The sequence below is a fragment of the Uranotaenia lowii genome, chromosome 3 (genome assembly GCF_029784155.1).
Source record: "Uranotaenia lowii strain MFRU-FL chromosome 3, ASM2978415v1, whole genome shotgun sequence".
NCBI classification, from domain to species: Eukaryota; Metazoa; Arthropoda; class Insecta; order Diptera; family Culicidae; genus Uranotaenia; species Uranotaenia lowii.
The window spans coordinates 73277540-73332992 of NC_073693.1; the positions used below are offsets into that span (position 1 = coordinate 73277540).

The 55453-nt window shown below is 36.9% G+C and overlaps 2 protein-coding genes across 2 annotated transcripts; one reads left to right on the forward strand and one right to left on the reverse strand.

The window, feature by feature from the left end:
• Positions 1–8698: 8698 nt before the first annotated feature.
• On the reverse strand, positions 8699–11100 carry LOC129755162 (transmembrane protein 170A). Its single transcript, XM_055751519.1, has one exon. The coding sequence runs from the start codon at positions 10578–10580 to the stop codon at positions 10188–10190; it is 393 nt and encodes a 130-aa protein (XP_055607494.1). The 5' UTR covers positions 10581–11100; the 3' UTR covers positions 8699–10187.
• Positions 11101–29418: 18318 nt separating this feature from the next.
• Positions 29419–30730, forward strand: LOC129755638 (craniofacial development protein 1). The gene is made up of 2 exons (XM_055752231.1): positions 29419–29604; positions 29699–30730. The coding sequence occupies exon 2, from the start codon at positions 29700–29702 to the stop codon at positions 30558–30560; it is 861 nt and encodes a 286-aa protein (XP_055608206.1). The 5' UTR covers positions 29419–29604; position 29699; the 3' UTR covers positions 30561–30730.
• Positions 30731–55453: the final 24723 nt, after the last annotated feature.

Sequence of the window (55453 nt, forward strand, 5' to 3'; positions counted from 1 at the left end):
TACCTTTTCCTTGGGTTGTTTCACATCCCCATAGCTCATGGTGGCTATTAAAGTCTCCACCTATGACAACTTTACTGTAATTGCTGAGTTCTTGTAGGAGAATTGTCATGCAAGTTTTAAGTTCTTGTACGTTTATGCGAGGATTTACATAGACAACTACCAACACAAGGTCTAACTTGGTCAATGTTATGCCTAATGTTTCAAACTTTTCTGTTGTAGTTAAATTCAGTCTAGTAAAGTGAAATTGATCACGCAAATAAATTCCCACTCCTCCATAAGAATCTTCACGTGGTGCTAAAATATTATGATATCCTGAAATGGAATATCGTTTTGTTGAAAGATGGTTTGGATCTACCCATATCTCTGTTAAAAGTACGGCTTCAAATTTATTTGTATTTAGTTCGTGGATGAGTTCATTTTTGTTTTTTGATAAACTTTGAATGTTTGATTGTAGAATTTTAAATTTTGTATCCATGTTTGTGTTTGTTTATGTGCCATCACTATGGCTTTCAGCAATGTTTTTCAACTCCCCAACAATGCTGGCTGTAATCTCTTCTCCTGCTATGCCGTGGTTCTGAAGAATCTTTGCAATCTTTTGTATTATACCTGCGATCATGACTTCGTAGTTTTGCTTTAACACTGATTGTGATTGTATTTCGTGTCTAAGTTTTTCTGCTTCCGAAGTACGATGATTATTTACAGTCCTTTTGTTATTGTGTTCTTCCTCTTCTTCCTCAAGCCTCCTCTTTTTCAAAAAATCTCGTCTAGATAACCCTAACAAGCTAGCTACTCCAGCTTCTTCTTCTACTGTTTCGTTTGGTTTATTTTTTCTACTATTTGTGAATATTTTGTTGTGTTTTTGGTAATTTGGTTTTGTGATTAAAGAAGCTTCACTATTTTTTTTTGTTGATCGGCCCTGAGTCCCTTTAACTAACACCTGAGCAAAGGTTTCCGGTAGCACAGGGTATTCTTCTGCATTCCTGAGTACATCAAATTGGTTGACTGTTGGGATGATGAAGTATTCTTTCGCCTCTTGATATGTGATGTTTCGTCTTGCCATAAGTATTTGCGTTTCCGACTCCTTTTTCCTACGGGGACAATTCCTGTCCGTCGTAATGTGGCCCTCTTGTTTACAATGGAAGCAATATGATTTCCTTGAGCAAGGCTCGTGGTCTTCTGTTGCTTCGGCAGTGCAATTCTTACATCTTAGTACGGAACTCTTACAGTTTTTAGACATATGGTTGTACCTAAGACATTTAAAACAGATAACGGGACGTGGTATAAATGGTTCGACTCGATTAATCACAGAAAACATACGTACAAACCTTGGCAATACATTGCTCCTGAACACTATACCTACTCTGTTGGTTTTGATTTTTTCTTCGTTGAATTTCCTTGTCATTCTAAACACAGATTCCACTTTGACATCACTTATCACGTTCTCAAAAATTTCATTTATTTCCAATTCTATTGGAATATCACGAAGAACTCCCGTTACGGTGACGAATTTTTTAGGAATGTAAGCTTTATAACCTTTTAGATGTAAACTTTGACAGTCAGCCAGTCTGTTGGCATCTTTCATGTTTCCAACATATACAGTAGCTTTGTTGCGTCCGGTCTTTTTAATATCGTCGATACATTTATCAAATCCTATTTGGTTAAGTAGTATTCCTATTTGTAATCTATTGACGTATTTTCTGTTGTCTAAGTCAGTATTTTCTATGGTTACTCTGTAAGGTCTACTATCGTCGTCACAATAACTAAATCTTTGGTATATTCTCTTTGGTTCTGGTTTATTTTGACTTACTTGTTCTGGTTGTTCATTTGGTTTATTGGAATTATCTACCATCTCTTGGTCGTCTGGGATATGCTTTGGTTTGAGGTTAACATTCTCACCTGTAGCCGCTGCCCCCACGGGGGCAGCTTTGTTTATGTTCATACCACTCAATAAAATATATTTTTTAACAGCACTCTTATAAATATGATGACGAACAAAAGATAGTACGGATCAAAATTGGTTAGTTCTAGTAATAAATAGCACAGTCACAGCTTAAATCTACTAAAATTGGCAACACACGTCTAGTCAGTTCAAAACCGCTGAGTCAAGTCCCGTGCACGTCCTTGTTTGCCGTTCGAGGATCGGATCGAGACGAGCATTTCTCTCACTCAACCATTTTCCTCGTTTTCAGCTCTCTTCTTTCCTGGCCTGGTCCGTCCGACTCTGAGTAAATAATTAATTTGCTCGAGCATGAGCGACGCTTTGGCATGTTTTCTATCCAACACCGAGCTAAATATTCAGTTATAATTTACCGGCTGTTTTGATTATATTATTCCGTCAGCTTATTCTCTACATTTCCCTTCTCCCCTACTCTTAACAAGAAATTGACGGCTTTTGAGTCAAACCACCTCATGATTTAGAATTCAATTCCTACATTTAAATGGCAGACAGAGGTTTTATGTACAAATTTCATAATGGATCAAAAATTTTCATATATGAACTTTTAATAATGACTTTTAAAAATGTTAACTTTAACTAAGGTTCAAATAACGATCGAAATGTGAGTTTAAAATTACATCATAATCGGATACAAGTTAGCTGTTGTAGAAATCGAAATTGTGAATCACACTCCTGAATGTATTTTCATCATAACCTTTCGATAGAACAGAGTCCCAGGTTCGAATTCACATACTTTCAAATATTTGAAGCTTTATCACATACAATTTTATTTTAGCTCATGTTTTGTTTCAGATCCTTTTGAAATTGGAGATAGCATTTCAAATTACAGTTTAAATTTAACTCACGAAAATGAAACAAGATGTATACTTTCGATAAAAAAAATTCAACAACAGATGTAATTATTTTTAGATCATTCACCAGATTCTAAACTTGGTTTCAATTGTCAGCAACGAATTCGAACTCGTCATTACTTAGATTTGAAAAAATAAAACCTTAAAATTAGATCTGAAATTAAAAGTTTGTACGACTCCGTTTCTAGACTCAGAAGATTATTAGATGCTGATTCGTTTCGGATTCTTCTGAAATAACATTCAAATTCCATTTAAAGTTTTAAACTACGAAAACGAATCAATATTTAAACTTTAACACCAGATACAATTTTTGTTTTTTTTATGTGTAACTCATTTTCAAGTTTTTTTTAAACTCGGTTTCCATTTTCAGCCACGGAAAAATTACACTTTACAACCAGACTCTAAATCAACGTTTTCGTTAAGACTTTATTTCGGAACTCAGAAGCATCCTCAGTCAGGCATGGCCCAAATTAAAATTAAACTGACGTTCGACGACATTTACTCATATTTTGTAGCTTAAATCTATTTTATGGAATAATAATAAAGATTTTTGACAACAATCCAGGATTAATAACTTAAATCCATTTCTAGATTACATAGGTACTTAAGCTTTAGACAAAAATTAACTATTGATATCTTTAGAGTTTTAGGTCACAGTTTTAGGATTTTGTGAAAGGAGTTCAAATTGAAATGGTAAACTAGTCACCTACTCAATCTCAAATTGCTTGTTTAGATCTTATATTCAGATACTTTCATAAAAACTTTATAGTTTTTTTTTGTGGCGTTTAAATAGCTCGGGGAGCTGACGCTGGAAATGAAAATTAGAGATAGTTTGGAAAAGTAAATTTGAAAGTTTAGAGTAGGCAGCGTAGAATAGTAAGCGATCATGAGACGTTGGTTAAACCATCATGCACTTCATTATATCCATTCCAGCTGGATATGGACAGAATGCAGTTCAAGATAGCAAACCAACCCCTCCTGATACCAGTTGGAGGAAGGACAAGGGTGGGTTCGAGACTGGCCTCTACTTACTCCCCAAGCATCTCGGCAACTTATGGGATTCGAACCCAAAAGTTTTTCTTGCCGATACCGGGAATCGAACCCAGTACGCCTGGGTTACCAGACTCGCGCCATCCTATCCACTAAACCACATCAGCGCTTAACTTTCATAAAACTTTATAGTTTTTAAACTGTAAATTTTTATTTCGAATTCTGGTAAGATTTCCATCCAGATTATCGAATTTAGTTTCCGTAACCTAATTATATCTTCCGACATTTGGGTCGACTCCGATACTGAGGGTTTTTCTTATTACAGTTTAATGAGGCGATCAACGTTTGAGCTTTAGATAAAAAATTCGAACATTAGGTAAAACTATGAAATTATTTTAAGAAAGGTTTCTCATACCAGGCCCGTGCGAAGGACCCGTCCATGGGGGGGGTTTTCAAAATTCAAATTCAGCCAAAAAAAATAACAATACCAAAAATACTTGGTAAATAAAGAAATAGATTTCTAAGTAAGTTTTTTTAAATTTATTTTTGAGTTTGCGTAATAATCATATGTAAGAAAGGGTGGCAAATAAAATAAACTTAAAATTTCAAAACAAAACAGAATGAATGTTTCAAATCAAAGCTATTTGCGGTAAGTCATTCGTAAATTCTTCAAAATGAAGTTCTTTTTTCTGAACTAAAATTTTTCTTGAAAATAAGTTCTAGGCAGTCTAGTCATCAAATTTGCAAAAAATATTTCCGAAACACAAAAAAGGTGCTGATCAAAATTTTGAATAAGCTTCGAACTCAAGAATTATTGCACAGAGTTAAAATAAATAATCGATAACAAAAGATATTAAGAAAATCTGAATTCTCAAATAATTGTCAAATGAGATTAAAAATTAACTATGACAAAAAATTGTTAATGATAGTTATTGTTATTTTTATTCATCTTAGTTTCATTTCTTTTCTTCATTTTGAGTGATTGATTAAAAAATTTCGCTGCAGTTTATTGAATTTGAAAAAAAAAGTTAATCACGGTTGGAAATGTGAATTCTAGATTAGGAAAAATTGATAATAATTTTATACTTAGGATTTTAATCTTAGGAGATTTTATCCACGGGTCGGTAATTTAATTTAATTTGATAAAAAGAAGAAAAATTCTCATTTTATTTCGAGAATGGCAGTGCCCAAAGTCAAACATATAACTTTTTTTATATTAAAATTCTTCCAGTTAACAAAATTAAAGGTTTAAAAAATTTCATTTTTAAAATTCAAAATAAAACTTTGTATATTTATAATACAATATGTTGCATTATACGGACAGATTGGAAAATGGGTGATCTCGTGAATAATCAATAAGAAACTTATAAAATAAAAATATCAATAATGAATTCAAAGTTTTGTTCTAAATATTAAAAGCACAAGGATAATACAAATTTTGTTAACATTGCGCATTTTCTTTCATATGCATATCACATTCATAGCATAATTTAAAATCATGATTTGACATGATGAAAATTAATGAAACGCTGATAAATTTTCAATCGAAGGTTTTGAAGTTTAAAAATTGAAGCTCCGAAATTTTGTCGCTTTCAATTTAAATAATTGGGTTCTGGAAAGGACTAAAGGTGGAAACTATGTTTTTCTTATTAAAAATGAATTTTCAATGGCTTTCAAGAAGAATATGGTTTTGGACTACAAAAAATCAGAATTAAAAACCAAAGACAAGCTAGTTAAAAATATTTCATAAAATTTAAAGAGTTTGACGGCAAATTTATATGAAAATAAAAAAATTGAAGATGCAAAAGTTGAGTTTTTTTAAACATTTTGAATGGACTTTTTTTTTCAATAAACTCGTCTAGCCATTTAAAAAATTATTAGAAAATTTAATTGAGAAAACGACATTTTGGTGACTATGATTTATTGCATGATTTGGTAGATTTAAGCGTCCTGAACTCGAATCTTCTGTCAAATTTTGTCTATCACCTTTTGTTTTGGTGATACGAAGTTTGAAAGCTTTAGAATGTATCAGATTTAAGTTAAACTAATGAGATAACAAATCTACGTTAAAGAAAATCTGAATCTGAATTTGTTTATTCTGTTCATTCTATCAAACAATAATTTCCTAAAATTGATGGTCTGAAAAAGATAAATCCTACAGTTTTTTTTTTAATTTTAAAGATATCATTCAAGTTTTTCTGACATTACCGAAAAAAGTTTAAAAAAAATCAATTTATTTAACACAATTTGTTAATTGACTTAAAACCATTGATAATTGATTTTAAAACCGTTTATTTAACTATTATGCTTTGTCAAAAAAATGCAAAAATTTCTTGAAAGATTTTAAAATATTTTCAACAATTATTGCAAAATCAAAAGCTGATAGAAAAATTGCATTTTAAGATCCAAGGTATTTAAAAAAGTCAAAATGAGCTTTTAAATTCTTTGCACATCAGAAGCATCTAAATTATGTAGCCTGGTGTAATCTACCAAAACGTTTCAAGTTATAAGGATACTATGTATTGGATTTTTTTTTGCTAATTGTGATGACCATTGTGCGCGGTAAACATCATGCCTTGCAACTTGTTGATGAATAAAATTTGTTTTCGATGAATTAATTTTGAATTTCAAATGGTATGTTTCAAATACTGCACTTGGTTAGTTACACTTCTTAATAGAAACCCATTCTAAAGCCAAAATAGGGTTTTTGTATGTCGAGTTTAGAGTTTCATTGAAAAGTGTTGACTAAATTGCAAATCGAAATTTACAATTAAAAATGAGTTTCAATTTGTGAACAGTATATATGTTGTGTCTCGAAGAAAAATTTCTAAAGCCTGATGTAAGATATATTTCCGCCGGAGGCGAGCAAAATTTCTGACATGCTTGCTAACACTTATCAAATTGATCAAGTAGTTCCCGTTATTACGTAGAACATTTTTACTTGGAATAAATCTCCATGGGAGGGGTTAAACCCCTAAACCCCCCCCCCCCCCGTTCGCACGGCCTTGGCTCATACTTAATTCATATGGTTGTTGCAAAAGCAATCGTCTGTTTCGTGCCATTCCGTTCTTATGAATATATCAGAACGAACATCTAATACTCCGCTTTTCGTTAAAACTTCGATTTCAATCCGAATCATTCGATTAGAAGGTCAAACATCAGACTTCAAATAATAATGTATTTTTTTTTACATATGTCAAAGCTATTTAAGCAATTGGAATTTGGAATACGAGAAATTTTTCAATGATTTTTTCAGATCCCTTCCTTCTTTCATTGGGCAGACAGGAAGGAAGGAGTGAGGATCCCATACAATTTTTATTGCATCTCGAGAACAATTCGAGCAAACGAAACCAAATTTAGCATGGAATTGTATTTCAGATCAAAAAAAGTTCCTATCGACTTTTGGTACCACTCCTGTCTTCCAGTGGGGAGATAAGAAAGAGGCTCCTTTACACAATTTTCTGGATAACTTGAGAATTTATTAAGCAAATGGAACTAAATTTGGCATAGGAGAGCGTGTGATACGAGAAATGGGTATATGATTATTTGAAACCCCTCCATTTATCTATTGGAGATATAGGAAGGGAGTATGAAAAAACAATAGAAAAATAACCCATCAAGAAAGACAGAAAGAATGGAGGTAATACGCCAAAGAGGGATATAAAAACGATTTTCTCATGACTGTAGGTTTATGAAAACTTTGGTTTATAGATGTGACCTAATATTTTACATGGCTTTCACAATATTCAACGCAAGTAACCCTGTAACAGTAGCTTTCGCTATCGATTCATTGACTTTTATTACTTAGTACATATGATTAAAATCTGTCTCATTTTCATTTCGAACATCTGAAAATGAGCGTTTGTTGGTTTTGCTGTTGGGATTTTTGTTTGTTTATTACTTTTAACTTGATTAATATTTTCACTTTTAGAGAGAATTTGACTTCCGCACTTAAACTGTTATCCTCCACTGCATATATTGCTTCCCAGCGCACGTACATTAGCCTGATCCAAACTTAACTTAACCCTCTGCTATTTACCAATCATTCTTTCGATCGTATTATAGGCTTGCTCTTATCCCTTCTCGCTTGTATAATTTGCACCCAGCACTGTTCATATTTTTCTTATTTATTATTAAATATGTTTATCTGTTCCTAAAACAAAATTTAAAACAAAAATATACATATTATAAGCTTGACTCTGGTTTCTACTATAAATAGAACTATAAATATGCACCTAGAAGATGAAACCGAAAATAAAATATATGAACAGTATTTGTCCTTCGATCAACTGCGTCATAAAAGCCGGCTGAAAGATTTAATTACAGTTGTAGGAAAATTTCTTAAGAACAAGAACACCTCAATCGAAACTATCGGAAAGAGTGATTGGAACGGCCCTATGGTGGATATTCTCTGTATAATCGCAAACTGAATTGTACTTTTTGGAAGCCTGACCTGATCTTAACACAGGTGTTTTCCTACACCATTCCTCTATAGTTAGTATTTGCGGTGAACTTACCCTGTAGGAAAACGGTCTATCGAAATGGAAAGCGTTTCAAATGTTTTCTTTCTTTTTTGTCTGTTACTTTCCAAGCATAGAACAAGCATTCTCGTTGTAGGAAACAAAAATGGTCAAAATGGCAAATAAATATAATATAACTATGTTTGGCTCTTGCTCGTCTGCCGCAGGGGTGTTTGCGATAGATATGCTTGGACATGTATTTTTGACCGTCCTTCGCCGTATGAAGGGGAAACTGCTAGTAGATACTTGTAGAAACAAACGACATGAGGCGGATATCGAAAGCACATAGTTCTATAGATTTGTTTCGTATATGCGCAAAAGTTTTGTGTAATGACAACAGCACATCTAGTGGCGTTTTTTTTCTTAGCTATGTTTCCCCATTTAATTTGTCTACTGATTAAGTTGTTTCAATTATTTGTATTTAGGTAGATATCACTATTCATTTGTTGTTTTTTTATTTGTTTCTATGACTATGTATAATAATTTAGTTTATTTACTAACCTCCCATCAAATGCTGTTAGGAGCCTAGAACTTTAGTCTCAGCACGTTTTTTCTTTCCTTAGCTTATTTGAAGCATACTCAAATCATTATTTCACAAATTTCTGATAGTATTGAAACGCTAGTTCTCTCTTGAGCAGAAAATTCAACCTTTAGAAAATATTTTAAAAGTGCTGTAGATAAATCAATTTCCATATTTGTTGTAATACATGATGATCAGTCAAAGTTTAACATGGCCTAACTGCATCTTAGATGGAAGACTGATTTCGGAAACAGTATACCACAAAAGATATTAAATTGAATTGAATGGAAAGAATTCAAACTTTTTCTAACATTCCACCAATTCTGAAAAGCTTAAAACATTTTAAGAACCTGTGTCAAGGCTCAAGATACTTGACCCAGACTAGTTCAGATTACATAAGTAATCCATTCAATGAATGTGTAAATGGATTTTCCCCCAAATCAAGCCTTTCTTAAATGTTTGTTAATACTGTTTTGAGACAGTAAAATAAAGGTTTAAACCGGTTCATGAAGACTGGTCCCGTTTAATATTTTCTGCGTACGTATTCAAACTCCATGAAGATAGACCGACAGCTAGCTCTATTAAGGGAGTTTGACGTTATGAAAGAGATGTATTGAACATTTAATTTCTTAAATGTTCAATCAATGTAGAATCAGAGAAAATGATAATGATATTTCTACAAATCAGTTTCAATTAGAGGAAAACGATTGTTTAAATTAACGAACTAAAGAAATTCAAACATTAGTAATTTTCAAATTTTACAACAAAAAAAAAGGTTAGGTACATATAGACTTACATTGAAATGTCTAGTAAATGTTGAAAGTTATACAGAGGTATTAAAGTTGAACTATTGAAGCAGTTTGAACCAGTCAAACTTTGATCGAATGTTTTAAAAATAATAAGATAAGAGATTGTACTACCTCGAGAACTAGCGTTTTCGACAGTCTTACTCGATTAAACCTTTCATGAACGGTCCATGCGAATTTTGCTTTACTCCTGCTGATCTCGTTCGCCAGTTGTAGGTACATATCCAATTTTTTTCCTTCGACGTTTGCGCATATTGAAAGAAACTGGACTATCGTAGAGTTACTAACGTTTTTGTTTCTCGTTTCTGTAATTTGTTCTATTGTTAAGAATTCCCACTAGTACAATAAATAAGATGTGTGTTTACGTTACATGTATGCGTAAATTTAGTTGAGTGTGGGGTTTCCTGTCGATTCAGCATTCGTGTTTTATGAAGGCATTCATGCCGTGAGAAGAACTCCTCCCGTGTTCAGTGTATGTTTGATGTTGGGTGACTTCACATTGGTGTGGGAATTGTGAGAGCAGGAAAAATCATCACATATTTTTTACAGTGTCGCCAGTAGTCGCGTGAATCCGAGACAGGCGGACAGTATCGTCTGACCGACGCCATAGACCATCGCCAGGATCGGTGACATGGGCAAATTCGAGGCTCTATGTACAAAGGCAATGGTGGCACTGCTGACAGTTCCTCCGGTAACCGGAGAAACTACACCCATCACCAAGATGAAGATCGAAAAGAAGCGGCCAAACTTGTGCTTACGTAACGTTACGAACGCCACAACTGCCGCACCCGTATGCACGACGATCGACGAAAACAGTGCCCACAGGAAGACGTGGTACCACATATCTACAAACTTCGTCAGCGTACTCGTACCCACACCGCGTAGACCGATCACATTGGCTATCGTATCCAATTCCGCAATGGTTTCGGAATACATTGCTTTAGCTAGTCTTCAAATCCCTCGCAAGAGGGGTTGTTACGACCTAAGATTTTTTAAACTCTAAGGTCCCTAGTTTACGTTCTTTTCGCCACCTGCTTCTCAATCGAAAAGTTAGTGTCTAGTTTACACAGTATATTGATTAGTATTCGAGTAGAGATCTTTCCCGATCACAGTCTCGTGAACAGTAGGTTTGTTCAATATCGATCCGTTTGTCACGAATCTAATGAAAAGAGTGAGACCAACGAAACTCCGGCTCTCTCCGAGCGGATATGGTGTACTTAGGTTCGGTTGAAAATTGACCTGAATTGCTGCTGCTGCAGCTGTTGCTCCTTGTTGGCAAGTTGGCGGTGTCCTTTCCTCCGGATAGCAGCAATGGAATGTTTCCTGTGGCGACAGTGATTATTTGCAGTGGAACCAGCAGAAAACGGTAGTGCCAGCTGATTATTCGTTGAAAATGGCGGTGGTCGCATCAGATCGTGCGAAAGGAACGTGGTCGCACAACTGTGCACCATCGTGTGCTTCTGTAAAGAAACAAATACAAAGAAATAAAATTTGTTAAAAGAAAGACGATTTTCGGCGATTTCATTCCTAAAAGCAGACTTAAAAAGCATGTTGAAAAATCAAAAAGAAAAATTTCAGTGGGTACCCTTAAAATTATTAACTTTATTCGCATTATCTAATTATGTCGAACCGTTTGCCTCCTTGAAAAAGGCATAATAAAGGCCGAAACGTCACTTCCATCTGTACCGTTGCGCCGTCAACACGTACGCGGGAGCACCGTGTCGTTGCTGTGTACCTGCAGGAACATTTTTACATTATTTATTTTTTCCTTACCTGTTTTTCAATCAGCAAAAAAAAATTTATTATTTGAATAATAAAAAACACCAATTTTTTACGTACGATACTAGAAGTGATCGTCCTTTTAAAGTTGTACTTCGTGGTCTCACCGGCGATCAGACACCGGATGAGATCACAACTGAATTAAATTCTTTGTTAGGTTTTTCTCCGATTCAAGTAATTCAAATGAGGAAAAGAACCAACACGAATAATATCAGTAGTGTTGGTTTTGCTCCTGAGCTTTATTTGATCCGTTTTAAAAAGGATCAAGTTAATAATTTGCAAATTCTTGAAAAGGCTCGTCTTATGTTTCATTGTCGAGTCAAATTCGAATCTTTTCGAAAATCTTCAACCAATTTCCTTCAAAATATTACGCAATGTCGTCGTTGTTAAGCTTTTTGTTACGGCACTAAAAATTTTAGAATGAATGCCAGTTGCATGCTTTGCGGCTCATTCGATCATGAAAAATCTAAATGCCTTTTTGGTGGTGATAAGCCACAAACAGAATTTTTCAAGTGTGCAAATTGCGCAGGTAATCATTCCTCGAATTCTCTAGACTGTCCCATCAGGGAAAAAATTATTGCTTCTAGGAAAAATCCCAAAGTTTCCAGAAAAGTTTCTTCTCCTTCTTCCTCTTTTTCGTCTACACACGTCGGGCCGGCAAACAACCTGCCTGTTCGCGGTCAGCCTCGGCCTACATTGGAATCACGGCTAGGTAATACTCGAAGTGATTTTAATGTTACCCGTGCTGATTCTGCGCCCCAGACTCGTTGTTTATCGTTCTCAGAGGTGGTTGAAAGTGGGTTGCCCTCTTCAGGTTTAACTTATAAAAATGGGAAAAAAACCAAGTCTCAACGTTCATGCGAAGGCTTGGGAAAATCCCCGAAATTCAAACACTTGTTCTTCTCCTTCATTTTCTGATCCTAAGAGCACCAGTACCGGTAGGTGCTATCCCAGGTGTTAACCCGGGACACATTTTCGGTCTTATTTTAGCTTTAGCAGCTTATTTGCGCACCGGTAAGTGCTAAACTGGTTTCCATTTTTGCCACTGGTGACGCATCGATAGGTGTTGTTGTTGTTGTTGTTTGTTGCTATTTTCTCTTCTAAATTTTCCCTAGACACTTTAGCACCTGTCAAATCAGGAGCTGGTCGGTATTCATATTTGACTCCTGGCTCACTTTTTTAACACCCAGGGGCAAAATAACACCTGGTTTGAAACCTTGCGGTGCGCCGTCGAAGTGTCAAAATGGAGTGTTATTATAGCTTTGACACCTGACCACTGCTGATACTCTAACAATTTTGTTGATTTGGGTGAGATTACTGAGGAAAAATTAAAATTTTTGCATCAAAATTTAATGGAAATGATGCAACTTATGTTGAAAGCAAATTCAATGTTTGAAGCTTTCCAAACTTCTTCTAATTATGCTAACAAAATTATTATGTCTTTACGATTCCCTCATGGACCCAAATAGATGTTTAAATATTATGAATTGAAATGCTAGATCTTTGCTGGCTAACCAAGATGAATTCTTTTTATTTTTGAAAACTCAAAACATACATATTGCTGCCATCACTGAAACTTTTTTAAAGCCAAACAATAACTTGAAAAGCAATGCTTTCTTTAAAATTTTGCGAAATGATCGACTTGATCGACAAGGTGGGGGTGTAGCTATTGTCATCAATAGTCGTCTCAAATTTAGACTTCTTCCTTCTTTCAATACAAAAGTCTTAGAAACAATTGGAATTGAATTAGAAACTTTTATGGGGAAAATTATAATTATTACCGCATATTGGACATAAAACCCTACTCAAAGCCATTTTGGAAATTACCTAAAATTCTGAAAAAGCTCCAGAAGCCAATTCCTACTTTGAAAGATAAAGATTAACTTCTTTTAACCGACGCAGAAAAAGCTCAAAAATTAGCCCAATAGTCTGAATCTGTTCATGATTTTAAATTAAACGTTGTTAGTCCAATTGATGCTCAAATTTTCCTAATATTTGAAGATATTCTTTCTAAACAAAATGTATTTGAAAGGTGAGACAAATATACACTGTAAATTTTTGCCTCGATTTCCAGCAAAAAAATTTGCTGGAAACGTTCAGCAATCGAAATTTTTGCTGGAAACCAGCATTCGGTTTTCTAATTGCTGGATTTTTCAGCAATCGGTTGTGTTCTTGTCATTTTTGCTGAAAAACCAGTAATCTGTTTTCAAATTGCTGGACTTTCCAGCAATTGATCTATTTTGCTGGAAAATCAGCAATCGAGTTGTCACATTGCGGAGTCCGTTTGTTTTCGTACGCTGAAGCAAGGTGAGACTTTATTTTACGAATTTTGTTTAGATTAATATAATTATTTTTATATTCTAGCAACCAGACAAAAGTCAAGGGTGAGTTTTTATTGGACAAATTTCATAAAAGATACTAATCAGAGCTCTTTTCTCAGGTAGCGAATGATCAACACTCTGGCACAAAGCTGCCACTCCAGAGCCGGTGTTGGAAAATTATAAAAATAAGTTCTTGAAAATAAACAAAACGTAATTTGAAAATGGAAGAAACTAATTCTTTTTCATTGCTCATTATATGCACAGCCAGTATTTCATATTTAATTCAGAATTGAAATATAAATTTGGTACTAAATACAGCCGGTTGTTTTAAAAGAAATAGCTGGTTTCCAGCAATGTGGATTGCTGATTTTCCAGCAATTTGAATTGCTGGAAACACGCTTTAACGTTTGCTGCTTTTCCAGCAATTTAAATTGCTGGAAATTTTGCTGGAAAGTCAGCGGGACAAAAACCAGCAAAATTTTGCTGGTTTCCAGCAAAAAAAAAATTGCTGTGTACATCTCGCGTGAGCTTTCATTACGTCGAATGAAACAAAATGTAAACAAACAGTTTTATTACGAAAAAATACAAAAACTGACATCAACTAGTCACATTTTTTTTTTTCATTTAGAATATTTGGAGCCTAGCCAACATATTCTATTTGCGAAACACAAATTTTAAAGTTGTTTTGATAACTTTTTCAGCAGTTTTCTGTGAATTCTTACGATGTTTCATACGACATAATGAAAGCTTACGCGAGATATATTTTTTTATATTTCTTTATTTGAAACGGCTCATACCTTTGAGTTTTAAGGAGCCAAACTCGTTTTGTGTTTATAACAATTGAATACTTAGGTCTAGCACTTTTCGTTTAAAGAGGAGAAAATGCCGCCGACCGTGGCCTAGAGGATAGCGTTTCAGTCTTCTAAGCCAGAGGTCATGAGATCGAGTCTCGGTCACGGCATAGATAGTACACTTTCTGTGGGCTAGTGGTGTTAGCATTAGTAAGATGCTAGCCATTATTTCCTTGAAAGATGTACGCTTTAGTCTTAAGTAGAATTTAGATCTCTGCAAAGAAACATGAAGTTTCACTGAGATCATATATGTGTGTGTTCGTTAAAAAAAAATGACAGAAAGGGAAATAGGAAATTAAAAAGAATTATAGACGGAGATCGATAGCTTTTAGAAAAAGATAAATTTCGAACATGTAGTTCAAATCTAGCACAGCTAACACATCCCTCAGTGGAACGGAGGGTGGTTTCTTCCGGGCCCGAAGGGAGTCTATTAAATTCGTTCTAGCGACAAGATGGACCTCACATTAGACAAATATTGATGAATTTAAATTGATTTTTGAAAAATTAAAAAATATGAAAGCACCGGGGGAATATGGGATTTTTTAGTTGCCTGAAAGCACTTTAAATTTTTATGTTAAAATCAATAAATGTTTTCACTTGGCTTATTTTCCCAATAAATGGAAAAATGCCAAAGTAACTCCAATTTTGAAACCTGGAAAAGTGCTTCAGAGCCTTCAAGTTATCGACCAATTAGTTTGCTTCCTTCTTTAAGTAAAATATTTGAGAGAGTTATTTTGAATAGAATGATGATTCACAATAATCACAATTCTATTTTCCCTGATGAACAATTTGGTTTTCGTCATGGACATCCTACTTACTACACATCAACTTTTGAGTGTAACTAATATGATTAACGCTAGCAAATCTGAAAGTTATTCAACTGGTGTTGCTCTTCTAGATATTGAAAAAGCTTTTGACAGTGTGTTTGGCGCAAAGATTTAGTAGCTAAATCAGCTCGATTTGATTTTCCTGTATATTTCACCAAAATTATTCAAAATTATTTGACTAGCCGAACCTTACAAGTAAGCTATCAAAATTCATGCTCTGAAAGGACACCCATTAGAGCTGGTGTCCCTCAGGGCAGTATACTTGGGCCAATTTTATACAATATTTTTACTTCTGATCTTCTTGATGTACCAGAAGGAAAAGGTAGAAGATTATTTGCTGATGATACTTTGCTTCCAGCCAAAGGTCGCAATTTACAATTGGTATGCAGTAAATTGCTACAAAATTTAAATTCCTTTTTGAATTACTTAAAAATGTGGAAAATTTCTCCTAATGCTTCTAAAACTCAACTTATTTTGTTTCCCCATAAGCCAAGAGCCCAATTTTTAAAACCTAATGAAAATAATTCCATAACTTTTGATGGGGTTTCATAAGAATGATCTGATCACGTGAGGTACTTGGGACTCACACTAGATCGGAATTTTACTTTTAAAAATCGCATTGAAGATATTCAATCTAAATGTAATAAATACACTAAATCTCTTTATTCTCTCATCAACAGGAAATCCAGATTGTGCCTGAGGAATAAGATGCTGATCTACAAACAGGTGATCCGATCAGCGATAATGTATGCAGTTCCGATTTGGTCTGGCTGCTGCGCGACGAGGAAGAAAGCCATCCAGAGTTCTGAAAATGATTTTGCGGCTTCCACCAAATGATTTTGCGGCACAGCACCAAAGATCTTCATCGGATTGCGGGCATTGAATCGATCGAAGAGATGGTCAACAAAACCATCTCTAACTTCAGAGGCAAATCGATGCAGTTTTCCATCGCAGAAATTCGTTATCTTTACAATTAAGCTAGTTTTTAGGATTTAGGATTAAGTTTATAATTTTTTTTTGCTCTACAGGATATTCTCCTGTATATCAACTGAATCAAAAATTCGAACTGATCATAATTTATCTGAAAACTTAAATTACTTTAATAATGTAACTTAAAAGTAATGATCAAAAGACTAATAAAGACATATTAAAAAAAATTAGCTCGCGCGACTCTACGGTGAACCCAGTATCCAGAAGGTGTGACGGAAAACTATGTAAATAAAAGAATTAAGAAGACTATTGAGACTTCCATAAGCAATACCATTTCGATAGTTTAAAATTTTCAAAGACTGTTTGAAGTCTTTCAAAGCCAAGTTTGTAATTCGAATTATTTCCTTTATTTCTTCAAAGGAAGAGAGAAGAGAGATGAAACTCGAATTCAAATCACAAATTTATTTTTCAATTTTTCCCCATATTCACTTCCTGGTTTACAATAGTGCCACCTGGGAAGAAAACGTGTGAAATTTTGGATCATCGGTAATATGTTCTTCACAATCCACAAAAAAAAATTTATTTCAATGATCAGGAAATTTTCATAAAACCTCAACCAATGTTCGATCGATAAATCTTAGTAAAAGTTGTAAACCAAGGTTGCAAAGCGAAGAATTTTTAGACCGATAGCAAAGATGTCGTTAATAAAATCCTGATTCATCCCTAGCTTTTGAGAAGTGAAGAAGAAATTAAAACGAATAATTTGCATGGGCCTATCCGGAGTATACATGTTCACCACATGTAGGCTTCAAATCATCCATACCTCATTGTAAGGTTCAGTTGGTACCATCTCAATCTCGGTCCTACTTCTCCTAAATAATGGTGTACGCTAATAAGTTTTCCTCGCAAAAATGCTCTGTTGATTTTTTTCAATATCTGTAAATTTTCCCCTAACTTTTCTAATCATCTTTATAAATATTCAGTTCTGATATTCTTTTTCTAAGAATATAAATATCTACGATATGTCGATGTTAAAACTTACAAGATTTCAGATTCATAATTCCAATAAAGATTACGAATTGAACATATTTTTAACAGTTAAACATTAATCCCTGAAGGTGCATTTACAGTTCTTTCGAACGTGAAAATGAAAATACTTATATTCTTCAAAAACTCGACTATGCTGCATTTCATGGCTGCGAAACTAGGTGGAATAGATGCGGAATGGTTGAATGATTATTTTTGAACTGATTTCCTTGTTCAAAACCCTTTAACATTGGTTTTATTTCGATTCCCCCGATTTTCACTGCGGAATATTTTTTCCGCGTTCACTGACATTCCGCTCGAAGTGTAAACGCACTGAGCGAACGTGAAAACGGAAAACGAACAAAAGTGGTGAATATAAATTCCGCGTTCATTTTCACGTCCGAATGGCAATGTGCATTCTGAAAAAAATTTCACCGATGACGGAAAATTTTTTTGCTCCATAAAAATTAGTTTTAAAATTGCAAGCACATTAGAAGGCAATGAAAGACTTAAAAATACTACGAGTTTGAAATGAATCGCATTAGATTTTTTTTCTCATGTTAAAAACTCACTTGGGCACCATTTAATTGTACCTGTTGGGAGTGTTTCTCAACGAATAAATATAAACAAGAACACTGCGAATGGCCAGAGTCCATAAAAAAAGTAAAATCAGCTTTGTTCAAATGTGTGCTTCAGAAAAGGTATAGAAATAATTTCAAAACTCTTCAAAATTTTGTTTTAAAAAGAACTGAAAAGCAGCAAAAGTAAACCGATGCATTTGAATTTCATTAAATACTTTTTTATACTTTCATTTTATGTAAAAAGTAATTTTGATAACCTTTTTTTTAGCAAATTTTTAATCAAGAACAAAAAGAATAGGCTATTTTGCATAAGTTATTCATCACGTTTTTTCAATAAGTTTTTCAAAAAAAAAAAAACAAACAAAACAAAGCTAGTTACTCTTTGATAGATAAATACTTTTTGAGAGTCCTCAAAATTCATAATTCAAATTTAAATTCATTGTATTCACGGATAAAGACTTTTGGATTTTTTTTATATCAATCGTTTTCAAAGATGAATATGGCTTGAAGAAGAATAGGTTTTATTTTTGGTTCTTTATATATTTCTTAAGAAATTTGAATTTAAATTTGAACACCGGTTCGACTAGTATCGATCAAAACATTGGTTGAATGATCTATCATTTACCGATCGAAACCAATTTCGGTCTGTCATTGAACAAACTTGTTGCTAATTTGGGAGATTTGACCGATTTGACATTTCACTGCGGAATATTTTTTCACTGTGGTGAGTTCACGTTCACGTTCGAGTTCGAGTTCACAAGACATTCAAGTTTTAGCGTGTATGCGCATCGGATGTTTTTTTTCTTCTACGCGTGAAAATTTGAATTTTAAAATCGAATCTAACCGGAAATACGTATCTATTCGGAAGTATCGTGTACAAAATCAGTGACGATAGAGTTTTAGAAGTGTTTTTTCCATTATTTGACTTCGGAAAAATCAAATCGCAGTTCGTGAACCGAAAAAGAAAGGCGGAAGGACGTCAGTGAAAAGTGAGGTTATCACAAACGATGGAGGGTGGACAGGATCCCCCTGATCCGCCAGGAACAAGCAGGAACCCAGGAGACAGCCATGAACAACAGCCGAAAGAAACGGAATACGAGGAGATTTTCTATACCGCTACGGACTCTGCACCTTACCGCGTCTATTTCGAATCCGCCGACAAAGCATCCGGAAAACTAAACAAATTCGCTCTCGGTAGTACACTCAGAAAAATGGAAAGCTTCAAAAATTTTATTACTGACATGAAATATGTTAGTCAACGGAAGATAATCGTTTTTATGAGCAGCTACGTGAAAGCGAACAAACTAGTTGAGCAGATCAAAAAGGATGGAATGGGATATAAAGCTTATATCCCCAGACACCTGATTTGTATAACAGGTGTAATAGTAGGAATCCCGACCGACATTGACCTGGAAGAAATCAAGGGGGACATAGAGTCTGATGTCCCAATCCTAAGTATCAACAGGATGTTCAGAGGCAAGGAGAAAGAACCTATCAACCGCGTGCGTATCACCTTCAGAGCACAGCAGTTACCGGAGGATGTGAAACTTTTTTGTTGCTCAGCAAAAATCCGACCATTCACTCCATCAATCATCTTGTGCGGCAAATGTCTTCGATTTGGGCATAAAACGACCAATTGCAAAGGAGCAAAACGTTGCGAAATTTGTTCGGAACGCCACGAGGAGGCAGAAGAGTTTGTTAATTGCCAGAAACTTCAAAGGTGCGCTCATTGTCGAAGCAACGAACATAATTCTCTTGATAACAACTGCCCTGAAAGGAAACGGCAGCAAGACATAAAGATCCTTATGTCAAAGCGAAACTGGACATATACTGAGGCCAAGGAACAAGTATCTACATCGTATCGTAATCCATATGCTCCACTTCTGAACGCGGAAGAGTTCCCTACACCGATGGAAAGTTTCGCCAAAGTAACGCGAGGAAACTTTGCCAGGAAAGATGCCATGAGAGAAGCTTGGATCAAGACCAACGAAGAGCGCCAGGAAATTCAGCCAGCCGTAAAACTACACAAGGATCAACCGAAACAAACGAATAAAAATTTCAAAAGAGCCAGAATGGAAGATTCTCGCTCTAAGCCAGAAGCTAAATCTACGTTCGAGGAGCGGGAAGAAATAATTGCGCCAGTACCAGGAAGCAGCCGTGGTACAGCACTCAACAACCCACGAAAGGTCCAAGTAGACGAAAAATGGGAAAATGCGGTAAGACAAGCACAATTAAATTTAGATCGTAATTACCAGGAAAGGATGATGTCATTCTATTCTGAATTTATCAATCTTTTGGGACCACAAGAAGAGGTCAAAACATTATTTAAAGATTGCACAAAGAAACATTTCAACCTAGCAAATTCAGTTGTTTTAAATAAAAATTAACTATCTTTGACTCTCGATAGCGCTAACTCTCTCCAAATAAAATCTGTTGCATATGAAAATTGTCCGAAACAAAAATGGCTCAAAAAACCGATTTCAAAATACTTCAAGCAAATGTGCAAAGTTTCGTAACAAACAAAGCAGAAATTCAAAGAATTTTGTCTGGAGATGGTTTTACTGCTGCCTTACTGTCAGAGACATGGACTAACGAAAACTTTGAAAACACCAATAAATACAATTTTCCCAATTACCACTTTGTACCGCATTCTCGAAACGACAATTACGGAGGAGCGGGCATTTTACTTCAAAACACTCTAAGCTATCAGAGATTACCAACACCCCAACACCTTTCTGCGTTAACACAAACAGTTAGTATTCGTATCACGCAGTTGGATTTAATACTTTGTTCGGTCTATGTTAGTCCATCGATCAACATAAATGATTTCGAAACTGACGTCCAAGCTATTTTCACTAATCTGACGCAAAATACAAAAATCATTCTTGGTGGTGATTTCAATGCTCACCACACAGACTGGGGAGATGATATCTGTGATGCAAGAGGAGAGAAACTCGTTGAAGCAATAAATAACAGTAATCTATTGGTAGTCAACAACGGTAGCAAGACATACATCCCTTTACAACTGAACCAGCGACCTACTGCTATTGATGTAACTATGTGTTCTGCGAATTTGATAGATACGGTACGTTGGATGGTTTTGGACTATGGTATTGGAAGTCACCATATGTGTCTGGAAATCTCGTGGAAAAATAATTTACATTGCAACAATAAACACTTCTACAACAAAAAACTTATTCGCCAAGAAGTGGCTGCTTTAGAACACTACGACTTTGACAACTTTTCTGAACTTTCGTCCAAAATGAATAGCATACACAAGTCAAGCAAAATGAAATGCAAAAACACCCCAAAGTTCTGGTGGTCCGACATTGTAGACGAGGCATGGAAGGACAAATCTGAGGCTAGAAAAAAATTCAATCAGATCTCTACAGTAGATAACCTCTTAGATTTCAAACGAAAGGCAGCCATTTTTCAAAAGAGGAAAAGAGATGAGATACGCAAAAAATTCGAAGAGTTCTCTAATGAGTTCAACCCTTTCACTAGTTCGAAGGAACTATGGCAGAAAGTGGGACGTTTAACCGGCAAACGTTTTTATAAAAAAGAAAACTGTTTATTACACGATGACGAAGCTATGGCAGAGACGTTTTTGGACACACACTTTGGATCACACGACCCACAACCATACGAAGAACCACTAAATGTACTTACAAATGGCTTGCTCGTTAAGGAGTCGTGGCACAGAATTCTAGCTTCCAAAAAGAAGACATCAGCTCCTGGAGAAGACCACCTTTCTTATGAGCTACTGGCTCATTTCAAACCCGTGGTAACTGAAAAGATAATATCCTTGATCAACGAAATGTGGATGAGAGGAGTCCTAGAAGAGAGCTTGAAGGTAATAAAAGTAATTGCCATTCCAAAACCCGGTCGTGACCAAAGCACCGCAGCAGGTAAGCGTCCAATTTCATTAGTACCCACTTTAACCAAGATCGCTAACACAGCAGTATTGGAACGTCTGCAGGACTTTCTTGACGTTAACAATATACTGCCAGAAACCTCTTTTGGCTTTCGCAAAAACTCCTCAACAAATACATGCGTTTCATTTGTCCTTAACTGGCTGAAACAAAGTAAGCGAGACAAATTCACAACTGCCATGATATGTGTCGATCTGTCAAATGCTTTCAACGCGATCAAGGTGGACAAATTGGAGGAAATTTTAAAACATATAAAAGTTCCACATGAAGTGCTTCGCTGGGTTATGTCGTTCCTGAGAAACAGGACAATAAATTTTCATATGAGATACAAGACGCTATCAAGGACAATCAATAATGGTCTTCCACAGGGGGATGTCTTGTCACCAACCCTGTTTAACGTCTATACAATTAACTTACATAAAATCGCACATCCAGATGTGATGCTCGTTCAATATGCAGATGACTTCGGGATTCTTATTCGAGCAAAGCATTTGCAAACTCTCAACGAAATCGGAGAAGCATATTTAGCCAATTTTGCTGAAACTGCCAGAACACTAAATTTCTCTATCAACCCAGAAAAAACCAAAACAATACTGTTCCAACACGGCAACAAACAGCTAAGTGTACATCTCAATGGTACTTTGTTGGAATCTGTAAGATGTCACAAGTACCTGGGCATAATTTTTGATCGCTACCTTAGTTTTGGGATACACATAAAAGAACTGCGGTCGAAAGTACAAGACCGCTTAAATATGATCAAGGTACTCAATGGGGTAAAACATGGCGCCCATCCGGAATCGATGATAAAAATACACAGGGGACTCTTCCGGAGCATAATGGACTACGGTAGCTCAGTATACAACAACTCCTGCAAAAGCAATCGTAATATTCTTGCAGTAGTAAACAACCAATGTCTTAGAAAGGTCACGGGAGCTACAAGGAGCACACCGAGAAACGTGATTGTCGCTCTGAGCGGTCAAGAGCCCGTTGATCTTAGGCACGCATATATTGCTTCTAAGGAAATTTGTCGACACATGTCAAGAAACAATTTAATTGCTCGTCAACTAAAAACAATCCAACTACCGGATGATGTAAGTAAATGGCATCAGTACACTTATCAAGAAAGGATTTACTGGACGAATAAAGAAGTATTTGACTGTATCCAATTGACCGAACGCTTCGAAAATGTGCATGGTGTTGAAATTTTCCCGACTTTGGAAGGCTTAACGGGTTCAAAACAAAACTCAAACCCCTTGAGGCTGAAGCAACTGACACTCTTCGTTATGAATGGAAGATATCGAGGTCGTGGTCGTGTTTTCACAGATGCCTCAAAGGATGGAAACGTTTGCGGTGTTGGAGTATTTGTTGAACAAACAAGAACGCGGTTATCTCAACGTCTCGAGAAGGAAACCAGCATTACCTCTGCGGAGTTGATCGCTATTCTAAAGGCAACGGAATTAATTGAACAGCAATGCCTCGAAGGATCCGTCATCTACACCGACTCGCAAGCATCTTGCATGATGCTCCTCAATGCACTAGAATCCAAGGAAGTTGAAAGTATTTTTGTACAAATCCTCCGAAGTTGCTCAAAACACCGAATCACCATCCAATGGATACCAAGCCACGTATCGATTGGTGGAAACGAAGTGGCTGATGCTTTAGCCAAGCATGGTCTCCAGTCGAATCAGGTGATTTACAACATGTACATGCTGGCTGACGGATTCAACTTTTTAAAGAAGTCTCTTGCCGAACACACAAAAGAATGGTACCAACGTTACTCGTTAGAAAAAGGAAAGACTTTTTATTCCATACAACCAGATTTTTGCACGGTTCCATGGTTCGTGGGAAAAGATTTAAAAGGAAGGGACGTTCGGCTCCTAAATCGCTTGATGGCTGGCCATGACTTCTCTAAGTATTGGCTAGCAAAAATGAAAATTCGGGACGATGCTAACTGCGAACTATGTCAAGAACCTGAAACCTCAAATCACATAGCCCTCGCTTGCCCACGTTTCGAATCATCGAGATTGAAGTACGATTTTCACAACAAATATTCGAACTTGGAGGAACTATTCAAATCAAGGAACATATCGCATTACGAACAAGTAACAAGATTTTTGAGCGAAATCAAAGCAGATCTATAAATTTTAAAAAGCTGCAACACAGGGCATATAGTCGAAGTTACTGGCCCTTAATCCAGAACTGCTAGCAGATCATCGATGCTGCATAAGCAGTTCAAGTAAAAAGAAGAAGAAGAAGAAGAGTTCACAAGAACTGTAAACCGGGCTTTACTCGGACATAAGTGTTATCGTCCAAAACTGGATTAAAGATTTGAATTCCAATTTGTAGCCAAAATATCGACGATCGATGAACACTATAGGAGCGGATCTGTTTTGGACGATAACACTTATGTCCGAGTAAGTGATTAATATTCAACTGTTAATCATTGGAAATATGTTTTATGCTTTCCTACATTCAATATTTTGGTTCCTTGAAAAAAAATACATAGTATTTGAAACGTTGCATGAAGCACATACAAGCATTTTAATCAATTACCGATAAAACCGAAAAGCCAATACATAAGCTTGAAAAGATTACAAATTCAGATTTTGGATTCCTATATGATCTTAAATATTTATGAAGAAGGCAACTAAAACTAGAAAAAAAATTATAGAGGTAATTTTTTACAGATTTAGCTTCAAGGAGCGCTTGGGCGTTAATCCAGGTGTCAACAGTTTTTTCACCTTTCACAAACTGTAAGCAACGATACGAGTGGTCGGTTTCTTATCGCTAGGCACAAAAACCATTTATTGCGATGACTGAAACTCGAATGAATGAATAACGACCGTGAGTCACACTCACATTTCGCTCTATATCTACACTCAACAGTAATAAGCTGCCGACCGATGAAGGAAGTTTCTCAACCTCCTCAACGCAACTTAGCTTAAATGGAAATAGGAAAGGAAAAAATGTGTACCTATCAAAAAGCGGCTGTTGATATTCAGCTAGAATTACAAGGAACTTGTTGAAGCTTTGTTCTATTGATCCAAGTTTGTTTGAAGAAATAATAGTACGTTTGTATTATTTAGACTTAGCTATTTAGATTAATTATTATGAATAGATGAAGAATCTTCTCTAGAAGAGCTTTTTAATATAATGCTGGGTTTCGGATGAACCGATCCCTATGAATGATTTGACTAAGTATTTACTTGCCTTTCTATCAGTTTCGTCAGCCAACGCTTGTGATGACCTTTAATCTCAGTTCGATGGTGTACATTAATGTAGGACACACACAGATAGGAGTGATTAGAGCGAGCTGAAGACCGTAGCGTAGCGTAGAGCACGGAAGTCTTCTTCAATTGAGGATGGCAGGAACAATCTTCTCTAGTCGATGTTTTTGTTTCCTTCTGCGTATGCTTGTTTTCACACTCAGGGTACCCCCGCTGAGCTTCGAATGGCCAACGTGCTAAGGGCTGAGTATAAATTCCAATTTCTTTGTACACCGAGTCCGTTTCCTTACACACCCGTACGTGGCTTCGACTCGGTAGGTACCGTATCCAAGTCCCAATTTATGAATAAACTGGCACTAATCTAATCCACCTATAGCTAGAGACTGTGTGCACTGTATATATACGTACGTATGTAGATATGCTATGGTGCCTAATTATTACACAGCACGGCCTTGAATGGTCCGAGAAGGAATGTTTTCATAATCATCCATCATTGACTTGCCTGCTCTTCAGACTTACTTTCGTTCCGCTGGGCTCAACACTTGTTATCTTCATTTCCCTTTCTACATCCCTGGCGGAACAACCACTTGCTTCGGCACTAAATCCACCGAGTCACCAATTGAAATGCTTCCATTATCATTTTTCTTCGATACCCAAGCATTCAGTGACATTTTATTTTCAAAACATTTTCCGATACTAGGTGTAGCGTTCAACAATCGATGATTTTCTTCCCCGTAATTAATTATTCCGTTTTGGTGTGCCAGCCAGCTATTAACTTCAATTATCTCCAGTAAATCATCAATCGGTATCCAAGAGCTGCAGAAGCCCCTCCAAAATTCTCCAGGAAAACAAATCACAGAACACTGCACCCTGGACCCACCAAGGACAACTTTATCATTATCCGGATCGAAACGCAACTAATGGCACCCGACCGATCTCGACAATCATAAAAACGAATCGTAATCACACCAACATTCACTATAAAACACGACGATTGCAAGCAATGAAAACGACACTACTTAATTGTTCGAAATTTCAATTTATTCCTGCGCCCGTCCGTCGTATAAAGGTTTTGCTGCCGATGGATAATCCTTTTTGTTTGGGCTGATGCATTTGCTGAGCACTTCAAAATCCATTATGAAAAAAAAACACTCGATATCGGATCGCGCACCAAAAATTCCTCAAAAAGAATAAGAAAAGTGACGTTTCGTTAGCGTGACAGACGTCAAATCGGTTTTTTTTCTGCTGCGACCTCGTGTCGGACTCACGAGAATTCCTTTCTAATCTATTGAAAGGTAAATTATACCGCAAGAATATGTAAATCTAGAGTTTTTTTTTGATTAAGTCGTATGAACCACATGTCTTGTTTCGAGAAAATTGATTTTGAAGTTTTGTAACACATTTTCAATTCTAGTATTTTAAATATAGATCAGAAATGTCCAACAAATGTATAAACGTTTCAAAAATAGATAAGAAATGTTCTAGTGTATTCGATATAGGCATAAACTTAGTAGTTCGAGAAAACAAGCACTTACAACCTTTTGCATTATGTGCTTGGTGTTAACGTCGTTTTGTTAAACTATACATTTAAGCCTAAAACATGATTTCTTCCGTCTCATACTTCATTGATGGCTGCTAACTGATTCAACTGTTAGCTTTCTAACATAATATGTCCCTTCTGTACAGGGGCGCAATAATTGGCATGTCATTTCGGGAACTCTTTATGTGGCAGTGTTTGGCAATCCTTAAAACAAGAATTAAAGGAGGAGGACTTACCTATGAATCTCTGGAGCATTGTCAGGACTTCCGTTGGGTGATACGCGCTCTACAGAATGACACGGCAGGTTTGGAACGGGCCCTGTCCAAGTAAGAACCTATACTCCAGTGAAATATTTTCCTTTTAACCACTGCAGCAGCCTGGAATTAACGGTTTGTGGTTATTTTAATCGATTTTCTGTTTGCATGGAACTCTTACAAGCAATTTCCGTCGAAAAAACTAAACACTACTATACTTTGCACCACATTTTCGTTTAAAATGCGAAAGGTCGCTTAAACCGAACTGCCGAACTGTTGTTTTGCGACTTTTTGCATGCACGCCAATTTAGTGCGATGCAAATAGTCGTTAAAACCAAATTACACTTGAAAATGAGAAAGTCTTTATACGTCTTAAATTCAAATCATGCTCTAAATTTTATTTTTTGATCAAATGACACCAAATTTTTACCAAATGTAGAATACATGTATTTCAATCGTTTGCACTAAATAACTCAATTTTGTTTATGTTGGTTCATACGACCTAATCAAAACAAACTCTAGAAATATTCGGCAGCTTAAACACCAGTACCCGCGGGAATCACGAGATCGGAGATAAACATATTTTAAAGAACTCGAGTTCGATATGGTGAAAATTTCGGTTGTTTAATAAAGAAAAAATCACCGAAGCCCGGTTAATCGGCTCTTGAACGGACTCCGTTGATTTGTTTCTCAAGGAATATTAAGGAAATGATGATCGCAAAAACAAACTCCTGTATGAAATGCATGAAATTTGGCGGGAAAAAGAGATATTTCCGAATGAACGAAGAAATATTGAAAAAAATATCATAGAATAAAATGGTCACAAACGGCCTTAACCGAGGATGTGTTTTCCAAACGAAAAATATCCGATAACTCTTTTGAAAAATTAAGAATTCCGCTCTATAATAAATAACAATTATTCATTCAAAAGGGATACACACAAAGTAACCGAAATAAATCTGTTATATTTGACAAGTGTCAATATCTTAACAATTCTTGCTCGCTAAATTTGAAATACTCAGAGCCCGGCTACCTTTTACTCAGACGTCGCCACATGTATGAGGCAGCCGTCGGCTGATCTTAATGAACTCAGAAATCAGCGGAAAATTTACTCAGACGTCAGAAAATTCGGCACTCAGAGAACTCGAGTGCTTGAAGGCGACAACTGAGTAAATGATGATCAGTTTGTGCGAGGCGGTCGGACTTGGTTGTTTTCGTGCAGCAAAAATTTGAAAATTTACATGGTAAGCATTCATTTCAAAGGTCATTCTAAGCTATTATCCGATATTATTTTTATTACAGGGTTCTGTGACGAAAGTGGTCCAAATACAATTGCCATAACTAAATCTATTACGGCATAATGGGTCCCGGCCCGGGAGACAAAACCCGACGGGCGAAAAAAAATTATTTTTTTTAAATAAATGTGTATGCACAACATTTGAACTTTTGTTATTCATCAAATCAACAAATCAATCATTTGTCTGGAAAATAATATAAGATTAACTATTCTAGAATGAAAAAAGCGGCCAAAATCCGCTTCAGAATTATTCGCGCATTCTGAGTAACCATGGCTCAGTTGTCGCGAAAATGGCTGTTAGTCAGTTCTGAGTAAAAGCCGTTTAGTCAGAACTGAGTAGGTGCGGTTTTGGCGACAACTGAGTAGCCGTCACTCTGAACTGAGTAGCTGAAAGTTAGCGAGTGGAGTGCCATGTTTGTCTTTCATTTTGAATGCTGACTGTTTTCATATTACCGAATGGATGACCAATCTCCCTTGTTAATATTTTGGCAACAAAAAATTTCGAGTTCCTCTGAAAATCTCGAAAAAAAACCTGCGTTAACACTTACCGATATTTTTTCTCTAACCGTTAGTTCCAAAGCAACGGTCTATCAAACGTGGTTATGTTTAACACCATGGCTAAGGATAAAAATATTCGAGATATTTTTTATGTAAACAAAACAATACAAATCATATACAAATGAGCCGTACTCACTTTTTGGAACCAGAACCACAGAGAACTGCGTGCCAGAACGTCAGTTCCCCTTTGATTCCAATGGCATGTTGGTACCAAAACGTCAGTGCGGAACTGCAATGTCAGTTCGAAAATTTTCATCTCTTTCAGGCGAAATACAGGTATTGTAGACTCCTGGATTTTTGCATTGAGGCGAGCAGAATCTTTGCTGGCCTGCAGTTTATATGAAAAATCACCATTTAAATTTCATCTGATCCGAAAATTAGTGTCGGTCTATCTATTTTACTACAGATTTGTTCGATATCCTAATAATTTAAATAGAAACTCAATTACAGATTAGATATTTCTTTGAAAATCAGGACAATTTAAAAAATCAGGACGGCCTTTCAAAAATCATGACAAATCCTGATTTATCAGGACACCTGGCACCTCTGCGATGCGCGAAAATGAAGGCCGCTGTAACTAAACTGAACTCCGACAAGGCGGCAGCTGATTTGCATGTGTGCGTTGAAGGCACAAATAACAAAAAAAGTTCAACATCGGCGCGAACAGAAGTCGCGGTTCGTGCGTTTCATTCATATTCATCTCTTCGCAGAAGCTCGGCTATCGTCAACTTATTAGGAATTTTTGAAGTTCAAATCGAATTCGGTAGATTTATTTTTATTAGGAACTGTTTGTTTAGCTTCATCTTCCAAAATAAAATAAATTTAAGCTGCGTTAAGGTAAGTTATGCCTGTCTAAAGGTTAATTCAAAAGTGTGGTACGAACATGGTTGTCCATATTGATTATTCAATTCGAATAAAATTCATGTTTCAGAATGTCCAAGAATCCAGAGGATTATCCCAGTGACAGTGACGAAAGCGATGAGGATTTCAAACCCGACAAGGAAGAGGTCCAGTCTGGTAGTGAAATTGATTCCGACGATAACCTGGAGGAAGAGGACGATGATGACAAAACCAGTTCCAGAAAGCGGAAAAGGAAAGATGACAAGAGCAATAACAAAAAGGCGCGCAGTGCCGATTCCAAAACTAAACCAAATTCCCCGAAAAAATTAGACGAATTGGATGACGACGACGAGGAACAATTAACCGATGCTTTGTGGGCTGATTTTCTTGCTGGCACCGATAGTAGTTCCTCATCAAAAGTAACGGCTAAGAAGGAACCATCCAAAGCCACCTCAACCGTGGTTACCAAAAAACCTTCCGAAACCAGCGTGTCACAAACTGCTGTTTCCAATAAACTCTCGGAATCTGCTGAAACTCGAACAGTTACAAAGATTTTTGAATTTGCTGGAGAAAAGGTTGAAGTTACGGAGAAAATTTCCTGTGCTGAAAGCGTAAAATCTAAACCATCCCCTTTGTCCGTCTCGTCCGGTGCCAATGGAGCTGGGGGGCTTCCAAAGCCAGCAATCGGAGGATCAGCTCGTCCTACTTTAGGGAGTGGTGGACTTGGATCAGTATTAAATCAGATAGGCAAAAAGAATAAACTAACCACCCTTGAGAAGACCAAGCTCGACTGGAAACAGTTTAAAAGCCACGAAGGTATCGAGGAAGAACTCGAAACGCATAACAAGGGAAAGGATGGGTATCTGGAACGCCAAGACTTCCTGCAACGAACCGATGTGCGGCAGTTCGAGATAGAAAAGTCGTTCCGACTTACTAAACGAAGTAATCGATAAACGAGCTGCCAAAGTATATGTAATGGAAACTAAATATGCTATGTACGACTTAACTGAATACTAAATAATCAATCCTATTTCTCAAGAATACCAGCTTGGTTTATAACTGATCTAACTGATACTTTTACTCAACACAAATACCGGAAATAAATCATTACCTTCTATCGTAATGGTTAGTCTATTAAAAATTTTCAATCCGAACGTCTTGATTTAACACATTTATTAATAGGGGAGATGAGGGCATAACGAGCACCCGAGGCATAATGAGAAGTCCATTTTTCTACATAAGTACGTATTTTCTTAAACAATTTTTCATGAGGACTTGTTTCGTACTACCTATAGTATTAATTTTTCACCAAGAAAGAAATATCCTTTTCATATTTACAGAAATATTAAATAATAACCAGCAAGGTTCTCAAGTGACGAAAATATTATAATTTTTGAGCACCACCAAATAAGCTTTTATGACCTTTAAATCATCTTGATCTGAAATGTACGCACTGCAACATGATCTACACATTGTTTTTCAATTTTCAGCATCATAAAATTTTTGATTTTTCACTTTAATCAATTGTAAAACGCGTTTTTACTTTAATTCGTTCACTAGAGGCGAACAGAGCACTTTCAATGAAGGCATATTGAGCATTTTCTGCCGGGAAATCTAGCAGCGAATTCGACTCGATGAAGTCAATTGAGTAATAGAGCTACAGCTTAATTTGTATCGTCTGACGATTTGGCCTATTGGTAAGGTGTCGGAGAGGTAATCAGTAGACTCGAGTTCGATTCCTGTTCGAGGGGATTTTTTTTTGCACATACCATTCATGATTGATTTTTTTTATTGTTACATTATACGGCTAATAGCATCAAAGCATCATCCGTCAAACAAAACACCAGAAACATAATGTATGAACTCAAAATTAACCAACCGAATGGAAGCCAAACTAGCGCAAAACTGGCTAGCGAGAAAACGGTATCTCCTTTGAAGACAAGAATCTCTCGAATAGACTCTGGAAAAAGAACTTCTACAACCAGCCAAGCCTCACAGGTCACTCCTTTAAACGAAAACGCCGCAAAACACCCTGATCGAAGCATCAGCCGAAAACGAAATTTGCCAATCTCCCCTACAACCAAACACGACAAAATTTCCAAAAACATCCACCAAAATCATCCCACTGTAAACACCCGCTCGCAGAGGTCTTATGAACATCCCTCAAACGACGACGATGACTCCGACGACTGACCACACTATACCAACAACAGACCCCAGCCCGTTAATCACAACAACCAACACTATGGTAAGCGACCACAGCAACGACATAGGTACCCGAATACGGAACGATAGACCTTCCAGCCAAAACACGTACTCGAAAAGCAGGCATCCAGCAATCAGGCACTCCCCCGTGTCAGCGTTGGCAGGAAATACATCAACTACATCACATAACGATCTTCATACTGCAACCGCTGACACGGGGAACATGCCTTTCACGGCAAGTATCCTTCAAGTAACTCCCCAAGCATCAAACCCAGCCGATTCTCATCCCACAGATAACACCACTCCCCAATACGTGGCCTTGCATCTACAAGGCACTCCTTCTTGCGACTCGACATTGAGTCCTCCTCGAGTGCGAAACCGAAATTGTTTTTCGTCAGGCCCAAGCAGGAATCCAGCAAACAAGCATCTCCCTGTGTCAGCCTTAACCGCTCATCCACTGCCATCAACGTTAGACCAAATTTCGGTGACAGCTGACACAGGGGAGCTGCCTTCTCTGGCAAGTATACCATCATGTCGTAACAGTTCGTTGAACTCAGCCGATCGTCTTTCCATAGATTCAGCGGAACCGGAAGCACCCGGTGATTGTGTCTTAGCTATCCAGTGGAACATCAGAGGCCTGAGATCACATCGGAATGAATTACAGCTCCTGATTTCTAAATTTCAGCCCTCCGCTATATGTTTGCAAGAAACTAACGCAGGCTCTCATAACATGACATCCAATTTCATCGGTCGCAACTACATTCTCTTATTAGGAGCATGCTCAACGCACAGCAGGCAAGGCGCAGCCCTGGCCATCAAATCAGGAATACCCTTTCAACGACTTCCTGTCGATACTGACATTCAGGCTGTTGCGATTCGTATGTACTCACCTATAGAAATGACCCTCGTCTCTGTTTACCTACCTCCTAGCGACAGTGATGCTGTTAATAAACTAGACACATTACTCACCTCACTGCCAAAACCGCTGATGATTCTAGGAGATGTGAATGCTCACCACGCTGCATGGGGCAGCCACATCACAAGAAGATCCACTCCGGCAGTAAACAGAGGAAACCAACTACTAGAACTATCTGTAGACCATGGGCTTGTGGTTATGAATGACGGTTCACACACACGCATCGACTCAGCAACAGGCAAAACGCAAGCAATGGATGTCTCCCTTTGCTCAGCAACCTTATCGCCCAAGTTCACTTGGAACATTCTTGCAGACACCTCTGACAGTGACCACCTCCCAATAATTATAAAAAGCTTCGGTAACAGCAACGAGCCATTGCGGCATCGGAAATGGCTCTACAACCAAGCCGACTGGGAAGTTTTTGGGAGATTGACTGACGACAACCTGATACCTGAAGAAATACTCACTGCTGACGAGTTTACAGAAAGACTTATCGAAGCGGCAGAAAAAACAATCCCTAGAACGAGTGGAAGGCCGGGGAAAAAAGCAGTTGTCTGGTGGAGTCCAGATATTGAATTGGCTGTCAAAAAGCGACGCAAAACGCTCCGATCATTAAGAAGATTAGACGATAACGATCCACGAAAACCTGAAGCACTAGCCCAGTTTCATGAGGCTAGATCAATCTGTCGTAAAATGATACACAACGCGAAACAAAAGTCATGGGAGGAACTCATAGACAGTATCAATCCGGAAACCCCATCCTCTGAAGTGTGGAACCGTGTTAACCGTCTGCAAGGCAAGCGGAACACTTCCAACATCATCCTTCATCTGACATCTGGAGCGACCAGCGACGGTTCTACTATCTGTAACGCGCTAGCAGATGAGTACGAGAAACGGTTCTCGAAATCCAGCTGTCCAAAAAGGCTTCAAAATCAAACGTTTACGACAACTGACCAGCCGTTTCTGGAGGAAAACTACAACAAAGACTTCTCGCTGCGTGAGCTATTATGGGCATTAGAACGACGTGGAGGTAGTTCTACTGGCCAGGACAACGTCGGTTATCCTCTGCTACAAAAAATGTCGGAATCAGCCAAACTCGCACTCCTGCAGCTCTACAACCGGATTTGGACATCCGGAGAATTTCCACCATCTTGGCGCCATGGCATCGTCATCCCAATTCCGAAGCCCGACGGTAATCGCAGCTCACCAGATGGTTACAGACCCATAACGCTTTTAAGCTGCATGGGGAAGATGTTTGAGCGCATGATCAATCGACGCCTTATCACTGTACTACACTCAGAAAAATACTATTATGTATGCCATAAGATTCTCTTATGAAGTGGCGCCATAAGAAAAATCATTGAAATTCATAAGATTGTCTTATGAAGCGAATGAATTCTGAAGATGAACGCCTGCTGCAATGAGAGGTTGTTGCTTTTCATAAGAGGTTCTTATGGAAACAGTAAATCACTTTCTAATAAGAAAAATTCTCGATATTTCATGCTGAAAACATTCACTTTATTGTTTGCCAAATTCGTTTAAAATTAAATCCTTCATTGTCACCATCAGCGGCATCAGCAGCGCATCAACAGACGGCTCCATCAAAGTTTTTTTTTGCCGCATCTTAATCTTCGACCTTTCGTTTTTTGCCGATCAGCTTGCTGAAAAGTAAACAAATAATGTATTTTAGTTTACTAATAGCATTCAACGTTCACACCAAAAACATCAAATCAAACTTACCATTCCGGAGATAACAATAACATTTAACATTGAAGGAAAACTATAGTTATTATATATAATAACTATGAACTGGCGATTGCTTCGTACTGTTAGTTGATGAAAAAAAAACTGATGCTATGAATGAATGTGTTCATCATTTTTTCACAATGCCGTTTCTTCTATTTTTCATAAGAACATCGTATGAAAATTGAAAGAATTTCATAAGACTCTTATGAAAAATTAGTTTGGACGCAAAAAAGTGGTTCATAAGATGTATCTTATGAAATTTATAATAAGATTTCCTCTGAGTGTAGAAGACACACACCGACTGGACCACCGCCAACATGCTTTTCGCGCGGGTCATGGAGTTGACACGCATCTTGCACAACTCGAGACCCTCATCAAGATAAACGAATCGGAACACTTAGAACTTATCTCCCTTGACATTTCTAAAGCGTTTGACAAGACAAATAGGGTTCACATTCTGAATACCTTAAGACAATGGAATGTTAAAGGCCGTTTGCTTAATATTCTGTGTAGTTATCTTGAGAACAGAACCTTTCAAGTATCTGCTAATGGAGCGCTGTCGAGCCCACGAACTGCGGAAAATGGTGTTCCCCAAGGATCGACCCTATCCGTTACGTTATTTCTAGTTGCCATGCAACCACTTTTTGAAGTCATCCCCGGGAACGTTGAAGTCCTTCTTTATGCTGACGATGTTCTTTTGATTGCTAAGGGAGAAAACAGGGCGATGATTCGCCAACAGCTGAGAGCAGCTGTCAATGCTGTCATCAAATGGACAAAAACTGTAGGTTTCACGATTTCGGCTCCTAAGTCCAAGTTAATGCATGTATGCGAAATAAAGCACCGAAAGCGAGGCAGATCCATCAAACTAAATAGAGAGCCCATACCACAAGTGAGAAAAATGCGAATCTTGGGGGTGCTCCTAGACTCAAAAATGCAGTTCCGTCAACACTTTTCAACGGTCAAGCAAAGTTGCTCCAGCCGCGTAAGACTTTTAAAAATACTCGGAAGCAAGCTCAAAAGAAGTCACCGCAAAACCCTTCTTCAGGTTGGCAACGCATTGATAACGTCCAAACTAATGTACGGAGTTGGAATCGTTAGCCTCAACATGAATCTCATGGACGAGATGCTTTCACCCATTTACAACGAAGTAGTTAGGTTGTCATCTGGCGCTTTCCGTTCGAGCCCTGTTGAATCTCTATTAGCAGAGTCTGGCTGTCTACCGTTTCGGCTGTTGTTGATCCAAAGATTAACTCAAATAGGAATCCGAATTGTTGAGAAAGATATTGATCGATGCTCATCAATAATCGAGAGATCCAGGCGCATCTTCCAACTAGTCACCAACGCAACTGTGCCCAACATCTGTCCAGTCACAAGGCTAACAGATCGCTCATGGTTTTACGCGCCTCCGAAAATTGACTACACGTTGAGAAACACTATAAAAGCCGGCAGTAATCGCACAATCGTGCTTCCGAAATTCCACGAATTCATTGCAAAGTATTCGGGACATATACAGTGCTATACAGATGGTTCCAAGAACGCGAACGAAACCGGAGCAGGAGTCTACATACCGCCAATGAAAATAAGCTGTGCACTACCAGGCGAATGTAGTATTTTCTCAGCAGAAGCATACGCACTAAATGTCGCTGTCCAAGAAACCAACAGGAATGACCGTTTTCTGATCTTAACCGATTCTGCCAGCTGTTTGGATGCACTTCTGAAAGGTAATTCTCGACATCCATGGATTCAGTCTCTTGAGAATCAAACACGCGGTCGCAATATTACTTTTACGTGGGTACCAGGACACGCCGGAATACCTGGCAACGAAGAAGCGGACAAATGTGCAAATATGGCACGCAACCAACCAATACTCGATACTAACTCAAGAGTTCCAGCTCAAGACGCTATACGATCTATAAAAAATAGTACTTGGATAACATGGGAATACCGATGGCACTCGAATCAATCCTTCCTAAGACAAAATAAATACACGCCAAACAAGTATAAAGACCGGAAGTGCCCCTCAGACCAGCGTGTCCTTACGAGACTTCGTATAGGGCACACCAGGCTCACTCACTCACACTTGTTTGACAAAAGTCCTGCACCAATTTGTCAATTCTGTGGTGTACAAATCACAGTTCAACACATCTTAACTGATTGCTACGGATACAAGGAGGCTCGAGAGGAACACAACATAAAAGGAACTGTTTTCGAAATTTTAAAAAACGAAGAATCCAGCGAAAAATCTCTTCTAGACTTTTTGAAAAAATGTAACATTTACAAAACTCTGTAAAGTCCATAACATCAAGACACGAATGCCATACAGATGGTAAAGTGTCTCAAATAAAATTATAATATAATAATGTATGAACATGTGTTAATTCTTTGAATTCTACAAACAGACCTAGATTACAAACAGACCTAGACGCCTCACCGTTTAGTGCAATCATGATCATAAATGATAAAAGAAGAAAAAAAAATCACCTCCACCAGGAATCGAACTCGAGCCTACTGATTATCTCTCCGACATCTAACCAATAGGCCAAATCGTCAGACGATACAAGTTGAGCTGTAGCTCTATTACTCAATTGACTTCATCGAGTCGAATTCGCTTCTAGATTCCCCGGCAGAAAATGCTCATTATGCCTTCATTAATGGTGGTCATACTGCCTCGGGGGGGTTCTCATTATGCCTCTACAGTGACTGGTTTTCAGCTTTCGGCAAAATTTTTTAAAATGCATCTTTAAACGTTTTTATCTACTTTTTCAAGTTTCATCCAATTAGACAATAGACTATTTGAGTGTCGGAACACGAATCAATGATGTAATTCACATATTACAGCTGTTCTCTATGGTTAAATAAGCGTTTTCCTTAAGGTGGCCATTATGCCCCCATCTCCCCTACACCTTATGGAAAAACGGAAAAAAATACGTTCAAAGATAAAACAGGGAAGCAGAATTTGTTGTCCTAATGTTTCAAAAACATATTTTTAGCACTCTGAAATACGAATCTTATATCAGATTTCTCTATCAACTCTAGTTTTGGTAAGATGTATGAAAAATCTAGAAAAATCATTTTCTACCAATTAATGTCAGTCAAACTGATAAACGAACAAATCTAAGGTACACCGGGGTAAGTGGGAACGCGGGGTAAGTGGGGACGGTGGCTATTAAAACAATATTGTGGACTATTTTTTCAAACTTTTAATGCAGAATTTTAAATTTACTTGTAATCTATCCAATAACTGTAAAAGAGATACGGTTCCGACAATTGCGGATGTTTACGGTGACTTTTTGTAAATTTTCTATTTTTAACTACGATGTGGAGTTCATGTGCATCTTTTTCAATCGCAAATTTCTCGTAAACTAGCTGGTTCTTGACGAAAAACTCTACATTGAAACAATCCTTACATTCGAAACAACCAGTTAGGAAAAGAAACGAAGGTTAAAAATTGAGAAAAAGGGTTTATTTGCAAAAATTTAAAATTTTGTCTCCAAACCCTACCTGGGGTAAGTGGGGACGGCTTTATAAATACTTGATGTTTACACATTTTTTCCATTTTCTCTCCTTCATTCAATGCAATTTAGCTTTATTTAGCATTCAGATCATGAAAAGTTAGGAAAAGTACTTGTTTTTTTCTTAAATAAGTATATATTTTCGATAATATAGGATAACACACAATAATCATTGAAAGATGCCTTATTAATAGTACCATGAACTTTTTCCAACATTTTGGACGGTTCGAGTAATAAAGTAACGTATTCAACCAAAAAAAACACAAATTTGTTGAAAATTTCCTGAGAAATTAATGGGAAAATCTACCGTCCCCACTTACCCCATAAAGCGGGGTAAGTGAATGTAGTGACCGGACGCCCTGTAGTGACCGGACGCCCTTTTCTAATGACACGTTTTATATTTTTTTTCACAACACTCAATATTTATTTTTTCGCGTCTGTCCGTATGCAATCTATTTTCTTAACTGATTCTCTTTTTCACTTCTCCCAAAGCGCCTTGAAGTACTCTAACACCCACACCTATTCTATATTACAGAGACACACGCACACTAATGAACATTTAATTCAGATTCTCTTCTCACTGCCATTTTGCTTATGACACTCACGAATTCATTTTACGCACTCTCATGTAAGAGCACCTGCAACGGTTCAGGCGTAAATATTGGTTTTAAGTATACCAGTTTTAGCAAAATTTGAAATTTTAGAATTGGCTAAAACACCCACTCCCCACCGGTGTAGGAGCAAATTTAAAACGGAAACACTTTCATTGCAGACACTCAATAATTGAGAAGAAAAAACTCATTTTATTAGAAAAATTGCATAAGTTTTGAGTTTCACGGTTAATTCTAGAGTTTGTTTTGATTAGGTCGTATGAGCCACTTGATGTGTTTCGAGAAAATCGCATTCGAAGTTTTGAACCATGTCTAAAATTCTCAGTTTAAGGATATTGCTCGAAAATACTTGGAACCTTCGGTATTCAATTCAAAAATAGAAGAAGAATGCGCTGTACTAATCAAAAAAGCATTAGTTAAGTTCTTGGTTGTGCACAGTACTTTCGACCTTTTGCATTACTTGTGTGGCGTTAATGTCTTTTTGTAACTTGATCTGTTTTTACTTAAAAATTGATTAATTCGATATAACACTACGCTATTTCATTAGAAATAACTTAAGGAACGCTTAAAGTAATAGTACGATTAAGTCATACCTGCAAGTAACTCATTGTTGTGGAAATTTTTACAGGTTGCAAGTAACATGGCTCATCGGTATCCGTAATCTTTGCTGGATGGTACTGTAAACTAGGTCTGGGACTGGATATGGCTGGCCACTACTTGTGATTTCGCCGACCCATCGCGTGCGTGATACATATTCATTGCGAGCACCTTTTCACATGAAAATACAGGAAACTTATTTTTCACATAGCCACAAGTAACGCCTATATTGTACTTACCCAGCGACAAATTAATTATGCTTTAGATCATTATTCCGGCAAACGATTTTCTTTTGATGTTCTAAACTTTTACATCAAAATTCAGCACTTTCCAAGGAAAATTTGGTAAAAATGCACAAGGACGCATAAACCAACACGCCGAACTGATATTTTGCGTCGTTTGTTTTGCACGACAAACCAGTGCAGTGCAAAACGTCGCTAAAACCAAATTGCACTCAAAAATGAGAAAGTCATCATACGTCCTAAATTCAAACCATTTTGTAGAATTTATTTATTGATCAAATGAAGCTAAGTTTTTTTCTAAGATAGATTACATGTTTATCAATCGTTTGCAGCCAATAACTCAATTTTGTTTACATTGGTTTATACGACGTAATCAAAACTAACTCTAGAATTGTCTTAAAATGAATTCTACGAATATTCTTTTTGACAGAACAATAATTTCAACTATTCTACCAGGATTTCATTAATTTAAAAGCAAAAATGACTACACAACGAGGAAAAAAGGTCAATTGAAACAATTCTTCAATTAATTCAATCAAATTGCTTTGAATCAATGGAATAAAGTTTTGTTAAAATTAAATGAAAAAGCATTTTTTTTCAAGTTATTGCTGACATTGATAAGGAAACGAGAAATGTTTATCCCAAAGTCAAAAGAAATTTTCCCTTGATTTGTCGACATTTTTGTTTGACAAAAACTTGTTTCACTATTTGCAAATTTATGTATGGATACAGAAAAATATGCTGATATTGACGAAAACTCCGAGCAATCAATACGAAACTAAAAATCTCTCAATATTAACAATAACAATAAATTAATTTTACCTCATCGAAAAAGTATTAAAATTTTCTTTTCGTTTATTTTTTTCAAATTTTAGAACGCTGACTGGATTAACTAATTCGTCGAGCCCTAATGAAAAGTTTCTTATTTATTTATAAAATCGAGAATAATGTGACATCTATTATTTATACTTGATATGGTTTTAATTAACATCTATTCTCAATTAATGTTACGGTTGAAGCGAAAAAAAACATTCAAATAATATCTCAAAAAGAAATTATTATCACACCCAATGTTACCCAAACATGTGTGAAATCATTGTTGGCTAAAATTTTATCACCGTGAACTAAATCGGTCTGTCGTATAATTTGAAATCCTGTTCCAAATTTGCATGAATTTGGAACAAAGGCGTATAACTGTTGGGAATTTTGAAATCGATAACTGTGCTAAAACAGCAATTTACGCCACCGGTGCCAGCCGAAATGTTTTAGCGTGGTCGAAAACCGTGTTTTGCATCTACCGTTGGGACAGCCCTAAGTATGCAGCCATCCGTTTTCGCGTACACTCTCAACATAATCTAATAATCCTAACAATTTTCCTAATCAATTCTTCCACTCATTCCTATTCCCTACAGTGAAGACACCAGCAGTCCATAACAATTTACGTGATAACTTTTTTCGCTTTGCGTCTATCAAGCTCATCTCTTCAGCATTTGTGAACAACATGTTCTGCATCACATTGAACGCGATTTTATCAAAATTTACCCACTGCTGATTTTTTGATGATTTTTTAAAGTCGAACTATACGAAAACCCGTCCCCACTTACCCCGGTGTACCTTATATGAAAAACTGATTAGATCAATTTAGGTACTATCATTTATTTAGAACTGGATTCAGATTTTCACTAGATATTTTGGCATCAGAAATTAATAACTGAAAAAAATCTATTAAAAAAACTGAGCTACTGTTTTATAAATTTGGATGTCAAATTTTTTTCAACAGAACTTGGATGACAGGAAACACGCGTTTGTTCAAAAGTATCCTCCAGATGATAGTCCGTTTTGTATCGAAGTTAGGGCATGCATAGTAGTAGGAAATTTTAATTATTATTATTTATTTCAGATCAACGGATCACATATTGGTACAAATGATTTCTTGAAATTAAAAAACAAAACATTAAACTCTAACTAAATATCACTTTTCTTCGGAAAACATCTCTGGTAACGTAAGAGTCAAAATGCTCCGAGAAACGGTTGAACGATTTCAATGCACCGATGAGGACGCTGTTGGCTCCGTAATTTTTCATTCGAATGGGAATATACAATTGAAGATCCGATTCCTAAGATTACGGGGTCGTACACTAAGCGGAATAGCTTCCAGTAGCGTGGGACAGACTATTCGCGATGTCAGGAAATCGACGACGAATGAGGCATGTGTTGCATGTCTGCGGGCTTGAAGGGTATCGGAAGGGACGATTGGCACAAGTGTGCATTCCACAATTTGATTTGCACCAAAAATTAGTGTCCGTTGTCATACCGTCGTACAAGGCCATCATCATCAGGAGGTGCTCTCCTGTTCGCCCTACAGATCCGGGTTTGAGACACCGTCGGGGCATCGACTCGAGGAATCCGTTTTGTTCGTCGTAACGAAGAGGACGCAGGACGGAGTGAACACAGGAGCGTGTTATTTCTGGTTTTCTCGTCTCCAATCGCCATCTTGGAGGATCAATTGAAAACCACGTGGTTGGAACCAACAAAGAACACTTGAAAAAAATACAGTGTGATAAGTGCTTTAAATTGTAAGTTCTTTTTTTTTTCTTTTTTCACTGTTTCTTCTCTATTTTTATTTATCTTTTTTATATTAATCGATAATTGATTGCTTCGCTCATATTTTAAAACGGAAGACCTTTGTGTCTCCGCTATAAAATATGAGTGAAGGCGGGGGGTTAAACCCGCCAACTGGAGATAATGAGAGTGTTACCTACGAGGATGAGGAGCATCTGGAGGATTCGGCTGCTGCTGGTCCTTCAGATGCTCCTCATTCTCGGATGGATGATGACTCAGAATCATCTTCAGTTGGTAGTAGAGCAACCCGTCTCCGAGCCTACACGGAGAGCGCAGGTTTCACTGGTCCATGGGTGGTTTTTATCCGGCCCAAAAAAAAAGGAAAACAGTTGAATGTGGTACAGTTTACATTCCGTCTCGAGACGTAGAGATCGAGGGTGTAATCACGGAAACGAGTCTGAAGGAAGAGTACGTGAAATCCAACGGCGTTGGCAAGTTCAAGAGCCTTGATTCGACTTCGGTCGAAATCTTGGATTGTCGTCAACTCCGAACTGCCAACGTCGTAAATGGAGTTAAAGTGTACTCGCCTTCAGATTCTTTTCGTGTGACCTTTGCGGGTACCGCCCTCCCTCACTACGTCTTGATTGACGGAATTTTAAGGCTGCCTGTGCGGCTCTTTGTGCCTCGACCCATGGATTGCAAAAATTGCATTAAGTTGGGGCACACAGCGTCGCACTGTTGTAATAAGCAACGCTGTCCCCAATGCGGGGAGAATCATGGGGCAGGAGCGTGCTCAGCAATAGAGCAAAAATGTGTCTATTGCGGGGGCTCACCCCATGATATCTCCTCGTGCGAGGCATACAAGAGTCGCTGGGATAGTCAAAAGCCCTCTTTAAAAGAACGGTCGAAGCGGTCTTATGCTGCAATGTTAAAGGGCGGCGGCGGCGCCCCCGATCCAACCTCTGTCCTCCAACATTTTTTCAGTGCTGCCAGTGGACAATGATGACACAGACTCCACTGATCAAGATCACCCAGTAACTTTTGTTGCTAACTCCCGAAAACGAGCAAAACCTGCTCCTAAGACCCCGAGAGTTCCGAAAAAGGTTCTAACATTTAGCTCCCAAATCGACGCCACACAAAAACCGACAACTTCTGTAAAAGAAAAGCTTGTCCCTCCCGGATTCTCCATGAAGTTTGTACCTCAGAATAAACCACAAGTACCGGAGACTTCTAAGACCCCAAAGTCTAATGAAGTTTTCCCAGAACCGTCTACTCAATCGGGACTGTTCAAGTTGTCCGACATTTTAAATGGAGTTTTCACGTTTTTCAACGCAACGGAATCAATCAGGGGCATTGTAACCTCAATGCTACCTGTAGTAAAGACATTTTTGAAGCAATTGATGCAAACTTGGCCCCTTCTTTCAGTGTTTATCTCTCTCGATTGCTAATTTAAGCCGAGAGGTCGGAGATATCACTGTGTTACAGTGGAATTGTCGTAGTTCAATCCCTAAACTGGATCCGTTCAAATTTCTTCTTCATGAAACTAGTTGCGATATTTTTGCCCTTTCTGAAACATGGCTATCTTCTCAATCAAACATCTCATTCCACGATTTTAATATTATTCGTTTGAATCGCAACGATTCTTATGGAGGGGTGCTTTTAGGGATCAATAAGCGCCACTCCTTTTATAGAATCCACCTCCCTTTATCAGGAGGAATTGAAGCTGTTGCATGTCATACAACTATAAGAGGTAAGGATTTATGTGTTGTCAGTTTGTACTGGCCTCATAGAGTTGCAGTAGATCGAAGTCACCTAGAGGACCTGTGCTCAGTGCTTCCTGAGCCAAGGTTGATCCTGGGTGATTTCAATTCACATGGAACTGTTTGGGGAGAACAATCTGACGATAGTCGTTCTTCTCTTATTTATGACATTTGTGACAGTTTCAATTTAACAATTTTGAACACGGGTGAAAAAACACGGGTACCTAAACCTCCTGCAAGACCAAGTGCAATTGACCTCTCACTCTGCTCAAATTCACTATCATTGGATTGCCAGTGGAAGGTAATCCCTGATCCCAATGGTAGTGACCACTTGCCAATCAAAATTACAATCACCAATGGGGCCAGCTCTTCAAATTCAACAAATATGGTATATGACCTTACAAGACACATCGACTGGAAAAAGTACTCAGACGAAATAACAAAATCCATCAATTCTATGAATGTTTTACCCCCTTTAGAGGAGTATAACTTTCTTTCACGTATGATACATGAAAGTGCACTTTGCGCTCAAACAAAACCGATCCCAAATTCATCTATTCCTAGAAGGCCTCCTAATCCATGGTGGGACCAGCAATGTTCCAAGCTTTATAAGGACAAATCGAAAGCATTTAAAGATTTTCGAAAACATGGAACTCTCGTCCTTTTTGAAACCTATGTTACCCTCGAAAATCAGTTTGAAAAATTGATTAAAGGGAAAAAGAAGGCGTATTGGCGGAACTTTGTAGGCAGTTTATCACGGGAAACATCCCTGAGTACCTTGTGGAAAGTTGCACGAAGCATCCGTAATCGATCTTCTACAAATGAAAATGAGGAACATTCACATAGATGGATATTCCACTTCGCACGGAAAGTCTGTCCAGATTCCACACCTGTGCAAAAAATAATCCGGAACGTGCCTGATAGGTGTGGTCTGGATTCCAGCTTTTCGATGGTCGAATTTTCACTTGCCCTTCTCTCTTGCAACAACAATTTAACTTGTTGAAAAACCTTCCGGACGCCGCCAAATTTCGCTTGTTAAATTTGTTTAATCAATTCTTGGAGAACAACATTGTTCCCCAAGAGTGGAGACAAGTAAGAGTTATCGCTATCCAAAAGCCCGGAAAACCAGCGTCCGATGCGAATTCGTACCGTCCAATAGCGATGTTGTCTTGTATACGCAAATTGATGGAGAAAATGATTTTGTTTCGTTTGGATAAATGGGTAGAAGCAAATGGTCTCCTTTCAGATACTCAATTTGGGTTTCGAAGGGGCAAAGGGACAAACGATTGTCTTGCTTTGCTGTCTTCAGAGATACAAATGGCGTGCGCAAAACGTGAGCAAATGGCTTCGGTGTTTCTAGACATAAAGGGAGCTTTTGATGCAGTCTCAATAGAGGTTTTGTCAGACAAGTTGCACTCCCGGGGTCTGCCTCCTCTATTGAACAACATCTTATACAGCTTGCTTTGTGAGAAACATCTGAACTTTGCTCACGGAGATATTGCAGTTAGAAGAATCTCTTACATGGGACTTCCGCAGGGTTCATATTTGAGTCCACTTTTGTACAACTTTTACGTAAGTGACATCGACAGTTGTCTCTCTGAAGGCTGCACTCTAAGACAACTTGCAGATGACGGCGTGGTGTCTGTAACAGGATCCTGCGAGTCTCATCTGCACAGACCTTTACAAGATACTTTAGACAGATTGTCTTCCTGGGCTTTGGGGCTTGGGATTGAGTTTTCCCCACAGAAAACGGAGATGGTTGTTTTCTCTAAAAAACATAGACCTGCTCAACCTAAGCTTCAACTCCTAGGCAGAACGATCACTCAATCGAGGTGTTTTAAGTATCTTGGGGTTTGTTTTGATTCCAAATGTACCTGGAGAGCCTATATTGAGTATCTGAAAGGAAAATGCCAACAAAGAATCAATTTTCTTCGATCAATCACTGGCACCTGGTGGGGAGCCCATCCAGAAGATCTTTTAAAATTGTATCGAACAACCATTCTCTCAGTGATGGAATATGGTAGCTTCTGCTTCCAGTCAGCTGCCAAATCTCATCTCATCAAACTCGAGCGTATCCAATACCGCTGCCTCCGCATCGCTCTGGGCTGTATGCCCTCAACGCATAACATGAGTCTCGAAGTTTTGGCAGGAATACTTCCTCTTAAAGATCGATTCAATTTACTATCACTCCGGTTCCTCATCAGGTGTGAGGTCATGAACCCATTGGTGATTGTGAATTTCGAAAGGTTACTTGAGCAAAATCTTCATACTAGATTTATGTCTATATACCATGTCCTCATGTCAATGCAGGTAAACCCTTCTTCGTATTCTCCAACTCGTGTTTGTAGCCCAGACTACGATCATTCTTCTGTCCAGTTTGATTTGTCTATGCAGCAGGAAACTCGTGGAATCCCGGTCTCGCATCGCCCTCTTCTGATTCCAAGAATTTTCGAAGGTAAATATAGACACGTCGATGCTGATAAAATGTACTTTACCGATGGATCTCTTATAGAGGAAACAACAGGATTTGGAGTGTTCAACGAAATACCTAGCGCCTCTCACAGTCTTCAGCCACCTGTATATGTAACGGAGTATTAGCAGCTATTCACTGGGCTTTGGACAGTATCGCATCACGGCCAGATGGACACTACTATATTGTAACGGATAGTCTGAGCTCTGTTGAAGCAATCCATTTCGATAAAACCGGGAAAGCACTCGCCGTACTTCCTCGAGAAGATACGAAATAATTTGAGTGCTTTATCAAAACGTCGCTTTACCATCACCTTTGTTTGGGTTCCCTCTCATTGCTCGATAGTGGGCAATGAGAAGGCAGACTCTCTGGCAAAGGTGGGAGCGATGGAAGGCGACACGTATCAACGTGAAATCGTCTTCAGCGAATTTTACTATTTGGCTCGAAGAAACTCTCTTGTCAACTGGCAGCGCAAATGGGACGAGGATGAGCAGGGTCGGTGGTTCCACTCGATTATCCCAAAGGTAAGCCTTAAACCATGGTTTAATAGATTGAACTTGAGTCGGGATTTTATTCGTATATTTTCCCGTCTCATGTCCAATCATTGTTCCTTAGACGCGGTACTCTATCGTTTTGATATTGCTGGCAGCAATCTATGTGGTTGTGGCCAAGGTTACCATGACATCGAGCATATTGTTTGGTCGTGCGAGGTCCATCTTGTCGCCAGAACGAATTTTATAGACTCCCTTAGGGCCCGAGGAAAACCACCCTATGTTCCAGTGAGAGATGTGCTGGCTGTGATAGACTTGGACTACATGTTCGAAATATATCTTTTCCTAAAAGCTATTGATCTTCGTCTATAATTCTTTTTATTTTCACATTTCCCTATCTATCTTCTATCTTTTCTTCAAAAAGTGAACTAGATATAAGCACACAATTGTAATCAAACAAAACGAGTTTGGCTCCTTAAAGCCTAAAGGTATAAGCCGTTTCAAATAAAGAAATTACAAAAAAAAAACAATTGATTAAAAGGTTTACAGTTAAATTTAATTCAATGATATTATCAATACAACTCAAATAAAATCTTTAATTACGCATTTTTCTTAGTGCGTTGTACATCACAGTTCTCATGAATCTGTTGCATTTTTGCAATGCCTTCAAGGTGGCTGCGGCGTCATCACGATAAAATTCACGCCTTTCCCTAAGTCGATCTGAAAATTTAGATACCTACTATTAAAAAAAAGAAACCAAAAAACTTTGAAATTTTACCTTTTATAAATCTGACTTTATCTTCCTCAAGCCGCGTTGTTTGTGTGAGCTGCACGTGTTGGTTCTTCTTGGCCCTTCTTGGTTTCTTCCCGCCCGAAGGGTTATTGGACGGTCGACCTGAAATCGAACGGCCTCTGAAACCCTCAGGCCAGAGGGCATTCATTAGAAATTTTACAAACAAATAATCACTGTCTCCAGCTTCCTCGTTGAATCTTTTAATCCGCTCCACTCCGATCAGTCCACTGTGATCTTCGAATGGCTCGTCCTTGCTGGCAATAAGCTTCGAAACCAATGCTCGCTGGAGGTTCATATTGGCCTGTCGAAGAGTTTTTATTTCGTCATCCTTTTTCCGTAGCTTCTGCATTAAGTCATCCAGCTTTTTCTTACAATTACAATCTGTATTATTATTGAGAGAAACAATATTTGTTATTGTCCTTCTTGACTTATAAATTATTGCGTTGTAAAAAAAATAGTTAAAAAAAACTTTAGCATTTAGCATTTATTCTACGTATATAAGGGTGAGGAGTTTAGGTAATGTCCACTCAGACATTATGAATTATATATTCGAATTGTAGGTTGAAATGATTATTTTTACAACTTGTTAGGATTTGATTCAATTAAAAAAAATACAATCAGAAAAAAATTGATACATTTTCAGAAAGTTATAAATTTAGAGCAATGTTACATTCAATTAAAGTTCATTTATTGTCATTGAAGTTGAAATCCGAAGTTTTCGCGCTGGTGATCGGCAACCTTGCCAACTAGCGACGTTGTGAAATATCATTACTGGCAACGCTTTTGTAAAGTAATAACCAGCGTGCCTATACAGCTACGGGTGGTTGCATATTGAGCAACAGTAGGCAAGGAGTACCAAAAGTTTCTCATTGGTGGGGGGTGGAGACGGAGCGCTTTTTGACAGCGAATTGTTCACTTACCATGCCTCTGATTACGATTGCCTGTCACAAGATGGACGATTCCGTGTATTCACGCAGAGTAAACTTGAATTTTGGAACGAATTAAATCTGACTTTGATTCAAAACATTCATTTTTTTGAATCCAGCTCCTGTTTTCTTTGAATCAATGAATTATAGTTTTGATTGAAAAGAATAATTTTTGAAAGAAAGAATAAATTTTTTGAATTGAATAACTTTGGACTTTGCTTTCAAACAAATTCTTTGGTTCAAAAGAAATTTGTTCAATTGCATATTTCTTTAGAAACAAAGTAAATTTTCTTTCAACCAAAGAAAAATGTTTTAAACTGAAAAGAATAATTTTTTGAAACAAAAACTTCAAACTTAGAAGATATTTTGCATTCACTTGCAAGAAGAACAGAAAACCGAAAAATCGAATAAAGTTCGGCCGCTCGTTTTAAAAATCAAACCGGTGAATCGGAGTAAGCTATAAATAAGGAGGATTCAGGATGCAAAATGGTAAGTGTAAGTTAATAAATACTGAATATTTAAGTGAATTCAAGATTCTTTGAAACATAGGCATAGGAAAATGCATTTGAACCAAAGGATTTTTTATTTATACCAAGCATGTCAAACTCGTTTAGGTGTGCGGGCCGCATTAAAAAAAAATTATGACGTAGAGGGCCGCAGCCAAAATCAATTAAATCGGTACATTCAGCTTTAGTTTTTTTGCAGAAATATTTTACATAAAAATCAGTGGTGTTTTTTTTTGTGACAATTAAGACGGGGCTACGCGGGCCGCATTGACCTAGGCCGCGGGCCGCATGCGGCCCGCGAACCCCCAGTTTGACATGCCTGATTTATACCAAAACCAAAGGAAAAAATCCATTGTTTTTGCGGCACTTTCCTTTGAAATAAAAAATCTTTGGTATAAGAACACACCCGAAGTTGTACACGTCCTGATAATAACTTGTCGCCAGTGAGTGTCGCCAGTAAATGTCGCCAGCGCTCATTGACGATAACTCCGGTTTGGGGATTCAGCGACAATATTAGAGCTAAAATTGGCACGTATTATTGAAATATTTCAACGTTGCATTGAAAAAGATTCGACTGAGTTTTTATTCAGCCCTGCTATTATTTCGAACACCGGTAGAGAATTCAATAATTTTTTTTTGGGATTTTCAATCAATTGTTAAATTCATCCACATAAATACACGCAGCGAAAAGATTTTTTATTTCAAAGGAAAGTGCCGCAAAAACAAAGGATTTTTTCCTTTGATTTTGGGATAAATAAAAATTCCTTTGGTTCAAATGAATTTTTCTTTGTTTCAAAGAATTTTTCTTTTGAAAAATCTTTGAATCAGAATTCTAATCCTTTGAAACAAAAAACAGTTTCATTTGATACAAAGTCGTTTTCGTTTGCTACAATGTATCAAAGATTTAAATTTAAAAGCATTTATTCATTGAACTCTTTCTCATTTATTTCAATGGGAAGAAATATTTTCAGTTGTTCCGAAGTTCCTACATAATTGTTAAAATTTTAAATTAAGAAAAAGATTCTCATCAGATCCAATATCAAAATTAAATAAAAGTTACATTCGAAAACACTCATTCAGTTATAATTTTAGAAAATATCTCGAACAACGATCGTTTTTGAATCTCTTTTGCAAAATTAAAAAAAAAAAAGATGAGATAAAAAACATAAAAATATTCATGTTTTGAGAATCATTTTATGAAATTCGAAATATAACTATGATTGAAAATGATTTGAGAATGGTCAGTCAATTAGAAAACTATATGCTGAAATCATGATACTTAAAATTTTGAAGAGGATTATTTAGATTTTTTTAAGTTTTTGAAGTACCTCAGATTCAATAGTTAACACCTTCGGTTAAATCAGTTGGAAAAGTTTTATTTCGAATTTCAAATCTGAGAAATTGGAATTAAAGCAACTAGTATTTTTTTTCTTCTTTTAATTGATTTTTGGAAGTATGTTACAAATTTCAATAATGATTGAAAAACTAACCATAACTCTGCCTATTTCATACTCATATTAATGCTTAGAAAGTAAATAGTTTATTCATTTTATTTCCAGCAAAACTTGAGAAAATCTAAAATTTCAAATGTTTCTCAACGATTTTCTTCACTATCTTATTCCTTTTTTTAATTTCAATAATGCCTACCAAAAATTTACCCGGATATTGCCTGAATAAAATTCTGGAACTTTTTTTTTAAAGTCTTTTAGTTAATTTAAGTAAACATAAATCTATCAATTGAAATTGATAAATTGATAAAATTCCTCACAAATAAAGGAAATATTTTTAATTAATATAATACACTTTGAAATTGTGCAAGACGTTTGAACTAATGATATTTTCTTCATTCTACCTTTTCTGCACTGCAAAGATTCTTCTAAAAACTTACGATTGTTTTGTTCAAATTTCAAAGAAGCTAAGGAAAAGTTATTCCAGCCACCGTGAATGTCATTACATTTTTTTGATGGTTAAGAAAATATTTCATAAACCAAACATTATGTATGATTTGCTGGAAACTACTAAAATACCTTATATTCTTTATTCAATAATTAAGAGAAAGTGATGTATCATTTATTAATTGTACACAGCAAAAATTATTTCCTGTAAAATTACGCAAATGTCCTGTAACAAAAAGGAGTAGGACATTTACCGTTATTTTACAGGTCGAAAAACAAATCGCGTGACATTCAATTTTCAGTGTACAACTTTTTTACATGACATTTGCTGTAATAATAAATGAATCTTCGTTACACACTTAATCTTTTTTCCTGTGGTCGGAACGATTTCGTCCTGTATTTTCAACAGCTGAAAATTACAGGACGATCTCAGGACAGAAAAACACTACAGGAAAACAACTGTCAAAATCACCTGTGGAATCGGAACTGTTTCCTCCTGTAATTTGCTGGAGGGTTCGAAATTTTCCTGTAGCCTCGAGACTGCTTTCTTACGAGATTTACATGACATTCAGGGATTTATTATGCAGAAAATTGAATACATAAACATTTTTCAAATTATAACAAAATTTATTCATGTTTCGATGAGAAATGGATGAGCCTGGGTGTTCGTTTGAGCACAATTGCAATTGCCTGGAAAAAAATAACAAGAATTTTAGTTTCATAATCAGATATTAACTACTTAGAAAAAAATTACCTTCTTTAGCCTTTCCATCCAGTTCTTGGAAGCCATTTGGTGTTTTTGGACAAGCAACCTGATGAAGTACTGCAAATGTTGCAAAGGTTAACTCAATGTCCTTTATCTTCGATTTCAAACACCACCGGTGAATCATTTGTAGCAAAACAGCCTTCGACAACCACCTCGGTCCCATTAAACTGTGGCCGCACTTCGTCGTATGCATTTTGTCTTTTACGAAAGAGAACTTTTTTTTTCGATACCGATAATATAACTACGCTATAGGAAACTTACTGCACTTTCAATGCTGAATTAGATGATTTTCAAAAGATAGACAAAAACGATCGTGAAAATACATTACAATTCCTTAACAGCTGCTGGCACAGGATGGCAAAGGATAAAAAAAAATAAAAAGCGCGGTAGAAAACGGTTGACAGATGCGACGATCTTACGTAATACAGGACAATTGTTCGACTGCCTGTGCGTTCGTAAAAAAATCATTGCGAATTTCAGGAGAGCTGAAGCATCCTGTGATTCGGGTTAGTTCCCACTCGAACTTCGTTTGAATTGAGCAGTTGTCCTGTGGAACGGAGAATCATGGTCCCGAGCGGAATAAATGCAATCTTAGTGTGTAACTTTCAAGGAAAACAATTTAAAATTACAGGTTTTGTCAATTACAGGTTGATTTATTTTAAAGGTTGCAGTTTCAGTGAGTCGTAATAGTCAAAAAAAATTCTGTGTAGGGTATCATCCCATCCAGATTCTCCTGATTCAATCGGATATGTCCGGGTTTTCAAAGTTAAGTGGATAAGTGAAACAAGCTATATGGTTAGGCCCGGTTGCCAGAATATTGTAAAGATTAGTCCGTATTTGGTTGGATTTTTTCACATTATTAGCACTAAACGTACCGGAGCGGGTCAAAAGACGTACATATTTCGAACTTTAAATGATGATAACGCAAAATATAATTATTTTTTCGTAAATTTTATTACAGGACTATTTTTATTTTCAAAATGCACGTATTTTTTCATTTTTATAAGTTTTCTAAGTTTTGTAGATTTTGAATAACGTCTGTGGTAGGATCTATTTTTTTTTATAGCGGTTATGGGTCAAATGGCGTAAAACATTTTTATCGCTAAATCGCTCTTATTTCCCAACCGATTTTTACAAAATTTACTGTTTTGGAAAGCTTCAAACGTGACTCAAATCTCAAATATTTGCTACAATTATTTATTTTAACGCTGTTTAAAGTCAAAGAATTTTTTTTTTGTTTTAAAGGAACATGCGTCGGAAAAAGGCTAGTTATTAAGTGCTCCAAAAAAAGTTCCCTTAGTGCATAAGTAAGCTGAAGTTAGAAGCTATATATTGCGAAAATAACGTTAGAATAAAGGATTGTAGCTGAATATTGTCTTGGAATTATATTTGAGTCACGTAAATTTTGTAAGAATCAGTTGAGCAATAAGAGAATTTTAGCGGAAAAAGTGTTTTATGTCATTTGAACCACGGTGGTATTAATAGATATTTATAAATTGTCGGTAAATTGTCGGTGTTACAAAAAAAGAAAACTAAAATTTTTGAGCTAGCTTGGTATTGATTTTTTTTTTGTTCGAGTTGGAAAAATTGATGACTGACGTAATCAAATAAATTAAAATTGAGGTGTTTTTCCTCTCTTTCTTCTTATTTTTTTTGTGTTATGAGTTATGACTAGATTGCCAGGTTTTGAAAAAATTGTCCTGTTTTGCTTATTCTACAATGCTCACTCTAGAGGGCCCTCTTATTTTATATTAGAGTGAAACTGTTCGAGATACTATTTCACTAGCTGTTATATTTCACGTCTTAAGGTGCATTTACAGTTCTTTCGAACGTGAAAATGAAAATACTAATATTCTTCAAAAACTCGACTATGCTGCATTTCATGGCTGCGAAACTAGGTTGAATAGATGCGGTATGGTTGAATGATTATTTTTTAACTGATTTCTTTGTTCAAAACCCTTTAACATTGGTTTTATTTCATTTCCCCCGATTTTCACTGCGGAATATTTTTTCCGTGTTCACTGACATTCCGCTCGAAGTGTAAACGCACTGAGCGAACGTGAAAACGGAAAACGAACAAGAGTGGTGAATATAAATTCCGCGTTCATTTTCACGTCCGAATGGCAATGTGCATTCTGAAAAAAATTTCACCGATGACGGAAAATTTTTTTGCTCCATAAAAATTAGTTTTTAAATTGCAGGCACATTAGAAGGCAATGAAAGGCTAAAAAATACTACGGGTTTTAAATGAGTCGCATTAGATAATTTTTTTTCATGTTAAAAACTCGCTTGGGAACCATTTAATTGTACCTGTTGGGAGAGTTTCTCAACAAATAAATGTAAACAAGAACCATGCGAATGGCCAGAGTCCATTGAAATAAAAAAAATAGAATAAGCTCTGTTCAAATGTGTGCTTCAGAAAAGGTATGGAAATAATTGGAAAACTCTTGAAATTTTTCAAAAATAATGTTTTTTTAATGGGCTTGTGATATAGCTCAGTTGGCAAGTCTGTTGTCTCCTAAGCCGATGTCTACGAGTTCGAGCCCAAGAGCAAACATCGAACACAGTTGTACCGGATAAGTTTTTCAATAACAATCCGCCTACTGCACCGTTGATAAAGTCGCGAATGCCATAAAGATGGTAAAACGACTATAATCGAAAAAAAAAAAAGTTTTTTAAAAGATTTGAAAAGCAACAAAATCTTAAGCAAAATTAAACCGATGCATTGGAATTTCATAAAAACTTTTCGATTGATTCATTTTATTAAAAAGTAATTTCGATAACCTTTTTTTAGCAAATTTTTAATCAAGAACAAAAAAATTGGCTATTTTGCATAACGTTTTTTCAATAAGCTTTTCAAAACAAACAAATTGGCTTAAGCTAGTTACTCTTTGATCGATATATACTTATTGAGAGTACTCAAAATTCATAATTCAAATTTAAATTCGTTGTATTCACGGATAGACTTTTGGATTATTTTTTTAAATCAATCGTTTTCAAAGATGAATATGGCTTGAAGAAGAATAGGTTTTATTTTTGGTTCTTCATATATTTCTTAAGAAATTTGAATTTAAATTTGAACACCGGTTCGACTAGTATCGATCAAAACATTGGTTGAATGATCTATCATTTACCGATCGAAACCAATTTCGGCCTGTCATTGAACAAACTTGTTGCCAATTTGGGAGATTTGACCGATTTGACATTTCACTGCGGAATATTTTTTCACTGTGGTGAGTTCACGTTCACGTTCGCGTCCGAGTTCACAAGAACTGTAAACCGGGCTTTAATTCCGATTTAATTTCCAAGAAGACTTTTATAACATAAAGCATTATTATTGTTAAAATAATGTTGAACTTTTTTTCTTACTCGGACCGCCCCCCTTGAGCCTGGGTGCCCGGAGCAATTGCCCCTCATTTCTCTCCCCCATCCCTTAATCTGGTCTTGAATATTTTAAATATAATTTAAAAAATCATAACTTCTGATGAAACTTTTGGCCAATAAAATTTAATTTTCTACAACACTGAAAATAAAAATGAAGAGAATAAGCACCACTATGATTGTAAAACCGCTAATTGAAAGTTTTCAAAAAATGAACTTATGAAGGGTCAGCGATCAAATTATTTATTTTTGTTGGAAATAATCTGCTTCTACGCTTCTACGAAACACACCGTTTGTAACAAAAAATAGCAAGATGCGACATTCGCATATTTACTTAATAGTTTTCTACAAAGATACTACTGTTGAATCCTTATGTTTTCATATAAACATCAATGCCTATGATGATTACAAGGCGTAATCCTTAGATGTGACCACGTGATTCACATTATATGCCAAGCAGATAACGG

Coding starts and splice junctions, on each gene's coding strand:
- LOC129755162 (XM_055751519.1), bottom strand. CDS start 10,580: ATGTATTCCGAAACCATTGCGGAATTGGATACGATAGCCAATGTGATC.
- LOC129755638 (XM_055752231.1), top strand. CDS start 29,700: ATGTCCAAGAATCCAGAGGATTATCCCAGTGACAGTGACGAAAGCGAT.